Source organism: Tachyglossus aculeatus, chromosome 7, assembly GCF_015852505.1.
Source record: "Tachyglossus aculeatus isolate mTacAcu1 chromosome 7, mTacAcu1.pri, whole genome shotgun sequence".
Taxonomy (NCBI): domain Eukaryota; kingdom Metazoa; phylum Chordata; class Mammalia; order Monotremata; family Tachyglossidae; genus Tachyglossus; species Tachyglossus aculeatus.
The window spans coordinates 25,941,481-25,998,202 of record NC_052072.1 but is presented as its reverse complement, the minus strand read 5'-3'; the positions used below and the strand labels follow the sequence as shown (position 1 = coordinate 25,998,202).

At 51.0% G+C, this 56,722-nt stretch overlaps 1 protein-coding gene across 1 annotated transcript; it reads left to right on the top strand.

Moving 5' to 3' along the window:
• Positions 1-391: 391 nt before the first annotated feature.
• On the top strand, positions 392-56,089 carry CNTN2 (contactin 2). Its single transcript, XM_038749736.1, has 23 exons — positions 392-581; positions 22,262-22,404; positions 29,909-30,053; positions 30,823-30,998; positions 31,315-31,410; positions 32,746-32,955; positions 34,206-34,305; positions 35,387-35,562; positions 36,155-36,291; positions 39,405-39,534; positions 40,712-40,862; positions 40,999-41,126; positions 41,633-41,808; positions 42,892-43,012; positions 43,781-43,939; positions 44,522-44,671; positions 46,034-46,104; positions 46,628-46,862; positions 48,386-48,501; positions 49,084-49,270; positions 49,854-49,966; positions 50,412-50,580; positions 50,996-56,089. The coding sequence occupies exons 2-23, from the start codon at positions 22,350-22,352 to the stop codon at positions 51,103-51,105; spliced, it is 3,111 nt and encodes a 1,036-aa protein (XP_038605664.1). The 5' UTR covers positions 392-581; positions 22,262-22,349; the 3' UTR covers positions 51,106-56,089.
• Positions 56,090-56,722: the final 633 nt, after the last annotated feature.

Below are 56,722 nucleotides of genomic sequence, written 5' to 3'. Positions count from 1 at the left end.
AGTTGTTGTAAAGGAGGTGGTGATGGTGGTGGTGGTGGTGGAGGAGGAGAGGAGAAGGAAGGAGAGGAGGAGGAGGTGGTGGACGAGCGGGAGGAGGAGGAGGTGATGGAGGAGGAGGGGAGCAGAAGGAGGGAGAGGAGGAGGAGGGGAGGAGAAGGAGGGGAAGAGGAGGGGGAGGAGGAGGAAAAGGGGAGGAGAAGAAAGGGGAGGAGAAGGAGGGAGAGGAGGAGGGAGAGGAGGAGGAGGTGGTGGACGAGGGGGAGGAGGAGGAAGAGGAGGAGGAGGGTGGAGGGCGGAGCACATCCTGATGCAGAGATGCTGCAGTGGGTCGGGGCTCTCTCTTTCTCACTCACAGAGGCACACACACACACGCACACACACACACAGGCAGGGGCGAGTCGCCGCGGCCGCCCAGAAAGCCAAGGCCTGCTGACCGAGCCGGCCTGACGACGGGCGACGGAGGGAGGGAGGAAGGACTGGCCCGAGGGCCGCCCGTCCGTCCGTCCGTCCGTCCATCCATCCATCCACCCACCCATCCGGCGGGCCGCCCAAGGGGCGAGGAAAGGGGTGCCCCGCCCCAGGTAAGGCTGCGGAGGGAAGAGGTCACGGCGCCCGTGAAAAGCTGTCCAAGTTGCGAGGGGTCGAGGGCGCCAGGGGAGGGGCGGGGGCTGTCTCTGGAAGGACCTGCCGGGAGCCCGGCTCTCCTGGGTCCCCCGCCCTGCCCTGCCCTGCCCCGCCCCGCTGCGGGCTGGGGGAGGAGCGGGCATCCCCCGGGGGTCCTCCCTGCAGGCTCGTCTCCGGCCCCCGGACCGGAGAGAGGGTCTGCCCAGCCACCTGGGGGGCGAGGAGGGGGAGGAGGATCAAGTGGCAGTGCCCTCTGCTCAGGGCCCGGGCCGGAGAAGGGTCGCTCTCCCACCCAGATACCTCCCAGGCAAGGGCTGGGCCAAAGCCCCCCTCTTACTTCACCCTGCACCTCCTCCGGGATCACAATCATAATCATAATGATGGTAATTGTTAAGTGCTTACTGTGTGCCAAGCACTGTGGTAGATACAAGGTGCTCAGGTTGTCCCACGTGGGACTCTCAGCCTTAATCCCCATGCTACAGATGAGGGAACTGAGGCACAGAGAAGTTAAGAGGCTTGCCCAAGGTCACACAGCTGACAAGTGGCGGAGACGGGATTAGAACCCACATCTTCTGACTCCCAAGCACGTGCTCTCGCCACTAAGCCATGCTGCTTCTCTGCGCCTCTGCGCCGGTAGAAGTTTGGTTCCTCCGGGAAGGATGGAGGGCTGGGAGAGCGGGGAGGGACCCTGGGGATGCTCGGGGAGCTGCAGGGCTGCAGGGCAAGGTCTCTTGGAGGATTTGGTGGACAAGGGTGGGCAGTGCCAGGAGGCCCGCGGAGTTTGTGATGGGGAGAGAGGAGGCAAGCTGTCAGCAACTTCGCCCTCCCCCAGCCTTCTCCCTCTCTCATTCCCTCTCCCAGTTTTCTCCCTCAGCCTGTTTCATCCCCGGTTCTCGCCGATACCACTCTCTTGTAGCTTCGGCTCTTCCCTGCATTGCAAAGGAGCTGGTCTAGACCAGCTGAATTATTACCTGGGATGACTAGGGACAGGGAGACCCTGGATAATTAAAATACAGAGGCAGCGTGGCCTAGTGGAAAGAGCTCAGACCTGGGGGTCGGGGGACTTGGGTTCCCATTCCAACTCTGCCACTTGCTTGCTGTGCGACCTTGGACAGGTCACTTTGCATCTGTGCCTCAGTTTCCTCATCTGTAAAATGACGTTTCAATACTTCCTAGCCTGTGAGCCTCAGATGAGACAGGGGCTGGGTCTGGCCTGATTAACTTGTATCCACTCCAGCACTTAGAACAGCGCTTGACACTCAACAGACACTAGTAGAAAAAACTGAATTTAGCCAATAGCCTCCACCCAAAGCTTAGATTCTAGCCATTCACCGGAAGCCATCAGATCAGATCTGCATGTCCCCCCTCTCTTTCTGCCTCTGCCTCCATGGGCACCGGGTCCAAGTGTGGGAAAGTCAAGAGGCAGGTAATAATAATAATTGTGGTTTGCGTTGAGCACTTTCTTTGTGCCAGACACCGTACTAAAGCACTGGGGTGGATACAAGCAAATAGGGTTGGCCACAGTCCCTGTCCCAAGTGGGGCTCCACAGTCTCATTCATTCATTCATTCAATCGTATTTATTGAGCCCTTACTGAGTGCAAAGCACTGTACTAGGCGCTTGGGAGAGTACAACAGTCTCAATCCCCATTTTACAGATGAGGTAAAATGCACTGTACTGCAAGGCAATGATTCCCCCAACTGGATAGCAAGTCCCTGGGTGTCAGTTAGTACACTTGAAGCCTATCCCTGTAAGAGAGGAGCTTCTTTCTTAATGGCTTAATAATAATTGTGGTGTTTCTCAAGTGCTTACTACGTGCCAAGTACTGTAAGCACAATGGTAGATACAAGATAATCAGGTCCCATATGGGGCTCTCAGACTAAGTAGGAGGGAGAACGGGTATTGAATCCCCATTCTGCAGATGAGGAAACTGAGGCACAAGGAAGTTAAGATTTGCCTAAGGTCACACAGCAGGTAAGTGGCAAGTTAGAGATTAAAACCCAGGTCCTCCGACTTCCAGGCCCATTTTCTTTCCGCTAGACCATGCCACATATTAACCTTTTAGACTCATTTTAGGACACACAGCAGGTATGTGGTAGTCGTTAGATGCTTACTATAAGTCGGGCACTGTAGTAAGCTCTCAGGTTGGACACAGTCCATGTCTTACATGGGGCTCATAGTCTGAATCCCTGTATTACAGATGAGGTAACTGAGGTGCAGAGAACTGAAGTAACTTGCCCAAGGTCCCTCAACAGACAAGTGGCAGAGCTGGGATTAGAATTCAGGGCCACCAACTCCCAGGCCCATGGTCTTTCTACTAAGCCACACTGCTTCTCCTCTTCTTGCTGAGCCCAAAGTCTGGCAGCAGGACGCCCGGCTCCCCCTCAGCCCCACCCTGTTCCAGCAGCTCACCCTTGCTAGCCAAGTACAGGTTATTGGTAGCCTTTCATTCATTCAATTGTATTTATTGAGTGCTTACTGTGTGCAGAGCACTGTACTAAGCTCTTGGGAAGTGCAAGTCGGTAACATATAGAGATGGTCCCTACCCAACAATGGGATCACAGTCTAGAAGGGGGAGACAGACAACAAAACAAAACATGTAGACAGATGTCAAAATCGTCAGAACAAATAGAATTAAAGCTCTATGCACATCATTAACAAAATAAATAGTAAATATGTACAAGTAATAGAGTAATAAATCTGTAGAAATAAATATGTAGGTGCTGTGGGGAGGGGAAGGAGGTAGGGTGGGGGGTGATGGGGAGAAGGAGAGGATAAAGGGTGCTCAGTCTGGGAAGGCCTCCTGGAGGAGGTAGATCTGGGAATCATCCACACAGAGATGGTAGCTGAATCCATGGGAGTGAGTGGAGCTGAAGAATAGAAGGGGACCCGAAGCTGAACCTTGAGAGACTCCCCCAGAGTTTAGGGGTGGGAGGGAGAGGAGGAGCCCGTGAAGGAGATGGAGAATGAACAGCCAGAGAGAAGCCTTTGGGGGAGTACCACCACCCTTCCAGACTTTGTCTCATTGTGCTGCTGGCTGGTGACAGGAGTGCAGGGGACAGGGCTGATTCTCCCCAAACTGTAGCAGGGAGGGGAGGAGGAGAGGGGCAGGGTCCAGAGGAGGGTAGAATCTCCACAAAGAGCATCTCCTGCTTCCACCCCCCATCCATAGCCCATCCTAGCCCTTAACAGTCAGGCAGCATCAGGAGGAAAAGAAGGAGGAACAGAGAGGCACGAGACCTGACCACTGGAACCAGATTCCCAGGCAGGTGATTTCACCAGCTAAATCTATCGATTGTATTTAATAATAATAACAATGATAATATTTATTAAGCACTTACTACGTGCAAAGCACTGTTCTAAGCGCTGGGGGGGTTACAAGTTGATCAGGCTGTCTCACGGGGGGCTAACAGTCTTAATTCCCATTTTACAGATGAGGTCACTGAGGCACAGAGAAGTGAAGTGACTTGCCCAAAGCCACACAGCTGACAATTGGTAGAGCCAGGATTTGAACCCATGACCTCTGACTCCAAAGCCCATGCTCTTTCCACTGAGCCATGCTGCTTCACTGTTTCCTATGTGCACAGCACTTCACTAAGCACTTGGGAAAGGACAATATAACAGACACAACGAGCTTACATCACCCTCTAGCCTCTCTCTCTTCCCCATTATGGATTTATTATTAACCCCATATCAAGGTGATAGTTTTTATCCAGAACCTCAGCGTGTATTGGGACAGACAGATACATACACACACATAAAAAAATAATGGTCTAAAGAAGTCTGCATTGCTGCTCTTCCTTCACCCAATGGCTCAACTCCCTGGAGTGCTCATTTTGGGTAGGGAATGCTTCTGCCAACTCTTGTATTGTACTCTCCCAAGTGCTTAGTTAAGTGCTCTGCACATAATAAGTGCTCAATAAATACCATTGACAATGATGAAGATGAGGGAAGGGTAGAAGGCTAACTGGCTCCCCTCTTTCCCACACACAGATCTTCTCTCCCTTCCTGGGGCTCTTGCTGCTCATTTCTCGTCCCCCACTGCCCCAAATTTCTCCCTCTAATTCCCTTCTAGCCCACTCCACACATCCCTTTCAGAGATAGACTCAGGTTTGATCCAAGGAAATCTAGGCCCTGGGAAGGCTGGACACCTGTTGCTGACATTCCCTTTAGGCCAGTCATTGCACCTGGGTATCCTCAGACTCCAGAGTCTGGAAGAGAGTGCAGAGAGGGTGGCCAAAATCCCCAACAACTTCCCCAAAGCAGCGTACTTTGTGTGATTGCTTCTTGGGCCTGGTCCCTGAAATGAAGGTCCGTTCGCAAATACAGCAGAAGGGGCAAGAATTCGGTGTCAGTTCGGTGCTCTTCAGTGTCAGAGTTCGGTGTCACTTTCCGAGTGTCAGAATTGGAAATCACTTAGACGTGTGAACAAAGAACATTGTGGGATTTTTTTTTTCCTTGGAGTGTCTTCAAAATTAGGGCAGAGGCACAATGGACCCCCAACATATAAGTGACCTATACTTCCCGGAGAAGGGGATCAGGTAAAACGACCTTTCAAGGGCTCTTCCTCAGAAAAAAAAAAAAAAGGCAAACAAGCTCTGTGACTCCAAAGCCATGGCTCTTCTCAGGTCCAAAGGCAGAGGGAAATTGGGGGTGAGGGGGCATCCATCTCAGAATGTGGGTCTGGTGACCACCAGCTGGTTGTTCTCAGGTCTCTGAAAATCATCAAATCAATCAGTGGAATTTATTGACCACTTACTGTATGCAGAGCATCATTAGAGCTGGTAGTACAGTGCTCTGCACACGGTAAGCACTCAATAAATACGATTGAATGAATGAATAGTAGAGAGGATCCCTGCCCTCAAGGAGTTTACAGTATCGTGGAGGACCTGACAATCTGGAGGAAATCTGCCTCCTGCAACCCAGAAAGACATCACTTGGATTCCTACGGTCCCTAGAGAAGGAAATTAAGAAGGTGCAGCTCTCCCTTGGGCATATAACAATCGTGGTATTTGTTAAGTGCTTATTATGTGCCAAGTGCTGTACTAAGCTCTAGAGTAGATACAAGATAATCAGATTCCATAGGAGGGGCTCAGAGTCTGTAGGAGAGAGAACAGGTACTGAAATCCTCATTTTGCACTTGAGAGAATTCAGGCACAGAAAAGTGAAGTGACTTGCCCAAGGTCATACAGCAAGTAAGTGGCAGGTCAGGGATTAGAACCCAGATCCTCTGAATTCCAGGTCTATTCTCTTTCCATGAGGTCATGCTGCATATTAACCCGTTAGACTCAGTTTCATGATCAAGGCCAATTCAGGACCAAAAAGGCAACCCAGATTTCTTTTGATTGAGGGAAAAACAGAGTCCTGATACTCAGAGGACGTTGAGCCCAAACCCCTGCCTCAAGAAGGCCTTCCCCTAACCCAAAGAAGGCTGATGGGAGAGGTCTGAGTTCTTAGAGAGACTAAGAAGACTCCCCAGACTCCTCTGTGCCTAATCTTTCAGGCACAGGAAGTCCTTTATTAGTTTTTAGTCAAATCTCTCTTGATGCTAATGGAAGCCCTCATTCTGTCCTCTGAGGAGATGAAGAATAGCTATAGCAAAGCCACAGCTTCCCACAGTACGCCAATGTGTGATTCACCTTTAATAACCCAGCAGCACTGATGGGAACTGGATGGAATAATGCCCCTTGCATTTCTCTAATGTTTTGCCCTTCCATAGCATTTTCGTGCTTCTTGCCTCACTCTATCAAGCAGAAATCATGTTCTCTGCTTAACTGAGAGAACAAGGCCTAGAAAGGTTAAGTGTATTGTCTAAGGTCACACAGCTCACCAGAAGCAAGAGACAGGGCTAGAACCCAGGCCTCATGACACCCCAGCCAGGGCTCTCTCTCTGCTGCAACCAGACTTTGCCAACCTGAAGTTCAATTCCAATATTCCCCACAACACCTCCAGAGGCAGGTTCATTCATTCACTCAATAATACCTGAGCGCTTCCAGTGTGCAGAGCACTGTGGTAAGAGCCTGGGAGAATACAATATAGCAAAAAAAACGCATTCCCTGCCCACGATGAGAAAAGTGAGATACCCCATAGGCCAGGGGAGGAAGGGCGAGAGCAGCGCCTGCGATAGAAATAGAGACAGAGAGAGGAAGTAGGATCTCAGGTCCTCCCCCAGCCCTTGCAGGCCAGAGAAGCCAGGAACCACAGCAGGAAGTGGGCAGACAGGGAAGGGAAGCTGAGAATAAAAATAAGTCAAGTGCTTTTACGGAGGAGGGCTTGGCCACTGCACAGATGGATTTTTAGCAACAAGCCGACCCAACCTCCCTTTGCCCCAGCGCCCCCAGAAGCTCCACCCCTCCCCACCAGCTGAACAGTCCTCCCCCACCCTGGAGAATTTCCCTCTTGGGGACGAGAGAGTGCCAGTGTTTGAGACACAAAGGCTCTCTGATGACAGCGACTTCCCCCCCCCCCCCCCCATCCCCATCCCCATCCCCATCCCCATCCCCAGCTGCTCCTCTTGTTCCTCTCCCCCCTTCCCCCCTTTCCCCATGAAACCAGCAGCTTTCCTTACCTGGGTTTAGCAGAGCCGCTCATCCCTACTGACTGAGCCCTACTTCCTTCCAGCTAAGGCTTTCTCCACTCTCCAATGCACTGGGGCTGATTAGCTCTAGCCCCAGCTGGACCGGCTGCTCCACTCCACCTGCCCTGATTGGAAAGGGGATCCCGGGCCCCATGTGTCCTTCTAGCCTGATTAAAACACCCCCAACCCCCTTCTCCTCCCACCAATTCTGAATAATGATTCGTCTTGGACTAAATATGTTTGAAGGGCGGGAGGAGGATGCCCGGAGGTGTCTATGACAATGCCTGTCATGGGTGTGTTTGAAAGGAAGACCCCAGCGGGTTGATGCATGTTTGTGGAGGGGAGCACTGCACATGTTGTGTTTGGCAGAGGTGCCACAAACTATATGTAGGCACCTCTTTAACAATAACAATGATGGCATTTGTTAAGCACTTATTATGTGCAAGGCACTGTTCTAAGTACTGGGGAGGATACAAGGTGATCAGGTTGTCCCACATACAGCAAGGGAGCAGGTTGTCCACATTGGTGAGACCCAGGTTGTGGGTGTGTCCGAGAGCCCGAAAGGTTCGACTGGTGTGTGCCTAGTGATGAAGGTCAGCCCATGTGGCAGGGGAGTGAGCATGCCCCCATGGCTGTGGCAGGGCTGCGTGTGGGTGTACATGTGTGGGTATTCACAGCCTAGGTGGGGTAACCACAGCCCAAACCCTCCAGAGTCCTTTAGTGTCAGTTGCGGGGGACAGAGTGCCAGGTTGAATCATGGCATGGCTTACGGTCTTCTTTCCGCTTCTGGGGTCGGTAGCGAGGGTTTGTGCTCATGCTACTGATTCTGCTCCCCAGTTTTAAAGCTGGACTCCTCCTTCATCTCACCCCTATTCCTTCCTAGATGCACCAAGATCAATGACGGAGCAACACACTCTGGTCTCCAGCAACCTGGGCACCAGCAGCAGAGACTGATCATGCCTATATCATGTGTACTCTCCCAACTGCTTAGTACAGTGTTTTGCATACAGTTAGCAATAAATAAATATAATTAAATGAATGAATGAATGAATACTACTCCCTTATCCAGTACTCTCTGAGGGTCCAGGACCAGACATAGGCTCAGGGCCCAGGATAGATGGAAACTCTTTGGAAATGTGTTTGGTTGGCCACATTGTGGGTAGAGTGGGAGATCTCAGCCCCCCAAAAAAGTCATCATCTCTCCCAGGAGTGTATGTCTTCAGCCTCCTCACTCTCAGCCACCTCCCCAAACTCCCCAAAACCCTTTCCTTGAGCCAGAGAGACCGAGCCGCCATCACCAAGTATTCCCCAGGGCAGGTTGGGCCTCTGGCCGGGACAGGCTGGTCCTGCCCCCAGGAGAATTGAGCTTTTTGGCTCTCCAGTCGGGTGCTCAGATTCCAGACCTTCGAGTTTCTCCATGTGGAGGGAGTTCTGGTTTGGAAAACATTCCCTTTGGAGGCATGGACGGGGGCAGGCTGGGAAGTGGGGAGGAATCCCTAAACCTGTCTCCACCCATCTAGACTGTAAGCTCATTGTGGGCAGAGAGTGTGTCCGTTTATTGTTGTATTGCTCTCTCCCAAGCACTTAGTACAGTGCTCTGCACACAATAAGTGCTCAATAAATATGATTGAATGAATAGAGTTGCTCCCTCTCCTGCCTAGAACTAGAGAGGCTCCCCTGACTGGAAAGGCAGAAGAGTAATGGTCTCTGAGGGCTGGAAGTCATCAGACTGACCTAACTGAAATGAGCCAAGATGTTTTAGTCTTAGAGTAGAAACAGGGCCAATGGTGTTCACAATGTCTGCTCTCTGGGGCAACTGCAGAGCAGGCCCCTCCTCATGCTCTTCACCCATCTCCTTGCTCTCTTTTTCCCCTCTCCCACTTTCCCCCCTCCCTCCTCCCTCTTTGCCCCCTCTCCCTCTTTCCCCCTCCTACCTCAACCTCTTTCTCCCCTCACCCTCATTCCCCATCCTTCCTCAGCCTCTTCCCCCCACCCCCTTTCACTCCACCCTTCTCACCCTCTTCCTCCCCATCCCTTCTTCCCCATCCTCCTCACCCTCTTTCCCCTTCCCTCCAAAGCCATCACTCCAATGAGAAAGTGAGATTTGCTCAACCAAGCACAGCCGACTCCCAATTATCCAGGCACCGATCCTCCCTGAGGCAAGACTGGCTGGGCTCCTGACTCTTTCCACTGTCCTGTTGTCCCCCTCCCCGAGAGTGCCACAGGCAGTAATGGGCCAGGAACAAGAAGTCCCTCCCCCTCTGCTGCCCGACTCCAGTGCCACAGACCAGTGGCTGGGTAGCCTGGCAGGCCAGCGGCCAGGTGGCTGCAGCCTCTCTTGTCTCACTCGGGAATTAGAAGATTGCTCGCAGGAGTTTGCCAGGGGCTGGCAGGGAGGAAGGGGCCAGAAACGGCTGCCTGTGCCAGCCCTTGGATCCCAAAGGGGCAGGCTGATAGGAGGGCACGGTGAGACCCGACTTTGCAGATGGAGGGAGCAGCAGGCAGTGGCACTGGCAGCCCCCAGGCCTGTCCCAGAGGAGAGGGTGCATGGGCCAGCCTGAGGACCCCTGCTCTCTTCCTCTCCCCAACCATTCATTTGTTCAATTGTATTTATTGAGCGCTTACTGTGTGCAGAGCATTATACTAAGCTCTTGTAAAGTACAATTCAGCAGCAAGGAGAGATAATCCCGGACCACAACGGGCTCACAGTCTAGAAGGGGAGAGACAGGCATCAAAACAAGTAAACAGGCATCAGTAGCCTCAATATAAATACATAGAATTACAGAGCGTGGCTCAGTGGAAAGAGCACGGGCTTTGGAGTCAGAAGTCATGAGTTCAAATCCCGGCTCTGGCACTTGTCAGCTGTGTGACTTTGGGCAAGTCACTTAACTTCTCTGTGCCTCTTTTACCTCATCTGTAAAATGGGGATTAAGATTGTGAGTGCCCCGGGGGACAACCTGATCACCTTGTAACCTTCCCAGCACTTAGAACAGTGCTTTGCACATAGTAAGTGCTTAGTAAATGCCATCAGTATTATTATTATTATCTACGCACATCAAAAAAAAGCAAACAGGTCTTAAATAAATAATAAATAGAATTATAGATATGCATATATATACACAAGTGCTGTGGGGTTGGGGGGGTAGAGAAAAAGGAGGGAGTTGGGGTGATGGGGAGGGGTAGCTGAGGAAAAAGGGGGGCTTAGTCTGGGAAGGCCTCCTGGAGGAGGTGAACCTTCAGTAGGGCTTTGAAATGGGGGAGTGTGATTGTTTGGTGGATTTGAGGAGGGAGGGCGTTCGGCAGTGGGTCAGGCAAGAACTAGGCCCAGTGAGGAGGTTAGCGGTGGCAGAGGAGCGGAATGTGTGGGCTGGGCTGTAGAAGGAGAGAAGGGAGGTGAGGTAGGAGGGGGCGAGGTGATGGAGAGCCTTGAAGCCAATAGTGAGGAGTTTTTCTTGATATAGAGGTTGATAGGCAACCACTGGAGATTTTTGAGGAGGTGGGTAACATGCCCAGGGCATTTCTGTAGAAAGATAATCCCGGCAGCAGAGTTAAGTATAGACTGAAGTGGGGAGAGACAGGAGGAGATCGGAAAGGAGGCTGATGCATAATCCAGTCGGAATAGGATGAGTGACTGTACTAACATGGTAGCAGTTTGGATGGAGAGGAAAGGGCAGATCTTGGTGATGTTATGAAGGTGAGACCGGCAGGTTTTGGTGACAGATTGGAAATGCGGGGTGAATGAGAGAGCGGAGTCAAGGATGACACCAAGGTTGCGGGCTTGTGAGATGGGAATGATGGTAGTGCTGCCCACAGTAATGGGAAAGTCAGGGAGAGGACAGGGTTTGGGGGGGAAGATAAAGAGCTCAGTCTTGGACATACTGAGTTTTAGGTGACGGGAGGACATCCAAGTGGAGATGTCAGCCTGGAGGGAGGGACAGAGAACAGGGAAGGAGATATAGATTTGGGTATCATCCATGTAGAGATGATAATTGAAGCCTTGGGAGCAAATGAGAGTTACTGAGAGCTCACCTCCTCCAGTAGGCCTTCCCAGACTGAGCACCCCCTTTGTCCTCTCCTCCTCCTCCTTCCCTCCCTATCGCCCTCTGTCCCTCCCCCACACAGCACTTGCATATATTTGTACAAATGTATTACTCTATTTATTTTATTTGTACATATTTATTACTCAATTTTATTAATGATGTGTATATAGCTATAATTCTATTTATTCTGATGGTATTGACACCTATCTTCTTGTTTTGTTTTGTTGTCTGTCTCCCCCTTTTAGACTGTGAGCCCATTGTTGGGTAGGGACCGTCTCAATATGTTGCTGATTTGTACTTCCCAAGCGCTTAGTACAGTGCTCTGCACACAGTAAGCACTCAATAAATACAATTGAATGAATGAATGAATGAGTTCACCAAGGGAATGAGTATAGATACAGAATAGAAGGGGACCAAGAACTGACCCCTGAGGAACCCCTACAGTTAAGGGATGGGAGGGGAGGAGGATCCCACAAAGGAGACTGAGAATGAATGGCCAAAGAAATAAGAGTTAGAAATTAGAAGCATTGTGGATCAGTGGAAAGAGCATGGGCTTGGGAGTCAGAGGTCATGGGTTCTAATCTCAGCTCCACCACTTGTCAGCTGTGTGACTTTGGGCAAGTCACTTAACTTCTCTGTGCCTCAGTTACCTCATCTTTAAAATGGGGACTAAGACTGTGAGCCCCATGTGGGACAACCTGATTACCTTGTACCCCCCCCAGCACTTAGAACAGTGTTCGACACACAGTAAGTGCTTAACAAATGCCATTATTATTATTATTATTATTATTTATTAAGAGGAGAACCAGGAGGGGACAGTCAGTGAAGCCAAGGTTGGATAAAGTGTTGAGAAGGGAATGGTCCACAGTGTCAAAGGCAGCTGAGAGGTTGAGGGGGATTAGGATGGAGTAGGAGCCATTGGATTTGGCAAGAAGGAGGTCATTTGTGACTTTGAGAGGGCAGTTTCAGTGGAGTGGAGGGGATGGAACCCAGATTGGAGGGCATCCAGGAGAGGGTTGGAGGAGAGGAATTCAAGGCAGCGAGTATAGATGACTTGCTCCAGGAGTTTGGAAAGGAAGGGTAGGAGGGAAATGGGGCAATAACTGAAGGGGGCTGTAGGGTCAAGGAAGGGTTTTTTGTGGGGATGGGGGAGACATGGGCATGTTTGAAGGCAGAGGGGAAGAAGCCATTGGAGAGTGAGTGGTTGAAGACAGAAGCTAAGGAGGGGAGGTGGGAAGAGGTGGGAGTTTTTATAAGGTGGGAGGGAATGGGGTCTGAAGCTTAGGTGGAGGTTGTGGCACTTGAGAGGAGAGAAGAGATCTCCTCTGAAGATACTGCTGGGAAGGATGGGAAAGTAGAAGAGGGGGTCAAGAGGAGGGGGATGGAGGAGGGAGAGAGGTGATTTTGGGGAGCTCAGACCTGATGGTGTTAATTTTCCTAATGAAGTTGGTGGCCAGATCATTGCGGGTGAGAGATGGGGAAGGGGGAGCAGGAACAGGGGGCCTGAAGAGGGGATTAAATATCCGGAGCAGCTGATGAGGGTGATGGGCATGGGTGTCAATAAGGGAAGAGAAATAGTTTTGCCAGGCAGAGGTGAGGGCAGAATTAAGGCAAGAAAGGATAAACTTAGAGTGGAAAATGCTGTCCTGGTGTTTAGGTTTCCGCCAGCAGCATTCAGCAGCTCAAGAATAGAGGGAAGGAAGTGGACAGTGGAGGCGATCTGGGCTTTGGGTTAGTGGTGAGAGAACGATGAAGGGATAGGGGAGTGAGTGAGTTGAGGAGTAGAGAGGGTGGAATTGAGAGCATCTATTTGGTCATCAAGAGTAGGTAGAGTGGGTAGGGAGGCTAGGTGGGGTGTGTGATGCGTTGAGAAAGATGGATGGGGTCGAGAGAGTGGAGGTCTCTGTGGGGGAGTAATATAGATTTACGGGGGAGGAGTGGGAGAGAGGAGGCAAGTGAGAAGGTTGTGGTCAGAGAGAGGTATTTCAGAGTTAGTAAGGGTGGAAATTGTGCAGTAGTTAGAAATGATGAGACCAGAAGTGGAGCCAGGATTTCCTGGCCCCCAACCTGCCCTCGGACTGCCCTCGGCCTGCCAAGCACAGCTGCGTAGGCACCAACGAGAGCAGCCATTGTTAAAATGATGTCACTTCGAGCCACCAGCCCCATCCACCTCTGTCTTTGCCACTGCCCTGGCACATTTGTGGAAAGATACAGCCTTGGTACTCCCCAACCCCTGTTTCTCCCCAGAGCCAGCTGCCTTAATAATAATAATGACATTTATTAAGCGCTTACTATGTGCAAAGCACTGTTCTAAGTGCTGGGGGGGGTTACAAGCTGATCAGGTTGTCCCACGGGGGGCTCACAGTCTTAATCCCCATTTTACAGATGAGGTAACTGAGGCCCAGAGAAGTTAAGTGACTTGCCCAAAGTCACACAGCTGACAATTGGCGGAGCCGGGATTTGAACCCATGACCTCTGACTCCAAAGCCCGGGCTCTTTCCACTGAGCCACGCTGCCTTCTTTCCTCACTCGGTCTCAGAGACCTGTCAGAGGCTGGATAATCAGGAAAGTTCTCCCTGGCTCTGAGCAGACACTGATTCTGCCAATCTTGGTCCAGGACAAGTATAGGGTTGGGGTGGTTAGGACCAAGGGGAATGAGTTTGCCCCCGGGTACAGGTGATTAAGGACATTTTCAGGTGTCTCTGTGACCCAACTTGTACTGGTTCAAAAGGCTCAGCTGCCAAAACATTTTCTTTCCTGGCCAGTAGACCTCAGTTGCAGATCCCAGGTCTGCTCATGCTTAGGCAGTCCACCAACTAAGAGGAGCAGTATGCCCTCCAGAAAGAGTACAGGAGGGGGAGACCCACTTTGCCATGTGCTTGCTATGTGACCTTGGGCAAGTCATTTACTTTTCTGGCCCTCAGTTTCCTCACCTGTAAAATGGGGATTCAATACCTGTTCACCCTCCCCTTAGACAGTGAGCCCTGTGAAGGCCAGGGATGGTGTCTGACCTGATGATCTTGTTTCTACCCCAGCGCTTAGCCCAGTGTTTGGCAGATAGTAACTGCTTAGTAAATACTATCATTATTAGGAATGGAATGGAGAAGGGAATTCCAGTGTTCCCTCTAGACTGTAAGCCCTTTGTGGGCTGGGAACATGTCTACCAAATCCTGTGTATTGTACTCTCCCAAGAGCTTAGTACAAGTGCTCTGCACACAGTAAGTGCTCCATAAATACCATTAATTGATTGTTTGATTGACCCTTCTAAGCAAGTACTTAATATTGCCAATGCCACCTTCATACTCCCCTGGTTTAGGTCAGGCAAGTGGTAGAAATGCTGATGTCAATGATCTTCCCCCAGGTTCTTCCCAGGAGATAATACAATTTTCTGATCCAAGTGGTAAATGAATTTCTCCTTCCCCCAAACCATGTTTCAATGGCCTCTCCTGCCCACCCTAAAAGAGGAAGCAGAGCTGGTATCAAGTAGGATCCTGCCCCTCTGGTCTTGCCCTTAGAGGGCACGGAAAAGCCACTGTATGTCTGCCATGCCACTCGCCTCCCCAACCCGTGAGTGGGCCTTGGAGTTGTGTGGGGGTGCTGGGAGAGATGTCGAGGATGGAGATGGCCAACTGAGGGTGGGAGCCTAAGAAACTGGAGTCAGTTTCCCTGTTCTCCAGGCCCGGTCTCTATGACCTCCCCAACCTCCCTTACCTCCCCAGTGGGGACCCAACAGAGAATGAGCTGGAAACTGGGGCCATCTGCTGAGGTCACATCCCCCCGGCCCCGCAGAAGTCCCCACTTCCTTGTCATCTCCCATGTCCCATTGAGAAGCAGGGTGGCCTAATGAAAGAGCACGGGCTTGGGTTCTCATCCCTGCTCTGCCACCTACTAGCTGTGTGACCTTGGGCAAGTCATTTCACTTCTTTGTTCTTCAGTTTCCTTAACTGGAAAAGGGGGATTCAGTACCTTTCATTCATTCATTCATTCAGTAGGGAAGCAGTATGGCTCAGTGGAAAGAGCACAGGCTTGGGAGTCAGAGGTCATGGGTTCGAATCCCATCTCTGCCACTTGTCAGTTTTGTGACCTTGGGCAAGTCACTTCACTTCTCTGAGCCTCAGTTACCTCATCCATAAAATGGGGATTAAGTCTGTGAGCCTCACGTGGGACAACCTGATCACCTTGCATCCCTCCGAGTACTTAGAACAGTGCATATAGTAAGCGCTTAACAAATACCATTATTATTGTTATTCATTCACTTGTATTTATTGAGCACTTACTGTGTGCAGAGCACTGTAATAAACTCTTGGGAGAATATATTACAACCATAAACAGTCACATTCCCTGCCCACAACATGCTTTGATACTAGAGGGTGGGGAAACAGATATCAAGACAGAGAAGCAGGGTGGCTTAGTGGAAAGAGCCCGGGTTTGGGAGTCAGAGGACATGGATTCTAATACTGGCTCCACCACTTGTCAGCTGTGAAACTTTGGGCATGTCACTTAACTTCTCAGTGCCTCAGTTACCTCATCTGTAAAATGGGGATTAAGACTGTGAGCCCCACGTGGGACAACCTGATTATCTTGTATCTATCTCAGTGCTTAAAACAGTGCTTGGCACATAGTAAGCACTTAACATTCATTCATTCAATCGTATTTATTGAGTGCTTACTGTGCGTAGAGCACTGTACTAAGTGCTTGGGAAGTACAAATTGGCAACATTTAGAGACAGTCCCTACCCAACAACAGGCAAATACCATCATTATTATTATTGTTATTGTCAATACAAATAAAGTAAAATTGCACACATAAGTAACACAATAAGGCAATACAAATAAATTAAGTAAAATTGCATAAGTCTGCGGGGCTTCGAGAGGAGAAGAGCAAAGGGAGTAAGTCAGGGTGACACAGAAGGGAGTGGGAGATGAGGAAAAGTGGGGCTTAGTCTGGGAAGGCCTCTTGAAGGAGATGGGCCTTCAGTAAAGCTTTGAAAGGGGGAGAGTAATTGTGTGGTGGATTTGAGGAGGGAGGGTACTCCAGCCCAGAAGCAGGACGTGGGCTAGTGGTCAGCGGCGAGATGGAGGCACAGTGAGGTTAGCACTAGAGGAGCAAAGTGTGCAGGCTGGATTGTAGATGGACAGAAGAGAAGAGGTAGGAGGGGTCAAGGTGGTGGACTGCCTGTTCTCTCTCCTACTTCGACTGTGAGCCCTATGTGGGACACGGACTGTTTCTGTCCTGTATCTACCCCAGAGCTTAGAACAGTGCTTGATACATAATAAACACTTAATAGATATGATGATAATAATAATAATACTGCCATACCCAGGCTGCCCACCCTACCCCCTGCAACATCTGGTCTCCATCTCCTTGCCTGGGCTGGGGGTGAGATACAGAGGCTTGTTCAGGAACTTCTGAAATAATCAGGTCTCCTGGAGGACCCGACAGAGAATGGGGAGTAAGAAAGGAGAAAATCGGCCTCTTAAGGGGATTGCAGGGACCTATGAGCCGGGGCAAGAGATTACCTGCACCCTCCTGCACCCCTGCTACTGGCTAGCTCCTCTCCAGAAGAGAAGCCCAACAGGGAGAGGAGGGAAAACACCAATCTGTCTGGGGTCTCTTGGCAGGCTGTTATGATGGGGGAGGAGGGATGACCACAATTGCTGTTCTTCAGGATTCCCCCGTGGCCATTCACTCGACCATCTCCTAGGCACAGCCTTTGAGGGCAGCCCCTCCCCAGAATCTGGAATATACAGGTAGGACCACCTGGCTTGAGGTTTCCTCCTGTCTGAATGACATTCTGAGGTCCCTTTTTGGACTATGGTTCTAGCTGAGGTCATACCATCCATGCCCCCTTCTCATGGAAGGACTGCATCTAATCTAGCCTGGACCGTTAGAAAGTGGGAGAAAGGTGCCGTGTCTTCACAAATCTCCAGGCTAGCAGAATCCTGAATTGAGCAAATGAACCAGTGCTTAGAACAGTGCTTGGCACATAGTAAGCGCTTAACAAATGCCATCATTAATATTATTATTAATAGGCCTCAAACCCCTGGGCCTCAGTTGCTCCTTGACAGTTATCATGTTCTCTAGATATCTGGGTACTTTTTAGCAGGTTACTTCTTGAGGACTCCAACTCTTTCTCTAGTAAGTGCAAGAGCCAAAGCAGCTTCCAAAGAGGCTTTAAACTCAGGGAGTAACAGAGACCCAGGATGCATTCATTCATTCATTCAATTGTATTTATTGAGTGCTTCCTGTATGCAGAGCACTGTACTGAACACTTGGAAAGTACAGTTTGGCAACAAGAAGCAGCATGGCTCAGTGGAAAGAGCACAGGCTTTGGAGTCAGAGATCATGGGTTCAAATCCCGGCTCTGCCAATTGTCAACTATGTGACTTTGGGCAAGTCACTTAACTTCTCTGTGCCTCACTTACCTCATCTGTAAAATGGGGATTAAGACTGTGGGCACCCTGTGGGGCAACCTGATTGCCTTGTACCCTCCCCAGCACTTAGAACAGTGATTTGCACATAGTAAGCACTTAATAAATGCCATCATCATTATTATTGTTATTATTAAATAGAGACAATCCTAAGAGCATCCAGCTCTGAAGGGCAGGTGAATACCAGCTGTTATATTGTACTCTCCCTAGTACTTAGTACAGTGCTCTGCACATAGGAATTGTTCAGTAAATATGATTGATGGATTAAAGGTTTCAGTTAGTGGAAACCAAGCCTGAGTCTCTGGTCAGAGCGGTCAGGATGAGGTGAGGGAAATGGAAATGCTGAGCAAATAGGGGGAATGCCAAGGATTGGGTGGGGTCCTCGGTGGGATATGTTCATGGGTTGGAAAGTGGGGAGGCTGGACCCCTCAGGGGCTCAGGTCAGGGGGGTGCAGGGCTGACTGGACTACTCCACAGAGTCTTTAGGCATCTGCCCAGTTCTGAGGGAGAAACTACATTTTTGCACTTAGGAGTGGGAGGAGGAGAAGAAGGGGAAGGAGGAGAGGGGAGTGGAGAGGAAGGAAGAGGAGGGAGGAGAAGCAACCAGTCTACCATTAACACAGTCATCTTTCATGCAGGATATCATCAATGCCAGCAGCCTTTGCCCCTAAGCCTCACTTAGATGAGGGACAGACAGCAAGTAGTGATCCCTGTCTAGACCAGAGGAAACCCCAAGTGGGGCTCCGTCCCTGCTGTACACTTTCTCCTCTAGAAAGGGGCAGGAGTAGGGAGTGGTGGAGGGGTCTCCAGAGGACAGAGCCTAAGGAGCTGGAGCCAGAGAAAGAACAGAGAGGGGATAAAGGGAATAATCTTGATATTTGTTCAGAGCTTACTACATGCCAGGCACTGTACTAGGCGCTGGGGTAGATACACAGAAACTGTATCCGATCTGTTTGAATGATACTCCAGTGTTAAAACGGTGCTTGGGTCACCCCCCTTCTAGACTGTGAGCCTGTTGTGGGCAGGGATTATTTCTGTTGCTGAATTGTACTCTCCAAGCGTTTAGTACAGTGTTCTGCACACAGTAAGCGCTCAATAAATATGATTAAATGAATGAATGAATACAAGCAAACCAGGTGGAACACAGTCCCTGACCCAAGGGAGGCTCACGGTCTCAATCCCCATTTTATAGATGAGGTACCTGAGGCACAGAGAAGGGAAAGGATTTGCCCAAGGTCACACAGCGGATAAGTGGTGGAGCTGAGATTAGAACCCATGACCTTCTGCCAGGCCCATGCTCTATCCACTTCTTACTATAATAATAATAACGATGGCATTTATTAATAATAATAATAATAATAATGGCATTTATTAAGCGCTTACTATGTGCAAGGCACTGTTCTAAGTGCTGGGGAGGTTACAAGGTGATCAAGTGGTCCCAAGGGGGCTCACAGTCTTAATCCCCATTTTACAGATGAGGTAACTGAGGCCCAGAGAAGTGAAGTGACTTGCCCAAAGTCACACAGCTGACAAGTGGCAGGGCTGGGATTTGAACTCACGACCTCTGACTCCAAAGTCCGTGCTCTTTCCATTGAGCCACGCTGCTTCACCATTATTATTATTAAGCGCTTACTATGTGCAAAGCACTGTTCTAAGCGCTGGAACAGTGTTCTAAGCACTAGCCATGCTACTTCTTTAGGGAGAGAGGAGAAGGGTGATGGGGAAGAGAAGGGAGAAAGAGGGAAAGAGGAATGAGAAATGAGAAGAGGAGAGAGATGGTAGTGAGGTGGAGAGGAGTTGGGAGGGCTGACACCCTGTTGGGACCCCCCCAATACCACCTTTCCAAACTGTCCCCGCCCCGTCCAGCACCATCACCTGTGGTGGCAGAGAACAGTGGCAGCCAGCAGTGAACGGTGTTTGTTCCATCCCAACAACAGCAGCTGCTGCCACTGCCACTACAACTGCAACCCCGACCTAAAAGCCGAACACTAGTTAGCCCCACTTTCCGCCTTTTGGGTGGCAAGGCTGAACCCCAAAAGCCCTGATCATCCATCCTGATGCAAAACATCTGTTGTCCATACTTTCGGGCCTCCAGGGCCAGGGCTGGGGGGAAGGGGGAATGTGGGGCTTGCAGAGGGAAGAAACAGCATGGCCTTGGAGAAGCAGCGTGGCTCAGTGGAAAGAGCCCGGGTTTTGGAGTCAGAGTTCATGGGTTCAAATCCCAGCTCTGCCAACTGTCAGCTGTGTGACTTTGGGCAAGTCACTTAACTTCTCTGGGCCTCAGTTACCTCATCTGTAAAATGGAGATTAAGATGGTGAGCCCACCGTGGGACAACCTGATCCCCTTGTAACCTCCCCAGCGCTTAGAGCAGTGCTTTGCACATAGTAAGCGCTTAATAAATGCCATCATTATTATTATTTTTATAAAGAATAGGCCTGGGAGTCAGAAGGTCACGGGTTCTAATCCCAGCTCTGCTACTTGCTTGCTGTGTTACCTTGGACAAATCACTTCACTTCTCTGTGCCTCAATTACCTCATCTGTAAAACGGGGATTAAGACTGCGAGCCCCATGTGGGACAGGGACTTTGCCCAACCTAATTTGCTTGTAATCCCCTCCAGCACTTAGTACGGACCGGCACATAGTAAGCACTTAACGAATACCACTATTATTATTGTTGTTATCAGAATAATAATAATGATGATGATGATAGCATTTGTTAAGCGCTTACTATGTGCAAAGCACTGTTCTAAGCGCTGGGGGGATACAAGGTGATCAGCTTGTCCCATGTGGGGCTCACAGTCTTAATCCCCATTTTACAGATGAGGTAACTGAGGCTCAGAGAAGTTAAGTGACTTGCCCAAGTTCACACAACTGACAAATGGCAGAGATGGGATTCGAACCCATGACCTCTGACTCCCAAGCCCGTGTTCTTTCCACTGAGCCACGCTGCTTCTCCCTCTGGAAGGCCAGCCCAAGTCTGCCTCTGTTCATAGCCAGACCCAGGTCCTGTTCAGGTATTCTGGGCCGGGGGACCCGCTCCAGCCCAACCAGGGACAGCTGAGCCAGAAGGGTTGGGTCTCAGGCAGGATTCTGGAAGTCCCATCCAGGAATGTGCCTGACCTGCTGGGTGGAAGTAGTTTAACCTGCAAGGGGAGTAGAGCGGAGGGGGTTGCAGAGTTGGGGAGAAGCAGGGGGAGCTCAGACACCCCAGGGGCCTGTAATGATCTTGCAGAGGCACTCTACCAGGAAGCAAGTCCTTGTTAATGGCCCTAGCTCCTCTCCCTGGGGCTCGGGAGCGAGGATTAGTGCTTCTGTAGGTCTGCCTGCCTGGGTTTATGGAGTCTCCCCTGAAGCTCGCCTGAGTGGAAAGCATTAATGAAGCTGCTCCTTGTGGAGCAGTCCAGCTGCCCCTGCCAAGTGCCCTCCCCTCCGTGCCCCCCCCCCCCCCAACATACATACACACTCACATTTTCCCAGCTCCAAGAGAAGGCACAGGAGATGCTAAGGAAGCCAACAGAGGAACCTGAGCCAAGCCCTTGTGAGACATTGTCTATGGAGGGGGAAATATAAGAAATAGCATCAGGGGAGTTGGACAAAACGCAGCCCCCAACACCCACCACCATGCCCCTGCCCCAGTTCTGCTTTCCACCACCACCATCATCATCCTCATCAAATGTGCAGAGACCAGTACTATGTGCTGGAGAGAGTACAACACAATAGAATTGGCAGGCACGTCCCCTGCCCACAATGAGCTTACACTCTCCACCTCCCTTTGCCTGAAAAAGAGGTAGCTAAGGACAATTTTCCAGCTCACCTCAAATCTCTGAATGGCTATTTAGAGGCAGAAGCAGTGGACAAGCAAACCCTGTCTGCATCACAGAAACCTGAGTTGAGTTTGCAGCTATAGGGCTAGAGTTGGACTTATGTAGAACTTCCTGACTGTTGTGAGGATTTCCTAGGCTTGCCAGAGGAGAGAAACCATGGTCTGCCTGGGCTGGGGTAAGGGTAAGCATGTCTTTCTGGAGGGAGGGCTGGACTGGGGGTCTCGTCAGAGCTGGGATTACTGGACTCCCAAGACAAGCAGGTCTCCATGGAGAAGCGGGGCCTGTCCCAGAAGTGAATGATGGACTTATTCATTCTTTCCACATGACGGTCCCCCCTCAACGCCCCCGCTCCACTTCCCCAAACTATGTCAGTCAGTGAAGCTTCAGCCACCATCTGATCTTGTACCTTGCATCCTCCCCAGTGTTTAGTACTGTGCTTGGCACATAATAAGGGCTTAATAAATACCATTAACAAAAAACAAACAACGCTGTACTGCCCCCAAACTGATGTGACTGCTGTTTGTAGATCAAAGAGTGGTGGCCCCAGCCAGCTGTGGAGACACCACCCGATGGCTCAGTCCAAGTCCCAGGATACCGAGTGTGGGTGAGAGGGAGGACCAGGGTGGTTGGGGGAGAGGGGGGTGATTTACAGGGCAAAGAGTGGGGTGGGCAGCCCAGCTTCCCTGGTTGGGTAAACTGCTCCTCATAAAGTCCCTGAGCCCATCATCCGACTGACCGTCCTTCTCAATTTTCCCTCTCTTCCAGGACTTTCTTCTGCCTTGGGTCCTGGTGTCCCAGTGCCTTGACTAAAGTCTCCTGTTCTCCAGCCTGAGAGGCTCTTCAGAGGCAGGCGATGGAACTCCTTGCAGAATTGGTGCTGGCATCTTTAGCAATTCTCTCTTTTTCTGGTAAGAGACCTACTAGAGCCTGCAGGGGCATTGAACGATAACTAGCTACAAAGCAGTGTGGCCTAATGGAAAGAGCCCGTGCCTGTGAGTTAGAGGACTTGGGTTCTAATTCTGGCTCTGTCATCTGATGGCTGTGGGTCCTTGGGCAAGTCACTTCACTTCTTTGGGCCTCGATTTCCTCATCTGTGAAATGGGGATTTGATAACTAGTCTCCTGCCCCCTTAGACTGTGAGCTCCAAGTGAAACGGGGACTGTATCTAACCTGATTGTCTTGTACTTAACAAATTATTATTATTATCCACACTTTTTTGTATATATTAAGTGCTTACCATGTGTCAAGCACTGTGCTAAGCAGTAGGGCAAATACAAGTTAATCAGTCCAGATACAGTCCCCATCCCACATGGGGCTCACAGTCGAAGGAAGAGGGAGAAAAGTTATTGAACCCCCACCTTGCAGTTGAGGAAACTGAGGCACAGAGAAGTTGAGTGACTTGCCTGATGTCACACAAAGGGCACCACCATAGCAGAGACATAGCCAAGATGAGAATCCAAGTGTGCCAATTCCCAGAGCAGTGTGTTTTTCGCTCTGCTCCACTGCCTTCCTCCATGGATCAATTGGCTGAGAGTACCCACGCACTACACCGGTTGAGAGCCATTTAGGAAAGTAAGGAAGAAGGAAATTGGGGCTTAAACTGAGTGTGGCAGAAGAGAGCAGCTGGCAAGCTCTGTGAAGGCAGAAATTCGATGTTCATTTCACAGGAGCCCAAGCTCCTTGTTTAAGGCCCTCCTCGATGGCAGCACTCAGAAAGAACCTGCTAACCAGCTAACTGTCAGAGATTTGTCTGCTCAAGCTGCTGAGGAAAAGTCTCTCATTGAGAGAAGGTTTACAAATGAGGAGGGGGGCCGGGGGGAATCAATCAATCAATAAATCAATGGTTATTTATTGAGTGCTTACTATGAACAGAACACTGTACTAAGTGCTTGGGAGAGTACAATAATAATAATGATGGCATTTATTAAGTGCTTACTATGTGCAAAGCACTGTTCTAAGCACTGGGGAGGTTACAAGATGATCAGGTTGTCCCACGAGGGCCTCACAGTCTTAATCCCCATTTTACAGATGAGGTAACTGAGGCACAGAGAAGTGAAGTGACTTGCCCAAAGTCACACAGCTGACAATTGGTGGAGCTGGGATTTGAAACCACGACCTCTGACTCCAAAGCCCGGGCTCTTTCCACTAAGCCACGCTGCTTCTCTATACAGCAGAATTAGTGGACAGGTTAAGAGGGAAAGGAGATGGCTGAAGACAAGGTTGGTGAGGTATCATGCAAAAGGGAAAATCCAAGTGGTATGTGTGAAGCACTATGTACTAAGCACTGATGTGGATACAAGCAAATTGGGTTGGACAGAGAGAGTTCTGGTGGTGTTCAGGCAGAAACTCCTCACCCTGGGCTTCGAGGCTCTCCATCACCTCGCTCCCTCCTACCTCATCTCCCTTCTCTCCTTCTACAGCCCACCCCACACCCTCCGCTCCTCCGCCGCAAATCTCCTCACCGTACCTCATTCTCGCCTGTCCCGCCATCGACCCCTGGCCCACGTCATCCCCCGGGCCTGGAATGCCCTCCCTCTGCCCATCCGCCAAGCTAGCTCTCTTGCTCCCTTCAAGGCCCTGCTGAGAGCTCACCTCCTCCAGGAGGCCTTCCCAGACCGAGCCCCTTCCTTCCTCTTCCCCTCATCCCCCTCTCCATCCCCCCATCTTACCTCCTTCCCTTCCCCACAGCACCTGTATATATGTATATATGTTTGTACATATTTATTACTCTATTTATTTATTTATTTATTTTACTTGTACATATCTATTCTATTTATTTTATTTTGTTAGTATGTTTGGTTTTGTTCTCTGTCTCCCCCTTTTAGACTGTGAGCCCACTGTTGGGTGGGGACTGTCTCTATACGTTGCCAATTTGTACTTCCCAAGTGCTTAGTACAGTGCTCTGCACATAGTAAGCACTCAATAAATACAATTGATGATGATGATGATGGTGTTGTGTCTTAGGCCAGTGAGGAAAGACTCAACTCCCAGCCCTGGGCTTGGACCTTGAAGGTGGTTAAAATCTCAAGAGGAAACAGAAGTGAGAGGTTAGACCTGAAAGGAACTTCTGGGTTGTCTAGGACGATGCAGAAAGGAGTGGCTGGGATGGGTGGAGGCAGGAGAGTTGGCAGGATGAGAGCTCTCCTAACCCAGAGAATCCTGGCATCTCTGGGTGTCCGTCTCCCACCCTCCAAGGGAGAACTCCTTACCCCTCTAGGGGAGGATGTCAAGCTATCCTCATTTTTTTTAATGGTATTTTTTAAGGGCTTACAAAGTACCAGGCACTGTACTAAGTGCTGGGTGATGTATAAGCACTTAGTACAGTGCCCTACACACAGTAAGTGCTCAATAAATGTGATTGAATGAATATACAAACTAATCAGGTTGGACACAGTCCATGTCTCACATGGGCTCACAGTCTTAATCCCCATTTTACAGATGAGGTAACTGAGGCACAGAGAAGTGAAGTGACTTGCCCGTGGTCACACAGCAGACAAGTGACAGAGCTAGGATTGGAACCCAGGTCCCTCTGACACTGCTGCTCCCCCTCTGCCATTCCAAGCAGAGAGTGGCAGGGGCTGTTGGCCTTCCTGAGCCTCTCATTGTTCTCTAATGCCCCTTAGGGAAACTGGCCCAACTCAGAGGCAATTATCTAGTTTGGGGGCAAGACAAAAGCAAATCCAGGGGGTTGGAGGGTCCCCAGTCTCTTCCAGACCCATGCTCACCCAGCTGTGGCCAGAGAGAATGAATCAGTCTGAGGCCCGGGGGGTTGAGAGGGGGAGGAGGGAAGAGGGGAAGGTCTCGGGGCTGAGCAGAGGGGAAGGAGTCCTCATCCTGCCCTGTGACTTCTCCGGTCATTGATCTTGACCCCGAGGGAGAGGTCTGACAGGAAAGTCATGGTCGGTGGAGGGAAGGGGCCGGCCAATGATGGAGTGGGGACAGTGAAATATATATATGTGTATCACCTGTATATATGTATATATGTTTGTACAAATTTATTACTCTATTTTACTTGTACATATCTATTCTATTTATTTTATTTTGTTAGTATGTTTGGTTTTGTTCTCTGTCTCCCCCTTTTAGACTGTGATCCCACTATTGGGTAGGGACTGTCTCTATATGTTGCCAACTTGTACTTCCCAAGCGCTTAGTACAGTGCTCTGCACACAGTAAGCGCTCAATAAATACAATTGATGATGCTGATGATGAAATAGTAGAACGCCTGGGGTCCTTGGTGGACACTTTGGCTTGGGAGCCCAACCGATGCTCCGGCTCTCCGGCTGCCTGCTCACCATTCATACTGTTTCTGAAAAGCCCCCAAGGCAATGGGAAGAGAACCGGGACACAGGGGCTGCTCCTGATGTTGGGGAGTGGAAAATTGAACAATCCTGAATAAGACAACGTGAAGCCAGGATATGGGGTGACGACTGGCACCTGGAGAAGGAGCTCATAAACCCAGGCCTTCTGTGGATTCATTCATTCATTCAATCATAGTTATTGAGCACCTACTGTGTGCAGAGCATTGTACTAAGCACTTGAGAGATTACAATACAACAATAAGCAGACACATTCCCTGCCCATAGTGATTCCCTCTTGTGATACACAAACCCACAGCTCCAAACCTTCCTGCTTACACCTCAAGGGTTAGCATGTCTGGTTGGGGCAACTCTGGGCTGAAGGCCAGGGATGGGAGAGTCTCTAGACTGTGAGCTCATTGTTGGCAGGGAATGTGTCTGCTAGTTGTTATATTGTACTCTCCCAAGCGCTTAGTACAGTGTTTTGCACACAGTAAGTGCTCAATAAATATGATTAAATGAATGAATTAATTAATGCATGAAGGAATAAACAAGAATTAGAATTGGCCTTTGGAGATTTGGCATAAAGAGTGGATGAGTGTTTGTGTGTCTGTGTGTGTGCATATGTATGTGCCTGCATACAATATGTATTTATGCGGAGATGTATATGTAGCCTTTGCATAAGTGTAGAAATATATGTATTGAGTTTTCGAGCATATACATTTGCATATACGTTTATATGTCAGAGAAGCAGCATGGCTCAGTGGAAGGAGCCCGTGCTTGGGAGTCAGAGGTCATGGGTTCTAATCCCAGCTCCGCCGCTTGTCAGCTGTGTGACTTTGGGCAAGTCAATTAACTTCTCTGTGCCTCAGTTCCCTCATCTGTAAAATAGAGATTAAAACTGTGAGCCCCACGTGGGACAACCTGATAACCTTGTATCCTCCCCAGTGCTTAGAACAGTGCTTTGCACATAGTAAGCGCTTAACAAATGTCATTATATTATATTATTATATTATTCAATCATAGTTTTTGAGCACTGACTGTGTACAGAGCACTGTACTAAGCACTTGGGAAGTACAAATTGGCAACAGAGACGGTCCCTACCCAACAATGGGCTCACAGTCTAGAAGGAGGAGACAGACAACAAAACAAAACAAGTAGACAGGTGTCATCTGCTGTGTGATCTTGGGCAAGTCATTTAACTTTTCTGTGCCTCAGTCTCCTCATCTGTAAAATGGGGATAAAATCCTGTTCCTTTCCATTTAAATTGTGAGCCTCCTGTGGTCAGGGACTGTGTCCAACCTGATTACAGAGAAGCGGTGAGGCTCAGTGGAAAGAGCCCAGGCTTGGGAGTCAGAGGTCATGGGTTCTAATCCCAGCCCTGCCACTTGTCAGCTGTGGGACTTCAGGCAAGTTACTTCACTTCTCTGTGCCTCAGTTACCGCATCTGTAAAATGGGGATTAAGACTGTGAACCCCATGTGGAACAATATGATCACCTTGTATCTACCCCAGGGCTTAGAACAGTGCTCGGCACAAAGTAAGTGCTTAACAAATACCATCATTATCATTATTATTATCTTGTATCTACCCCAGTACTTAGAAAGGTGCCCTGCACATAATACGTGCTTAAGTAATACTACAGTTATTATTAGTAGTATTGTTATTATTATTATCAAGCGCCTCAGGTTCATCTGTTCGGTGCCAAACCTTTGGTGATGAATCTTCAGTGCTGTGTTTCCAGCTGCTAGCAGGGTCATTAACACTGGATTAGACCTGTCCCCCTGCAAGGCTGTCTATGGTGGTCCTATCTCTGAGGCTGGCCTGGGCACGGGGGGCAAAGGGGAACACAGGATGGTCCTCATTTCCAGGGAGGCTCCTTGCTCTGAGATTAGCAGAGCAGCTGCCCCCCACTACCCTCCCAAGACTAGCGCTGAGTCTCAGCTGCAGGAGTGGGCAGGGGTCTCTCCCCTCACCCTGAGTGGGACTGACAGCTGGATAGGGGCTGGGGAAGGGGTCCCTTTTAATTCTCTAATAGGACTCTTTCCCCCCTGCCAGCAGCTGCTGCAGCCTTGGAACCAGCTGCTCCAGGGATGGAAGCCAATTAGAAGAGTTCCTCTCTGAACCCTGGGGGTTAGCCTGGTGCTGGGCGGGGGGAGGGGGCAGACACATGGAGATACCCCTCCTGTCCCCCCGGTCACCGGCCTCCATCCCACCTCCCCTCCCCAAACATCTGAAGAGGGAAACAACAACCAGGGCTGCTCATCTCTTAAAGCCACTGCTGAGGTCACCTCTTCCACCAGGAAGCTTAGAGAAGCAGCATGGCTCAGTGGAAAGAGCCCGGGCTTTGGAGTCAGAGGTCATGAGTTCAAACCCCGGCTCCTCCAATTGTCAGCTTTGTGACTTTAGGCAAGTCACTTAACTTCTCTGTGCCTCAGTTACCTCATCTATAGAATGGGGATTGAGTGTGAGCCCCCCATGGGACAACTTCATCACCTTGTAACCTCCCCACTGCTTAGAACAGTGCTTTGCACATAGTAAGCACTTAATAAATGCCATTATTATTACTATTTCCCTGATGAACTCCAACCATCCTCCAATCAGTCTGCGACCCACCCTCAAGCCCCTACTAGAGGTGCTCTTTGCGGGCCCTTGGAAAAGCTTTGTTGACTTTCTGTCTGCCTAATGGCTGATTGACTGGCTGGCTGATGATGGATGGACGGACTGGCCGATGGCTGATCGAATGGCTGACATCAGTGGGGTGGCCGACTGAGACTGACTGATGTGCTGGCTGATGGACTGACAACTGATGACTGAATGACGGATTAACGGCTGATCGATCCTCAATGAGGGCAGACTGACAAATGGGCTCATGGCCGATGGACTGGCAGAGTCAAGACTCACTGACTAATGACCGACTACAGGCTGACGGTCACTGAGAAACCATGCAGTTGGGAGGGAGGAAGCACTGATGTGGGAGTCGACGCCTGGACCCAAAACCCAGTGCCATCTTCTCCTCAAAGATACTTCCGCGCCAGAACCATCACTTCTCTGTTCTTCAGGTTTTTTTGTTTTTGTATTTTAAGGTATTTGTTAAGTGCTTACTATGTGCCAAGCACTCTACTAAGCACTGGGGTAGTTACAAGATGATCAGCGTTTTTTTCTGGGAGGGGTTGTTTGTTTGTTTTAATGGTATTTGTTAAGTGCTTACTATGTGCCAGGCATTGTATTAAGCGCTGGGGTAGATACAAGATGATCAGGTTGTTGGGGGATGTTTTAATGGTATTTGTTAAGTACTTACTATGAGCCAGGCACTATACTAAGCATTGGGGTAGATACAAGATGAACAAGAATTTTTTGGTTTTGCTTTTTTTAATGGTATTTGTTAAAGTACTCACTATATGCCAGGGACATATGGCATATTTGTCATATATATGTCATACATCTATCCCAATACTAAGCACTGGGATAGATACAAGATGATCAGGTTTTTTCGGGGCGGGGGGGGGGGGTGGTATTTAAGTGCTTACTATGTGTTATGTGCTTACTATGCACTTACTATGTGTTAAATACTTACCATGAACTATTTACTAAGCACTGGGGTAAATACAAGATGATCAGGTTTTGGGAGGGGGATTTAATGGTATTTGTTAAGCACTTACTATGTGCCAAGGACTATACTAAGCACTGGGGTAGACAAAAGATGATCAGTGTTTTTCGGTTTTGTTTTTTTAATGGTATTTGTTAAGGGCTTACTATGTGCCAGGCACTTTACTAAGCACTTTGGAGATATAAGACAGTCAGGTTGGATACAGTCTCTAACCCATATGGGACTCACAGTCTTAATCCCCAGTTTGCAGATGGGGGAACTGAGGCACAAAGTAGGTAAGTGACTTACCGAAGGTCACACAGCAGACAAGTGGTGGAGCTGGGATTAGAACTCGTGTCCTCTAACTCCCAGGCTCATGGCCACGTTGCTTCTTCAATTTTTCCCAACAATATGGGGTAGGGGTGGGTGAGAATGAGCTAAAGTATTCCAAAACACCAGGCACTGATTTGCCCTGGAATCATTTAATGAGCCAATTTTCTTCAATCTGTGGTCGCTGTTGTCCTTCCAGCCTGGAGTCCAGCCCAGAGCTCCCCGGGCACCTACGGGCCCATCTTTGAGGACCAACCAGTCAGTGCCCTCTTCCCCGAGGAGTCGAGAGAGGAGAAGGTCACCTTAGCCTGCCGGGCCCGGGCCAGCCCACCAGCCACTTACAGGTAAGAGATTCCAGGTCCCCAGGGCCAGGCCTGAGGAAGAGACAGAGCCACATCTCGGGTTAACAGGCATGTTCGGTCCACTGAGGCAAAGCTCTGCTCCTTGGGGCCCTTCCTCCCCACAACACTTTCCCCTGGGGTAAAGGAGGCGAATGGCCTTAGAGGAGAGTGGGGCAATTTCAAAAGGAAGGAAACTCACCTGCTCTTCTGTGGCCTTCAGTTTAGGCTGCTCCATCAAGGTGCCCTGGGTGGAAGAGGAGGAAGAAAAGGAAGAGGAGGAGGAGAAGGACAAGGAGGGGGAGGAGGAGTAGGAGGAAGAGAGAGAGGAGGAGAAGAAGAAAAGGAGGAGGAGGGAGAGGAGGAGGAGAAGAAGGAAAAGGAGGAGGAGGAGGAGGAGGAAGAGGAGTTGACAGAACAAGCCCTGGAGCAAGGGGACTGGGGAAAGGGAGATGGGAGGAGAGCAACCCCCTGCCCCCAAGGAACAGATGAGGTCTGACAGCCCACAGGGAGTTGTGGCTGGACCAGAGAGGAGCAACTGGTTGACTTACAGGAGCCTGTGAAGATTGCTGGGTGCCTGGGTTCCTTGCTTGGTCTTTGGTCTGAAGGGCCAAAAGGAGAGCTGGTTCATCCCAGGGGTCCAGGGCCACGGACCCAGAACCAACCAGGCCCAGGCAGCAAGTGGCTTGGACCCAGGAGTCCCTCCTTACCTCCCTCCCCTCTTTCCCTCCTTCCCTTCCTTCCCTCCCACCACGCCCCCTCCCCTGTCTTGCAGATGGAAGATGAACGGCACCGAGATGAAGCTGGAGCCCAACTCCCGCTACCAGCTGGTCGGGGGCAACTTGGTGATCACAAATCCTGTAAAATCTGAGGATGCAGGCGTCTACCAGTGCCTGGCCTCCAATGCCCTGGGCACCGTGGTCAGCAGAGAAGCCTTCCTCCGCTTTGGCTGTAAGCCCCTCGGGAAGTGGAAGGGGGCTAGAGAAGCAGGGCGGGAGGGGTCTAGCAGAGGCTTAGAGACCCTCCTGGCTTCTCCCACGGCCCGCCTGCCCCGCACAACAGTGAGGAGGTGCAGGGTAGGGTAACTTTCCCTTTGCTAGGGCTCTGTTGAGGGCCACAGCAGGAGTGGGGAGGTCGCCACATGCATGGAGTGGGGTTGGCTCCAAATAAGCTCCTCCTCCACCTCACCTGCCCTCCCCTTCTCCCCACCTCTCCTCACCCTCCTCTTCCCCATTTTCCTCTTGCCACTTCCCCTGTCTGGCTCCAGTCCTGCAGGAGTTCTCCAAGGAAGAGCGGGATCCAGTGAGGATCACCGAGGGCTGGGGGGTCATGCTGCCCTGCAATCCCCCTGCCCACTACCCAGGTGAGAAGGGCCCCAGGTTGGAGGGGATGGTGAGGGGGCTGTGGGTTTTTTGCCCACCCCAAAGCAGGGGGCCTGCTGAGATATGTCTGTTATACTGTGTTGTACTCTCCCAAGGGCTTAGTGTAATTACCGGCACAAAGTGACTTCTCAGTAAATACAATTGATTGATTGTCTGGGTAGGGAAAGCAGAAGGAGTCGGGCTATGGGGGAGGGCATATCAGGGACATCACTAACCCGATACTGTCTTCTTCTCACCGTAGAGGAGAAAACACAGGCCTGGGAGTCAGAAGGTCATGGGTTCTAGTCCTGCTCTACCACTTGTCTGCTGTGTGTCCTTGGGCAAGTCACTTCACTTCTCTGGGCCTCAGTCACCCCATCTGTAAAATGGGGAGTAAGATTTTGAGCCCCATGTGGGACAGGGACTGTGACCTACCTTACATTCAATCGTATTTATTGAGCGCTTACTGTGTGCAGAGCATTGTGCTAAGCTCTTGGGAAGTACAAGTTGGCAACATATAGAGACGGTCCTTACCCAATAACGGGCTCACAGTCTAGAAGGGGGCTCACAGCCTAGAAGGGGATTAACTTGATTACCTTGTATCTTCTCCAGTGCTTAGAACAGTGCTTGACACATAGTAAGCACTTAAATACCATCATCATCATCATCACCCACCCTTCTTGTTGCTGGGCAGCTGCGTGAGGCCCAGGTGAAACAGCCCAGCCCAGCTTCGGCCTGGCAGGACTGGAGCCTATGACTTCTTGGGTGGGCTAAAGCTAGACCGCCCTGGGTTCTGTCATAAAAATAATTATTATTATAATTATTATTATGGTACTTGTTAAGCACTTATTATGTTCCAAATGCTGTTTTAAGCTTTTAGTGGAAAAAAGTTAAAGAGGCTGGACAGTCAGTCCCTGTCCCACATGGGGCTCACACCCTTAATTCCCATTTTACAGATGAGGCCCAGAAAAGTGAAGTGACTTACCCAAGGTTACACAGCAGACATGTGGTAGAGCCAGGATTAGAACCCAGGTCCTTCTAACTACCAGGCCCATGCTCTAGCCACTAAGCCTGGCTTCCCAACCACTTGGGGTCTGGGACTGGACATCTGCTCCTCTTCCTGCCCTGGGAACCCTTGTTCCTTCAGCTCTCCTTCAGCTTTGCCTAAGAGTTGTCACATGGAACTTTGGGCCCTTCCATGCTGGGTGGTTTTGGGCCAAACCACATCCCTCTCTGAACCTCTGCCCTTCCCGCTTCCCCCATCTCCCTTCAGTCCAGTGGTTGGTCGGGAGGGGCCTCCCCGCCATCCCTCCCTCCCTGCCTCTCCCCCGCCGCAGGCCTGTCATACCGCTGGCTCCTGAATGAGTTCCCCAACTTCATCCCTGCCGACGGACGCCACTTCGTTTCCCAGATGACGGGGAACCTGTACATCGCCCGCACCAACGCCTCCGACCTGGGCAATTACTCCTGCCTGGCTACCAGCCACATGGACTTCACCACCAAGAGTGTCTTCAGCAAGTTTGCCCGGCTCAATCTGGCGGCCGAAGGTCAGTGCCCAGAGGACTGGGAAGGAAGGGACCCTGGCTCGGGCTTTTGACAGGCCTAGAGTGGGAAGGGGGATCCTTTGAGACTGAGCCTGTTCCTTCGACATCCTGGCTAGCCTGCCATCTTCCATGGTTCTGGCTCTCCGTCAGGCCCAAGCTAAGCCCCTCAACAACCTCCAAACCAAAGAGGAAGAAGCCCCCAATAATAATGACGGCATTTGTTAAGCGCTTACTATGTGCCAAGCACTGTTCTAAGTGCTGGGGGGGATACAGGGCAATGAGGTTGTCCCACGTGGGGCTCACAGTCTCCATTCCCATTTTCCAGATGAGGGAACTGAGGCCCAGAGAAGTGAAGTGACTTGCCCCAAGTCACACAGCAGACAAGTGGCCGAGCTGGGATTCGAACCCATGACCTCTGACTCCCAAGCTCAGGCTCTTTCTACTGAGCCATGCTGCTTCTCTGAGCACCCCATCTCCCAGGATGCTGAGAGTGTATGGGTCTGGGAATCAGAAGGTTGTGGATTCTAATCCTGGCTCCACCACTTGTCTGCTGTGTGACCTTGGGCAAATCACTTAACCTCACTGGGCCTCAGTTCCCTCTTCTGTAAAATGGGGATTGAGACTGTGAGCCCCACATGGGGCAGCAACCCAATTTGCTTGTATCCACTCCAGCACTTAATACAGTGCCTGGCACATAGTAAGTGCTTAATACTACTATTATTATTATTATTATTACTTTTTCCTGGGGCCTACTGCCTGCTAGAGGCACCGGGGCTGGATTGGCTCCAACCTGAGGAGCAGTGGGGGAAAGAGCACAGGTCTGGGAGTCGAAGGACCTGGGTTCTAATCCTGATGCTGCCACTTGTCTGCTATATGACCTTGGGCAAGTCATTTCACTTCTCTGGGACTCCGTTACCTCATCTGTACAACGGAGATTAAGATTGTGAGGTCCATGTGGGACATAGATTGTGTCCAACCTGATTATCTTGTATCGACCCAAGAACTTAGTAGAATGTCTGGCTCACAGTAAGCATTTAGCAAATACCAGTAAAGAAAAATAAAAACAAAAAGCAGGGTAAGTGGCCCAGGCTCAGGGCTGCGGGGAGGTGAGCTGAGCTTCCTGCCCTCATCCACTGGTGGTTGTTAAGCCTGTTTGAAAAAGGGGCCCCAGATGTTCACTCCAAAAGAAAAACTGTTTTTCTGTCCCTGGTCTGCATGATTGTCTCACCAGTGATTCCCTCGTCCCCTTCCAGATCCCCGTCAGTTCTCCCCCAGCATCAAGGCCCGGTTCCCCTCGGAGACCTATGCGTTAGCAGGCCAGCAGGTCACCCTGGAGTGCTTTGCCTTTGGAAAGTAAGTCAGACTCACTTGTCCAGCCCCCACAACCCTTGGGTCACAGCCATCAGTCAGAGCAGCTGCTTCTGACATTTCTTCATTCTCGGGGACCAGGTGGGAGAGATCTCCTGGCTCATCGCTCCATCCCAGCTACCCACATCTCTGCCAGGTGATCCCTGGGGCCTAGGCTGAACAAGGCAGGAAAAGTCTTCCCTGGGCTCAGCCCTCCTCGTCCCGACTGCTAGTTCCCAGCAAGCCCCAGTGACCTTTCCCCGGGCCCCTCCGCTCTTCCAACTCATGACACAAGTTTACCCCTTTAACCTGGAAGCCAAAGGGAGAAAGAAAGGGAACTTTGAAGAGTTTGGATAAGGACCCCCTTCCTCCCACCTCCCGCTAAGCCTATGGCCCCCTGATGCCCAGGAGCCTGCTTCTTAGGGAGACCCATCCCCTGAGACCTGCCAGCCAAGCAGTGGCTGGGATTCCTGGTCCTCCCTTTGGGACGAGGAATTCTGTAGGAGATGAGCAGAGTTGTTTCCAGGAGACAGTGAACAGGACGCCTTCAACCGGCAGTTCAGCCGGCCCTGGGGCAAGCCCACTCCCTGCCCTCCTTCTCCACCTCCCACAGCCCCTCCACCCCAAGCTCAGCTTCTCCTGATGGTCCCTGGGGCCCAGGGGTTTGGGCCACGCCTAGGGAGCAGCTGGAGGAACTATTAGGGAAGCAGCATAGCCTAATGGCAAGACCATGGACTTGGAGGTCAGAAAGTGTGGGTTCTAATCCCGGCTCCATCACTTGTCTGTGACCTTGGGCAAGTCACTTCACTTCTCTGGGCCTCAGTTCCCTCATCTGTAAAATGGGATGAAGACTGTGAGCCCCACGTGGGACAGGGACTGTTTCCAACCTTGTATCTACCCCAGCTCTTAGAACAGCGCTTGGCACATAGTAAGCAATTAACAAATACCGTAATTCTGAGGAAGCACCTGTTGTGAGAGAGAATAGACCCCCTTCCACCACCCCCGGGTGGGGATCGGGGCAGGGAGCCAGTCCCAGCCCCTCCCTGCTCCCCCCGGACTCTCCCACCTCCACCCATCCATCCACCAGCCCTGTTCCCCGGATCAAGTGGCGCCGAGTGGATGGCACGCTGTCCCCGCAGTGGGAAGAAGGTGAACCCACCCTGCAGATCACCAATGTCGGCTTCGAGGATGAGGGGACCTACGAGTGTGAAGCCGAGAACGCCAAGGGCAGGGACACTGTCCAGGGCCGCATCATCGTGCAGGGTGAGATGCAGGGCAGCCCTGCCCCGGGGGAAGACCCCGACCCTGGAAAGGTTCCCCAGAAGGGTCCCTGGAAGGGGTGGGGCTGGGGAGAGTGGTTCCTGCTGGGGAGCTAGGCAGTGAGGGGCCCCAGCCTCCCTGCTTCTGCTCCCAGTCCCCCTAACAGCTCCTGTGAACACTACCCTCTGATGGGGGGCATCAGTAAACTGGCCACAGTGAACCCATCTCAGAGGTCAACACTAATGATTAACCCCATTCTAAGGAGCAGCATGGCATATTGAATAAAGCACAGGCTAGAGAATCAGAAGGTCATGGGCAATCCTGACTCTGCCACTTGTCTGCTGTGTGACCTTGGGCAGGTCACTTGGCTTCTCTGGGCCTCAGTTACCTCCTCTGTAAAACGGGGATTGAAACTGTGAGCCCCGTGCAGGACAGGGACTGGTGTCCAACCTGATCATCTTGTATCCACCTCAGCGTTTAGAACAGTGCCTGGCATAAAGTAAGCACTTAACAGATACCATCAATATTATTATCATTATTATTATTATTATTATCGTATCCCCCTGCTTAGGCCACCTCCCTTGCTCTCTTCCAGCTCAGCCTGAGTGGCTCAAGGTGATCTCTGATACGGAGGCCGACATCGGCTCCAACCTGCGCTGGAGCTGTGCGGCGGCTGGGAAGCCCCGGCCGTCGATGCGTTGGCTCCGAAACGGGGACCCGCTGGCCAGCCAGGTAGGAAACGGCCTGAGGCAGCGGGGACCCACCCTCCACTGGAAACCCTCAAGCCCCTCTCTCACCTCCTGAGCCAACCGGCTGGAAATATTGATCAATCAATCAGTGCTATTTATTGAGCACTTATTATATGGGGACCCTTAGTGACACTGAAGGTGACTGAAGTTGCTTAAAGATAAGATTTCTTGAGTCAATCTACTGTAGTGTTAGTGGAGAGCCCAGAAGATAACTCCCAAGAGTGAGCCCATTGTGGGCAGGGGTTGTCTCTATTTGTTGCTGAATTGTACTTCCCAAGCGCTTAGTACAGTGCTCTGCACACAGTAAGTGCTCAATAAATACGATTGAATGAATGAATGAATATGCAGAACTCTGTACTAATCGTTTGGTAGAAGCAGTGGGGTCTAGTGGAAAGAGCCTGGGCCTGGGAGTGAGGGGGCAGGGGTTCTAATCTTGGCTCTGCCACATGTCTGATGTGTGACCTTGGGAAAGTCACTTAACTGCTCTGTGCCTCAGTTACCTCGTCTATAAAATGGGGATTAAGACTGTGAGCCCCACGTGGGACAACCTGATTACCCTGTATCTACTCCAGCACTTAGAACAGTGCTTGACACATAGTAAGCACTTACCATAATAATAATAATAATAATTACTATTATTATTATTATTGCCTCAGTTACCTCATTTGTAAAATGGGGACTAAGACTGTGAGCCCCGTGTGGGAACTGATTATCTTGTATCTACCCCAGTGTTTAGAACAGCCCCTCAAGCCCTTCCCTCACCTCCTGAGCCAACTGGCTGGAAATATTGATCAATCAGTGCTATTTATTGAGCACTTATTATATGGAGGCCCTTAGTGACACTGAAGGTGACTGAATTTGCTTAAGGCTTAACTTTTGTAAGACTTAATAAATACCACCATCATCATCTAATACAACAGAAATAGCAGATAGATTCCCAGCCCATAGTGAGCTTCCAGGCTGGCAGGGGAGATAGACGTTAACAACATGAATAAGGACCACTTTGTATGTGGTCTGAGGTCCCTTCGCAGGTAGCCACTTGCTCACAGGGGGCAGAAAATCGTTCTAGGCCAGCAAAAACAAATAAAACAAATTATTCACAAAATAAAAACAAATTAATCACAAACCTGCTGTGGAAAGGATGAACTCGGAACACGATGAACAGAGAAGCAGCGTGGCCTAATGGGTAAAGCAAGAGCTTGGCAGTCAGAAGATCTGGATTCTAATCCCGGCTCAGCCACTTGTCTGTGGTGTGACCTTGGGCGAGTCATTTCACTTTCCCATGCTTCAGTTACTTCATCTGTAAAATGGGGATGCAATACCTGCTCTTCCTCCTAGACTGTGAGCCCTATGTGGGACCTCATCATCTTGTATCTACCTCCGTGCTTGGCATATAGTAAGCACTTAATGGATAACATTATTATTATTACTAATAATCATAATCATCATCATAAATCTCAACTATTTAGAGTATGGTGTTGGCAAGCAGCTAAATCCAGGTCTGGTGTTAATGACGCTGCCCTCTAGTAGTGTCTTTGAGTGCCCATTACAGCATAACCACATTTACTTACCATATTTGCCCCAGTCTGGGCGTGATTATTGTAACATTAAAATGGGTGGGGCTATTACATGGGTCATAGAAAAGTTAAGCCTGGAAAAAAGGGGATAAGGAGAAAAAAGAGGAGAAGAAATAAAGAAGGAAAGGAGGGGAGAAGGAAGAGGACAGTTGAGACTGTGTCTCTTGCTTCTGTTGCACTCCCCCAAGGGCTGTGTGTAATAAGTACTCAGTGAATTAACTCCACTCATCTGCTTTGCTATGGCACTCTTACCTTTCTCCTCCTTCCTCATCTTGGAAACTTCCCACTGCTTACATTTGGTTCAAATGTACAGTTATTTAGTACAAAAATAAATCCTTTTTTCCTTCTCAAAAATCAGGGTGGGGCAGGTAAGAGGTGGAGGAAAATATGCAAGTGTATCCATTAATAGGATTTATTGAGCACCTACTGTGCGCAGAACACCGTACTAAACAGTAGATGGGAGATACAACGGAGTTGGTAGACTCAATCCCTGCCCTCAAGGAGCTTAAAAAAATGTACAGAAAGGAAGAGGAAAGGGATAGGACTTTCCAAACTTGAATTCCTCTCGCCTTCAAAATACAAACAATAATCCCAGTCAAACAATAGTACTCATTGAGCACCTTCTGTGTGCAAAGAATTGTACAACGCTTATAAATGCTAAGAGAGAAGCAGGATGGCACAGTGGATAGAGCATGGGCTTGGGAATCAAAAGGTCATTCATTTAATAGTATTTATTGAGCGTTTACTGTGTGCAGAGCACTGTACTAAGCGCTTGGGTCATGAGTTCTAATTCCAGCTCCACCACTTTTCTTCTGTGTGGACTTGGGCAAGTCACTTCACTTCTCTGTGCCTCAGTTATCTCATCTGTAAAATGGGGATTAAGACTGTGAGTACCACCTGGGACAACCTGATCATCATCATCATCAATCGTATTTATTGAGCGCTTACTGTGTGCAGAGCACTGTACTAAGCGCTTGGGAAGTACAAGTTGGCAACATATAGAGACAGTCCCTACCCAACAGTGGGCTCACAGTCTAAAGGATGAGTCTGATTACATTGTATCTACCCCAGCGCTTACAGCAGTGCTTGACACATAGTAAGCACTTAACAAATACCATAATTATTATTATTCTCTTTGACCAAGTTACCTCATCTGTAAAATGGGGATTGAGACTGTGGGCCAACATGGGACAGGGAACGTGTCCAACTGGACGTGCTAGTTTCCACTACAGTGCTTAGTACAGTGGTTGCCACATAGTAAATGCTTAACAAATGCCATCATTTATGAAAATACAATACGACAGAGTGGGTAGTTGTGATCCTGCCCACAAGAAGCTTACAGTCTACAGTCCCGGAAGCCACTTCTCCCCTCTGAGAGGAGGGAAGGGGGGAACTGAAGCCCACTCCCTCCTCTCCCACTACGCAGTGACTCCTGCCAAGGAGGAGGAGACCCTCGGCTCCATTCCATCCCTACCCACCTTGCCCTTCCCTGGGCTTTGCCCTCTCCCTGGCATTTTAGGCTCGACTGGAGGTGTCTGGTGGAGAGTTGAAGTTTTCCAAGCTCGCCCTGCAGGACTCGGGCATGTACCAGTGTGTGGCAGAGAATAAACACGGTGCCATCTATGCCAGTGCTGAGCTGGCTGTAAAAGGTAAAACCCCCAGCTTTCCCAGGGAGAAGTCTGAGGGTGGGCAGGGCACAAAGAGGAAGAAGGACCTAGAGGGAAGCAAAGACCCAGAGAGGTTGATTAACACCCCCACAGTCACCCATCATTTCCAAAGTTGGGTCAGGAACCCAGGAGTCCCAGCTCCCAGTTTGAGGTGTCTTAGGTGTTCCCTCAATCAATCAATCAAACAATCAATCGTATTTATTGAGCGCTTACTGTGTGCAGTGCACTGTACTAAGCGCTTGGGAAGTACAAGTTGGCAACATATAGAGACGGTCCCTACCCAACAGTGGGCTCACAGTCTAGAAGGACTTAAGGGCCCCCAGGGAGGGAGAGTCCCCAACCTCCAAGGGTCTCCGCCTTCACGGGATATGTCTGCTGTGTGACCTTGGGCAAGTCACTTAACTTCTCTGAGACTCCATTACCTCATCTTTAAAATGGGGATTGAGACTGTGAGCCCCACGTGGGACAACGCGATCACCTTGTATCCCCCCCAGTGCTTAGAACAGTGCTTTGCACTTAGTAAGCACTTAAACGCCATTATTATTATTATTATTATTATTATTATTATTATGTGGGGAAGTATGCTGGGAAGGCAGCATGGCATAGTGGATACAGCACAGGCCTGAGAATCAGGTCATGAGTTCTAATCCTGGCTCTGCCACTTGTCTGCTGCATGGCCTTGGGCATGTCACTTCACTTCTCTGTGCACCTCAGTTGCCTCATCTTTAAGAAGTTGAGAAGCAACGTGGCTCAGTGGAAAGATCATGGGCTTGGGAGTCAGAGGTCGTGGGTTCTAATCCCGGCTCCGCCACTTACCAGCTGGGTGACTTTGGGCAAATCACTTCACTTCTCTGTGCCTCAGTTACCTCATCTGTAAAATGGGAATTAAGATTGTGAGCCCCATATGGGACAACCTGGTTACCTTATATCCCCCCAGCACTCAGAACAGTGCTTGGCACATGGTAAGCACTTAGCAAATACCATCATCAGTATAAAATGGGGATTAGGGCTGTGAGCCCCATGCGGGACAGGGACTGTGTGCAACCCCATTTACTTGGGTATGCCGGGCACGTAGTAAGTGCTTAACAAAAACCACAATTATTACTATTATTAGTCCTTCCTTACATCTGACCTCAGTCCCTCCTGCTGGTGTTTCCAGCCCTGGCTCCTGACTTCCGGCTGAACCCAGTGAAGCGGCTGATCCCAGCTGCCAGGGGAGGGGAGGTCATTATCCCCTGCCAACCCCGCTCCGCCCCTCGGGCCGTGGTGCTTTGGAGCAAAGGGACGGAGCTCCTCACCAATAGCAGCAGGTATGTACCCGGGGGCTCCCTCCTCCCCCAACCCACCTCAGGGCAAGGCTGAGCCTCTGGCTGTACCCTGTCCCCCACCCACCCCAAGCTAGGCCTGACCCTTCCACCTTCCTTGGGCTCTCTCCCTCCCCCACAGAGTGACCATCACCCTCGACGGCACCTTGATCCTGAGGAATCTCAGCAGGACAGATGAGGGAAAATACACCTGCTTTGCCGAAAACTTCATGGGCAAAGCCAACAGCACCGGCACGCTCTCGGTCCGAGGTGGGGAGATCTAGCCAGCGGGCTGGAGGGTGGGGGGAGCCAGCAAGGGAAGCACCAGCCTCAGTCACGTGACAACCTCAGAGTACCAAGTCACTAGGCCATCCTACCACCTCTTTCCTGTCTCTTTCTTTGATGTCAATCGGGGCCAGGAGAGAATCAGGGCCCTGGAGGCCGGTTCAGTTCTGGACCAAGCCTGGAGGTAGATGCAAGCCAGGGTAAGCCTGGGCTTGGGGCTAGCACGACCCCAGGCCACAGGAACCCAGGAAGCTGGGATGGGTTTGGGGGAATTTGGGGCTGAACCAGAGCTGCACTTTGAGGTGCTGTTTTTATCCTTTCTAGAAGTCATGAAGACTCCTCCTGGCTTGGGTCCAATTCGGTCTATGGAGACACCAATTCGTGTGCCCCCTTTCTCCCTCGCCCGACCAACCGTGACGTCCCCCCTCCTTCTTACCCCACTGCCTGGAAATCCATCCCACTCAACCTGGGACTCTCGCTCCCCTTGGCAGATGCAACAAAGATCACCTTGGCACCCTCCAGTGCAGACATCAACCTGGGGGAGAACTTGACCTTGCAGTGCCACGCCTCCCACGACCCCACCATGGACCTCACCTTCACCTGGACGCTGGATGACTCCCCCATTGACTTTGACAAGCCTGACGGGCACTACCGGAGAGCCAGCGCGGTGGGTACCCCCATCCCCATCATCATTCGGAATACCTACCACTCGCCTTCAGTGGCAGGGATGCTGTTCTAAGTACTGGGGAATATACCAAAAACAAATGGATTAAAGATGGTCCTGTACCACAAGGAGCTCAACATTTAGCGGGGGGTAAAAGGGTCCCACCCTGCAGGATATACAGTTGGGGAAACTGAGGTGCATCTCGGTTGACCGACTTGCCCAAAGTCACACTGTGTCAGGAGCAGAGGTTTAATCTTCATGTGAGACAGGGCCTGCATCCAACCTGATTGTCTTGCCTATTGTGTGACCTTGGGCGTGTCATTTGACTGTTCTGTGCCTCAGGTTCCTCATCTGCAATATGGGAAGGTAGTTCCTGTTCTTCCTCCGCCTTAGGCTGTAAGTTCCATGTGAGACAGGGCCTGCATCCAACCTAATTATCTTGTATCTACCCCAGCACTTAGTACAGTGCCTGGCATATAGAAAGCACTTAATAAATACCATCATTATTATTATGATTATCATGGTGGGAGATGAAAAGTGTTAAAGTTGCCATTCAAATCAGCTCACAACACCCACTGTTACCCCTGCTAGACAAAGGCTTGCGGGGCAGCAGGGAGGGAGGCAGTGGCTGCCAAACAACTCGAGATGGCAATAGTGGCACTGATGTTAGTGAGACACAGAATGGAAAAGGTTGGCAGCCCAGTTCTACCCAGGCACTATTTGTTAAAGTTCATTCATTCAGTCAGTCAGTCAGTCAGTCATCTTTATTGAGTGCTTATTGTGTGCAAAGCACTATGCTAAGTGCTTGAGAGAATACAACAATAAACAGACACATTCCCTGCCCACAATGAGCTTACAGTCTAGAGATGTGTATGCCCTCCTCCCCCTGGAGACTTTAAGTGCCTAGAGGACCAGAAACGTGTCTTGTGGTTCTGTTGGACTGTCCCAGACACTTAGTACAGTATACTCTAGTCTGCCAGCGCTCAGTAAGTATTATTACTCTTACCAGGCCACACAGCTCTACTCAACTCATCCTTTCTCTCTCTTCCCCCTGATGCCACCTGGTCTTCCCACCCCACCTTGCAGAAGGAGGCGATTGGAGACCTGACCATTGTGAATGCTCAGCTGAGACACGCGGGCAAGTATACGTGCATGGCTCAGACGGTGGTGGACAGTGCGGCTGAGGCTGCCACCCTGCTGATCAGAGGTGACTGATGCCCAGATCCATTGCTGAGCCCATTAGAATGAGAGCTGACCCAATCCCACCATCTCTCTCCCCTACAAAACTCCCTGGTACCCCTTGGGGCAATCTTAAGGGTGGAATGTTTCCCACTGACTTCCAGAGGTCCAATAACAGTCCACTGTTTTCCCTCTGCAAAATTTAATGAAAAATGAATTGGGTCCTTTCTCTAGGACTGTGGAGGTTGGAGGATATTTAGGGAAAGGGTGGGACAGAGGCAGTGGAATGGGCTGGATCATTTCTCATGATCTTTACTGGTCCTTGGGATCTGTGATGGGAAGGAGTGGAAAGAGAGCACAGACTTGGGAGTCAAAGGATCCGGGTTCTAAGCCCAGCTCCGCCACTTGTCTGCTGTGTGACCCTGGGCAAGTCATTTCACTTCTCAGTGTCTCAGCTTCCTCATCTGTTAAATGGGGATTAAATCCTACTCCCTCCTACTTAGTTTGGGAGCCCCATGTGGGACAGGGATTGTGTCCGACCCGATTATCAGTATCTGTCCCAGTGCTTAGTTCAGTGTTCAGTGTGCGGCACGTAGTAAGCCCTAAACAAGTACCATACTATGGCAGAGCAGGAGGCAGGGCAGCAGTGACTAGACCAAACACCCAATATGTCTCCAGATCAACGATTTCCACCTTTCTGCCATCTATGGTCTATTGGGTGCCAATAGGGCTCCCGGCTGCCCTCCATTGGAACCGTAACCCCTTCACCAGCTCCTGCCCTTCCCTCCCCTGGCAGGTCCCCCCGGGCCCCCGGGGGGTGTGGTGGTGAGGGACATCAGCGACACAACTGTGCAGCTCAGCTGGAGTCGGGGCTTTGACAATCACAGCCCCATCGCAAAGTATACCATCCAGGCCCGCACTCTACCCGCCGGCCAATGGAAGCCCGTTCGAACTGGTAAGTGTCTCCCCTGTATTCCCAAAGAGATGGAAATGGGGATTTGGATCACATAGGTAGGGCCTAGGGGTCATTATATGGTTGGGGGGGGGGGGGGTGTCCCTGGGCTCTCATCCGGCTCCTGGGAGAAGCAACGTGGCCTAGTCGATAGATCACACGCCTAGGAGTCAAAAGTACCTGAGTTCTAATCCCAGCTCTGCCACTTATCTGCTGTGTGACCTTGAACAAGTCACTTCCCTTCTCTGTGCCTCAGTTACCTCATCTATAAAATGAGGATCAAGACTGTGAACCCAATGTGGGACAGGGACTGTGTCCAACCCGATTACCTTGTAGCTACCCCAGTGATTAGTACTGCGCTTGGCACATAGTAAGCGCTTAACAAATACCACAATTACTATTATTATTATTATCATTATTATTGTCCTTCAATCAGCTGTTTCTGGCTCCAAGGTCTGTGTCCGCTGGTGTAGGCTGGTCTGACACCAGGAGGAGGTGAGACCAGCCCCCGGGATGGACCCTGAGTGGCCACAACCTTGTTCACTCCTTTTTGGGGCCGGGGGTGGGGGTGTCACTGGGTTCCAGAGCCGGTGAACATCGAGGGCAATGCGGAGACGGCCCAGGTGTTGAACCTCATCCCTTGGATGGACTATGAGTTCCGGGTTGTGGCCAGCAACATCCTGGGCACTGGGGAGCCCAGTGGACCGTCCAGCAAAATACGGACTAAGGAAGCAGGTCAGAGCCCCCCAATTCCACCCTCTGTGGGGGAGGAGAGAGGGCAGGGAGGGTCCCGGCCTTTACGCCTACAGGGAGAGCACGAGCTGGAAGATTCACCTCTTATATCAATGGTATTTATTGAGCACTCACTATGTACAGAGGACTGTACTAAGCTCTTCTGATCTACCTTGATAAGCTGCGGAGCCTAGGGCAAACCACTTCATCTCTTTGAGCCTCAGTGTTCCACCTGCAAAAATGGGGAGAACAATACCTAGCCCTTCCATCTCCAGTGGAAGGCCAAGGGAGAACCAAAGGGTCCTGAGCTCACAGAAGGAAAAGGTGCTATCGTATACATTAAAATTATAACATATACCTAAAATTTAGGTTATTTTGCCTGCTCTTAGCTCATAGCCTTGTGGGCTAGATTTCCAAATGAGCTTTTTTCATTCATTCATTCAACAATCGTATTTACTGAGCGCTCACTGTGTGCAAAGCACTGTACTAAGCATTTGGGAGAGTACAATATAACAATAAATAGACACGTTCCTGGATTGTATGGTAATTTCCTGGACTGAGGAAGAAGCTAGAAATGTGTCCAGCTCACTTCCTGTTCATTCATTGTCAGTCAGTCATATTTATTGAGCACTTACTGTGTGCAGAGCACTGTACTAAGCCCTTGGGAAGTACAAGTTGGCAACATATAGAGATGGTCCCTACCCAACAACGGGCTCACAGTCTAGAAGGGGGAGACAGACAACAAAACAAAACATGTGGACAGGTGTCAAGTTGTCAGAACAAATAGAAATAAAGTTAAATGCACATCATTAACAAAATTAATAGAATAGTAAATATGTACAAGTAAAATAGAGTGATAAATCTGTACAAGCATATATACAGGTGCTTTGGGGAGGGGAAGGAGTTGGGTTGGGGGGATGGGGAGGAGGAGAGGAAAAAGGGGGCTCAGTGTGGGAAGGCCTCCTGGAGGAGGTGAGCTCTCAGTAGGGCTTTGAAGGGAGGAAGAGAGCTAGCTTGGCGGATGTGCGGAGGGAGGGCATTCCAGGCCAGGGGAAGGATGTGGGCTGGGGGTCGACGGAGGAACAGGCGAGAATGGTTGGCTTAAGTGGGGTGAGTTGAACCTCTATCTTGTGCTTCTGTTGTACATTCCCCAGCGCTTAGCATTGGTATTTATTGAGGGCCTACTGAGTAGTCTGATGTAATGAACTAAACCGCGTTCTTGCTCCGCTTGGCCCCTCCTTTTCTGAGTAGGGTACTGCCCAAATCCTGGGGAGCCCTGGGGGGTTCTAGGGGGCTGAGGAGCTTGAGGGCTCTGCTTCTCCCGACCTCAATGGGCCACGTCTGTCTTGCTTGGCTTTTCACTAGCTCCCTCAGTGGCTCCATCGGGACTGAGCGGAGGAGGCGGGGCGCCGGGGGAGCTCATCATCAACTGGACGGTGAGTTGACTGGAGAGGCGACACGGGCTCACCCATTCATTCATTCATTCAATTGTATTTAGTCAGCCGCTGCATGACCTTGGGCAAGTCACTTCACTTTTCTGGGCCTCCATTTCCTCAACTGCAGTATAGGGATTAAACACCTGTTCTCCCTCCTCCTTAGACTGTGAGCCCCATGTGGGGCAGGGACTATATCTGGCTTGATTAGCTTCTAGACTTCTAGCTTCTTCTAGCTCTAGTTTCTTCTTCTAGACTGTGAGCCCGTTGTTGGGTAGGGACCGTCTCTATACGTTGCCAACTTGTGCTTCCCAAGCGCTTAGTACAGTGCTTTGCACACAGCAACCGCTCAATAAATACGATTGAATGAATGAATGAATTAGCTTGTATCTACCCCAGTGTTTAGAATAGTGCTTGACACATAGTAAGCATTTTACAGGTGCCACTAATAAAATAAAAAAAGAAAGAAAGGACAGGCAGAGGGGCTCCTTCAGCCCTGGAAACTGTGCTCTTGCTGTCCCCGCAGCCCATGTTGCGGGAATACCAGAACGGCGAGGGCTTTGGCTACCTCCTCTCCTTCCGCAAGCAGGGCTCGGTGGCCTGGAGGACCACCAGGGTCTTCCAGGCCGAGTCCCTGCACTATGTGTACCGCAATGAGACCATCCAGCCCTACACGCCCTTCGAGGTGAAGATCCGCGGCTACAACAGGAAAGGGGAGGGGCCCGAGAGTCTCACGGCCATCGTGCACTCCGCCGAGGAAGGTCAGCGTCGGCTCCATCCTCCTGCTTTCCGAGGGCGGGATGTTGGGAGGGACAGAGCACCGGCCTGCACAATGGGAGAGCTACAAGTCAGATGGGAAGAGCGGGGCTTCTGGTGGGCGGGCTGGAAAAGAAGAAGAGATCAAGGCAGAGAGGAAGAAGCAGCGTGGCCTAGTGGAAAGAGCGTGGGCCTGGGAATCGAAGGTCCTGAGTTCTAATCCCAACTCCACCACTTGTCTGCTGAGTGACCTCGGGCAGGTCGCTTCACTTCTCTGTGCCTCAGTTCCTTCATCTGTAGAATGTGGAATTAAGACTGTGAGCCCCATGTGGGACACAGTCCACCCTGATTATTAGCTCATACCTACCCTAGCACTTCATACAGTCCCTGGCATGGAGTTAGTGTTTAACAAATACCATTAATGAATAAATGATAAATAAAGAGAGGGACAGAGACAGAGAAAGGGATCGAGAACAGATGAGAGGGCAGGGAGAGGGACTAGAAGAGCAAAGATAGAAGGGTCGGGCAGAGATACACAAACAAGCACACTGCTGCCAATGCCTGAGCACAACGGTGGTCACCCGGTCCAGCCTGGGCAGCGGTGATGGTGGAGGGAACCTCATGATAGGGCCCGGGCAGCAGACGCCCATACCAGTTGGGGGTCCTGCCACCCTCTTTCACCATGTCCTGAAGGCCTTGGCACATAACTGTGTCACAGTGGCTGTGATGGACATCACCCGGAATTGGCCAGGAAATGGTCATTTCATCTGCAGTGGTGGCAACATCAGTCAGTGGTCACTGCTGCTTCTGAGGAAGAGAAGGATGAAGGGGCTAGCCAATCTCTTCTGCCACTCTTCCATTAATCAATCAGTGATATTTATAATAATAATAATGGTATTTGTTAAGTGCTTACTATGTGCCAAGCACTGCTCTAAGCACTGGGGTAATACAAGGTAATACAAGGAATCCAAGGTAATCAGATGACCCACGTGGGGCTCACAGTCTCAATCCCCATTTTACAGATGAGGTAACTGAGGCACAGAGAAGTTAAGTGACTTGTCCGAAGTCACACAGCAGAAAAATGGTGAAACCGGAATTAGAACTGATGACCTCTGACTCCCAAGCCTAGCTCTTGCCTCTAGGCCACACTGCTCCTGTTACTGAGCACTTACTGCATGCAAAGTACCCTTGGGAGAGTACAATATGACAGAGTGGGTTGCTCACAAGTTCCTGCCCACAGTGAGTTTACAGTCTGCAATGGCCACCACTGTGATTATCAGGGGAACTGCCTCCACCTTAAAAGAAGGACTCTAATGAGTGTTAGAAGAGGCTTCTGTGGGGACAGCAGAGAATTCCCAATACAGGACGCTTGGTCTCATTGGCCGGGACGCCCCGCTGTTCGGCTGAACCTGGGCCAGATTTCTTTTCAGAGCAGTAGCCGTAGGGAGAGCGATCTGGTGTAGGGGGTTCACTCAAAAGCAGGGAGCCAGAGAGCCCCCTAAGCCTGGTCCTTCTTTATACCTCATAGAGCCGCGTGTGGCCCCAGTGAAGGTGGCAGCGAAGGCAGCGCTGGCCTCGGAGGTGGATGTGACATGGGAGCCTGTGCCTCGAGGTGACACAAACGGAGTCCTCCTGGGATATGAGGTGAGAGTGGGGCAGACGGGGGGCCAGCGGTGGCCGGCGGGTGGGTGGGGGTGGAGAGAGGCGAGGTGGGGTGTTAGTTCATCCTCTAGACTGTAAGCTCGTGGGCAGCGACTAGGTCTGTTACATTGTTGTGTTGTACTCTCTCAAGAGCTTATTACAGTGCTCTGCGCACAGTAAGTGATCAATAAATAGGATTAACTGACTGACTGACTGGCCCTGTCAACAGTTTGCTTCTCACACAGTAAGCTCACAATAACCACCACTGACTGATTGGTTGATTGGCTGATTGGAGGGGAAGTCATCTCGCTCCCCACCATCCTGTCTGACAGAGATTCCATTCGGTTACCGCAATCTGTGGATGGGGTCCCTGCTTACTAGAACAGTGCTGTGCACATAGTAAGCGCTTAATTATTATTATTATTATTACCACTCTTACTGTTGTGTACCCAAGGGACTAGTACAGTGCTCTGCACATGGAGGTGCTCAGTAAATCCAGGTGAATGAATGAATGAATGAGTGGAAGGGAGGGAGTGGCCTGAGTCTTTGCAGGTACTGAAACTCAGAGTGACTCACTCCTGCCAGATCCGCTATTGGAAGGACGGCGACAAGGAGGCAGCAGCCGACCGGGTAAGGACGGCGGGGCTCGATACCACGGCCCGGGTCACTGGTCTACACCCCAGCACTAAGTACCACATCACTGTCCGGGCCTACAACCGGGCGGGCACCGGGCCTGCCAGCCCCTCCACCAATGTCACCACCATGAAGCCACGTGAGCCATCGTGGGCTGGAGGGTGGGGTGGGGCAGGGAGAGAGGAGGAGGAAGAGGAGGAGGGGGAGGAGGAGCAGAAGGAGAAAGAAGAGGCCCCTACCTGAATTTACTTTGTGGTGTGCCACAGCTCCAGAGCCAGCGGGTCAGCTCCCACTTGCCCAGAGTCAGAAGGAAACTGGTCAGAGAGCCTAAGGAAAATCAGGCTCCAGCCTAAAAGGCATCAGTTTTCCTCAACTTCTTTCTCCTGTCCCTTTGGGTCGCATTGCCAGGGGTCTCCACACCCGAGTCGGGGGATGCTGAGAGTACTGGTGCAGGATGATTGGGGGGTGGCGGGGGGTATAGGGAGAGCTCTGAGCTCAGTGACCTGGGGCATGGGAGGGGGAGGAAGAGGAGAAGGGATGTCAAAGTGGAGACAGGGGTTGGGAAAGGGAGCTGGAGCCAAAATGTTGTGGCCTAGTGATTCGGGTAAAATGACTAGGCACAGTTTTGGCATCATCAGTCAAGAAGGCCCTTGTCAAGAGCCTGGGAAGACTTGGGGAGGGGGTCTGCTGCTCTCTGCTCAGCCCAACCCCCTCCCTTGTAGCTCCAAGGAGGCCACCCGGCAACATCTCCTGGACGTTCTCCACCTCCAGTATCACCATCAAGTGGGACCCAGTGGTTCCACTTCCAGATGAGTCTCCCATCACCGGTTACAAGGTATGAGCCCCCCGGGCACTGGGACCGTCTGGGTTTCCAGAGGAAGAATGAGGAAGGGAGGCTGTCTGAGAGACCAGGAGTTGCTTTCCTCTTTTTGCCACTGAGGATGGAGCATGGGGGAATCTGGGTTCATGTTACAGCACAAGAGATTTAGGTTAGTCTGAAGAAGGACTTCCTGACTCGAAGACTTTCTAGTGCCATCAAGGCTGTTGGTTAAGAGGGACAGAAATAAGGTCAGGGAGAGGGGGAGGGTCTCAGCCTGCCAGAAGGTAGGGTTGGGGTGACCGAGAAGGGAAAGGTTGAGAACCATGGAGCCTTGGTCTCTATTCACCCGTCAGCCTCCCATCCCTCCCAGGCCGCTGGGACCCCTTCCCCAGGCTAGCCCCGGGCACGGACGGAAAACCCAGCCTGGGGTCAAACCGCAGCTTCCGGCTTTTCCCACCAGATGCTGTACCGACAGGACTCGCACTCAGCACCCACCCTCCACGTGACCAACAAGAGCTGGATTGAGATTGCAGTGCCCGAGGGCTCCAATCACGCCCTGGTGCAGATTCGTGCCACAGGGCCAGGGGGGGATGGAGTCCCGGCTGAGGTCCACATCCTCAGGAACGGAGGTGCAATGGCCCACATACACCCTCCCCTCCCCACCCCCTCCACCGACCTTCAAACAAACTTCTGTGGTGCCAAAAGCCAGGCCAAAGGCAGGGCTGAACCCAACTCGACCAAACTAGCCAGCAGTGTTTACACTCTGGTCCAGTCCCAACTCTCCTAGTCCTCTTCCCTAATCATGCCAACCTTTAAGGATCTCAGAGCCTGGTGACATTCAGTCCCTTGGGCTCCCCAACTGGAAGGGAGGGGGCCCATTGCACAGAGGGAAAGGCTGAGGCCAGAACTTCTGCTCCATCACACGGGGACTGGGATTCAGTCACATGGGGACATGCCGGGAGGAAACCTGCCCTGCCCCGAGGGGGAGGGGCCAGAGTTTCCAGGTGCTGATACTCACTGTGATTTTCCTTCTGACTGCTTTAGGCACAAGCATGATGGTGGAAAATTCTGCCGTCCAGCCAGCCCTGCCTCTACTGACCCTCCTCACCTGCTCCCTGGTGCTGTGGGTGTGGATTGGCTGCGAGGAGCTCTGATCCCAGCGCCCACTCCCTTGCCCTCCCCTGATGGTCCCAGACAGAGGGGCAGGACCTCAAGATGGGTGGGACCAGCCAGCCCTGGGCGTCCCCACCCCTGGTTGCCGCATAACCTCCACACCCCGAGAGGGGTTGGTTTTAAAGAGTGAATTTACGAAATACCACTTTTTTTAGAAGATAGGACATTTCATATAAGACTCCAACGAGGATTTTTTTTTTCTAAAACGAGGAGGAAGGGCCAGAGGGAAGAATTCCTCACTCATCCTGACTCCCAGACTCGCAGGACTGCTGCCTCCCAAAGCCACGAAGCGGAATCCCCGGGTGGCTGCCGGGGGAGGATTTTTAACACCCCTTCTTTGGGCAAACAGGGCCAAAACTGGGACACAAGTGGATCTGGCTGCCCTCAACTGAAGAGGCCCAGGGAGAGGAGAAGCGGGAAAGTGGACAGAAGGGGTAGGAGGATAAAGACCGCCTAAAAGGAAGAGGAGAAAGAACAGCATGGACTGCGGACTCTGTCTTTCCGATCTGTGCTCCTTTCTCGGGTTGAGGACTTGGTTCTTGGGGGTCTGAAGGAGGGAGAGGCCCGTGGCTGCAGAATGGGGAACAGGGATCCTGCTGTCGCCTTCCTTTCTGGGACTCTGGTGTCCCGTGGGATACAGAGAGGTGGAGTGGGGGACGGTGGGATTGGGAGGTTGGACGTCCTAGGGCGACCCAATTCTGAATGAGATGGGGATCATGTCAGAGTCTAGAGGGAGAGAGAAGACTTTTCCTCTACCCTGCGGGAGATCCCAGCTTGCTGTCCCCCAGGGTATCCAGAGACTCCAGGTTAGCCCAACTGGTACTAGAAGATTGCATTGGACTCATAGTTCCCTCAGACCAAGTGGCCAAAGAGCTCTCTGTGGATGAAACCCCTTGGACCTCACTGTACTGGAAGGGGGAAGGAAAGATGAACCTCTCAAATCCTGAAACTTGTTGCCTAGTGAGAGGGGAGGAGGAAGCCATGGCAGAACAGGAGATCTCCAGGTGGCTGTACCCCTGGTCTGGTGCCCTGTAACCCCGTGAGAGGAAAAGGGGACAATAAAGAGGATGCCCTTCCTGGAGCCCCAGTGTGTGGTATAACATAGGGAGGGTGGGAGAAGCCGGAGGGGACTTCTTGAGGAAATCCCTGCAGCTTATGGAGCCAGGAGATTTAGGGGTTTGGGCAGTGGGGCCTATAGGGTCAAGTTATTGAGTAACTCTGAAAATGGGGTCCTGGCAACCAGAAGGCCGACCAGCGCTAGACTGAGTGGAGGGGTTGGGCTGATTCCGGTGTTGCTTCCTGACCCTGGTCCTCCTGGGCTCCACCCCATGGCCCCTTTGGCCACCTTAGAGTCTGGGTTTACAGGAGCTGCAGGCTTTTCCCTCCGGTTGCCCACCCCTGGGGCTCAGACCACCGTGGCTAGAGGAAAGGGCCCAGTCCAGGATGTGGGTCCTTCCCAGAGTAGAAGCTCCCGGTCCTCTTCCAAACTGCCGCTCGGTTGTACAGTGCCTAGCATTTCTGTGGGCTCTGCCCAGCTGTGTGGGCCAAATGGGGGCTTGCCCGTGGCCCCTGCCATGCCCTGCCCACAGCCCCCCTGGGGGCCCATTTCTAGTCAAGAGTTATTACACGGAAATCTCTATTTTGTTATATTTTTTTTAGGTTTTTGAGGTTCTTTCGGATCCGTTCTCACTTCAGGGAAGGTTTGGCGATTGGCAGACACTGCCCTCGTGTGTTATGTTTACAATGATGACTTTTCCTTCCTTTGGGTAAACTCTTCCCACTCACACAGTCCGGATTGGAGTTCCTCCCAATGAGACAGACAGATGGGGTTCCTAGTCTCGCTCTCCAGGCAGGGCCCAGGGCCCAACAAACCTGAACCCAGGGCCCATCGGTGACCTCTCGCCTGCCTGGCTAGAAATAACAGGGCAGGAGCAGTTGGAAAGGAGAGACCTCCCCTCCCTGGCCCCTCCAACCCCTCCCCGTGGACTCAGCACATAGCACTTACCTTCCAGAGGGGCTGAGTCCTTACTGTGGAACCCTGAGAAAGCAACCACCCTTCTCTGTGCCTCTTTCCCCTTTGTACAGCGAGGCTCTGCTAAGGCCTCGCTCCCTGCAGCCTCCTGACTGTCTGGCCCGGAGCCCTGCAGAGGAACCGCTGTTGTGGGGAGGCAAGTCTGGGGTCTCTCGGGCAGAGGCTGGCCAGAGAACAGGTGGTCCTTGGACCTCCTCTTGGTGGAAAGGACAAGCTGACCAAACTCCAGCTAATGAGGTCAGCTGAGTCAAGCCTGAGGCGGGTTGGTAGGATGCCAGCTTTCTCTGGATAATTCAGCATCTCTGGCTTTGAGTTCTGCTTTTAAGCAGCTAATCAGATAAGCCCTAATCCCAGAAGTCCGTGCCCTGTAGAGTGTTGGCGTGGGATGCCAACAAGCCAGTAAGGACCTTAAGGCAATCTCAGGGAAGAATTTTAAACGAGGCCAGCAGGGCCTGTGGGCTATCTTCCCCGAGAGGGAGGAGAAAGAACCTAGTGAAAACTTTAACTGCAATAGGAGAAACAAATGAATGGTTTAGGTTGAAGCTGTTAGACCTTAGGTTGGGTGACCCAGGGAGAGCTGAAAGATGAAAAACAGTATTTTTACTTCATCTGCCCCAAGCTTCCAGGGTCAGTACCATCCAGTGGCATGGAGGGCCCCCTCTGCGTAAGTCTCCTAGGACTCTGGCAGCATCAAAGGACCATCAGCTGGTCGGGATCAGCACGCCAACTGAGGTTTCGCAGGGGAGGAGGGAGCCCAGAACTTGAGAGGTTTTCCCCTTACCCCTGGCCAGTTTCCATTCTGGTTTTACAGCCTCTCCCTGCTTCCAATAGGAAGCTTACCTGGTGTTTGTACCCTAGGAAAACGCAGAGCAAAAAATCAATCAATGGAATCGACTGATCCCCTCTAACGAAAGAACCCTGGTGGACCTTTCTGAGTTTGCCCTTAAGTGCCTCACGGGGATGGTGTGGAGAGTGAAAAGAGCCCTTGCAGTTCTTCCCTCTGCAAGACGTCTTGAGGTCAGGGGGGTGGCACTGTGGAAATCACTTCAGCTCGGCACTGCTTTGCCCTAGACTCACGGTCTCTTTCCTAGGCCTTACTGCGTGTCCCTTGTTGATTTAATGTTCCAGCTGCTTAGGTTCACCACTCCCCCAGTAGGAGTTGGGGACTGCTTTCCCCTACAGGTAGGCTGAGGAGAAGAGAAATCCATGTCAGGGCCAAGGTGGTCAGTTCTTGGTGGGGAAGGGGGAAGGGGAGCCTGCCAACTCTTAAGGGGATGGGGGTCTAGTCACTGACCTCCAGCCCATTCCCCGTGCCCCCTCCTGCCCTTAAAGGATGGGGGGGGGGGGGGTCAGCTCTAGGTGGACAGACCCTCTTAGCAGGAGAAACAGCAGGAGAGGTTTGAAAGTAGACATTCAGAGAATTTCCTGGCTGTTGGCGACCTGAATGACCAAAGGAACCAATGAGCTCTCCTTCCCAGGAGGTGGATAGGGATGAGGCAAACTCCCATCTTTCTGGGTGAGTTAGGTCAGCCCTGTCCGGAAGCAGCGGGGTGGACACAATATACTCTGAACACCCCACCCGGCCCTGAGGTTCTGACTCCACGAGGTATTGGAGCCAAAGGTTAATTCCAGAAAGTAAGGGAGGCCATGGATGGACAAGGACCCTCTAAGCACCAGGAACTGGTTGTTTTTGACTTTGGCTCCAGGGAAAGTTCCCTTCACACAACTGTGTATTGCCACGGGCAGCTGCAGAACTTCCTTTGCTGAAAATTCTTAAGGGGAAAGATGAATGGTCTGAGCCGATTTCAGTATATTCCAGCCTGGAGGCAAGGGGGTGAAAAAGTTGACTTCCAAAGAGCCTTCCAGTCAGAGGATTCTAATAAAGCTAGGAGGGCGGATTTGTCTTTTTTCCCCGCTACCTGATTTTCCAGTCTCACCTTCCTCTCTTCTCTTCCCCTTCATCAGTCGGCTACTCTTCTTGGGCATCGGTGGCTGGAAAGGCAGTGTGGTTGTCCACCCCACAGAACAGATGTGGGGCTGAATCCTGCCTGGGAAGGAGGACTAGGGAGCAGTAATTACTTTTTCAAGCCCAACAGCAGTCATTTTGAACAGGCCTTTGAAGAGTGAATGCTCCTCCCAAAGTGGTTTGAAAAACGGGGTGTGTGTTAGATATGGGAAGCCTCATGTGCTTGGCTAGTAAAGGGAATGTTACTGGAAAGCAGCATGGCCTAGAGGAAAAAGCCCGGGCCTGGGAGTTAGAGGACCTGGGTTCTAATCCTGACTCCGCCACTTGCCTGCTGGGTGACAATGGGCAAGTCATTTCTCTTCTCCGTGCCTCAGTTTCCTCAACTGTAAAATGGGGATTCAATACCTGCTCCCCTCCTACTTGGACTGTGAGCCCCTTGTGGTACAGGGACTGTATTCAACCTGATTAACTTGCATCTACCCTAAAGGTTGGAACAGTGCTTGACACGTAGCAAGCGCTTAACGAATACCATAACTAATTAATTAATTAAAGGAGGGTGTGTTCTTCAAACTTCCTTTCCCAAAGCCGATATGTCCCCCTGGCTTCCATGTTGGTTACAAGGTGTTAGAAGAGCCAAAAGGGCCCATAACTCTTGCCTGGAACTTTTGGGTAGGTCCAGGGGGTGTTCACTTCCAGATGCCCCCTTGCCCCTCAGTGGTCTGGCTTTCGCCACAATCCTCCATGAGGTGAGCCTCTCACTTGGGAAGGTCTCTGAGGAAACGTCTCTGGAGGAAAGTTGTGGACAGCTTTCTCCTTCCGGACCATTTGGCTTTACACTTTTTTTTGTGGAAGCCCCCACCACCTAGATTAATATACTCTTCTCTTGTATTTACTGTAATTAAGGTTATTTATTGGCTCTGGTCGTGCGCAGTTCTTAAATAAAACTCTTCATCCGGTTTCGGCAGTTCCAGGCCACCGCGTGTTCTGTCTTCCTGTGTGTGTCTCAGAACAACTCCCTTAAATATCCTGTGCTGCCTCTCCACATTGCTTCCTCTCTCTCTCGGGAGAAAGGAAAAATACCAGAGATTCAAAGGTCTGCCCTTCGTCCTTGGGTGTTCAGGCAGATGTTTGTTTCACTCGGGCAAAGCTCAGCCAGGCAGCAGCTCCTACAGATGATTCTGCAGCTCACAAGGGCTGGGCTCACTAAGGGGTGTTTGGATTGGGTTCCTCTGTCAGATGGCGTGGCTCAATGGAAAGAGCCCGGGCTTTGGAGTCAGAGGTCATGGGTTCAAATCCCGGCTCCACCACTTGTCAACTGTGTGACTTTGGGCAAGTCACTTAACTTCTCTGGGCTTCCATTCCCTCATCTGTAAAATGGGGATTAAGACTGAGAGCCCACCGTGGGACAACCTCATCACCTTGTAATCTCCCCAGCGCTTGGAACAGTACTTTGCACATAGTAAGTGCTTAATAAATGCTATTATCATTATTATTATGGCTGGTGTGCTGCTTCTCTAGTCCTTTTCCCACAGTGTACTGGGAGGGGACAGGAAGTGGACTCCTGAAGCAGCATGTGGGGTGAAAGGGCTCATGCTCTCTG

Coding starts and splice junctions, on each gene's coding strand:
- CNTN2 (XM_038749736.1), top strand. CDS start 22,350: ATGGAACTCCTTGCAGAATTGGTGCTGGCATCTTTAGCAATTCTCTCT. Junction 35,563..36,154: donor GGGCCGCATCATCGTGCAGG/GTGAGATGCAGG, acceptor GCTCTCTTCCAG/CTCAGCCTGAGTGGCTCAAG. Junction 46,863..48,385: donor CGTGCACTCCGCCGAGGAAG/GTCAGCGTCGGC, acceptor TATACCTCATAG/AGCCGCGTGTGGCCCCAGTG.